The 70,470-nt window shown below is 53.9% G+C and overlaps 1 protein-coding gene across 1 annotated transcript; it reads right to left on the bottom strand.

The window, feature by feature from the left end:
• Positions 1-2,826: 2,826 nt before the first annotated feature.
• Positions 2,827-59,194, bottom strand: HIVEP3 (HIVEP zinc finger 3). The gene is made up of 6 exons (XM_065879935.1): positions 54,125-59,194; positions 50,149-50,294; positions 16,335-16,510; positions 9,920-10,006; positions 4,757-5,655; positions 2,827-3,639 (listed from the first exon to the last, which is right to left on the bottom strand). The coding sequence occupies exons 1-6, from the start codon at positions 59,192-59,194 to the stop codon at positions 2,827-2,829; spliced, it is 7,191 nt and encodes a 2,396-aa protein (XP_065736007.1).
• Between the last annotated feature and the right edge of the window lie 11,276 nt (positions 59,195-70,470).

Genomic DNA, 70,470 nt, shown 5'->3' on the forward strand with positions numbered 1-70,470 from the left:
GTGCCAATAGATCAGCACTGCTTTCTCTACTGTGTCCCTTAACAGGGACAAAAGGGTCACAGGCAAGCTGTAAATGTGCAAGTGGTTGGGAGCAGGGCAGTGGGTCCCGGGGTAGGGGGTGGGGGAGAGTGCGGAGTGAGAGTCTTTCCTACATTATGAGGGTGGGCGTGTGGGCTGGGAGCTCTGTGCTTGGGGGAGCCAGAAGAGAGGCTGGCAGAGGGGCCTAGAGCCATGCTCAGTGACACACGGCCAGGGCTGGTGGCATCAATTCCATTTCTCTGGGCACCTGTGTAGGGCAGTAGCCCTTTGGCCAGATTGCTTGCACAGTGTGTCTCTGTCATTGAGAAATGGCTCTCCAGTGACTCCCGGCCCCCGTCCCCTCTGCCTGTGCCTGTGAGCCCCAGTGGTGGTGAGGACTCTCCCCTGCTGGCCACACGGGCCTCCAGAAAGGAAACTTTGGCAGCTGGGCTGTCTGAATACAGGGGGGAGTGACGCCCAGGAGAGCTGGGGCGCAGGGCTTGGGGGAGGGGCCCGGCCACCCCCAAGGTCACGGGCTAGTCTAGCAGAGCCCAGTCTGCTGCTCTGTAGGTCTGGGGCTGGAAGATCTGGCCCAGGAATATTTCAAGCCTGGGCTGAAGCAATGCCCTTTATCCAGCTCCCAGGCCTCAGTGCTTGAAGTCTCCAGTCCTTGGGCAGCCCCCTGGGGTGGGGCTGGAAGGTAATGATGAGGAAAGCCCTGGCCTCTGGCCTAGGCTGTGACTGGGGCTTAGGCTCCTTCCCACCTGCTGCCAGACCTGACCAGTGCCAGTACAGCCAAGGCTGGGCTCGTTGGCCTTCTTCCAGGGGGGCCGGGAGCCCCAGACTCTGGGTCAGACAGCCAGGAAGTGCTGGCTAACCCCCACCCCCGCCGTGTACCCTGGAGCCCAGCAGACCCCCAGGTAGGCCCTTCCCTATTGTCCCCTTTTTGTCTTAGCCAAAGGGAAATGAACTAGGTGGTCTGGCTGGAGGCTGACCTGTGGCTGGTTTGTCCTGGCAGCAAAGGCCAAGCAGGGAAAGGTCCTGAATGGGCAGAAGAGGGAATTATGCCGGAGGGCGGGGAGCTCACGGAAGTGCCCCAGCCCTATGCACCTTATGGTGTCCCGTCTAAACAACAGCTCAGGAGCCCCTTATGGCCACACGATTCATGCAGCCTGCCTGAGGAATGGGGACTGGCCAAGAAGGTCTCTGCTCTGCGGCATTAGCACCTGGCCTGGCTGGGCCATGACCGTGGTCCCCATGCTTTCTCCCCCTGGTAAAAACTAAAGAAAATGATTTCAGAATGTTGTGGAAAACCCCACCCATCCCAGGGCTGGGTAAACATGCTAGAGTTCAAGTTCCATATTTCAACTTGGGATTTTAATTTCTAGTCTTTTTTTTTTTTTTTTTTTTTTAAACAAAGCAGGCTTTTGTACCAGGAAACACAGGGCAGCTTCGTAAAGGAGGAGATGGGGATGAGGAAAGAGGCACTAGCTCTTACTGATTGCTTTGGAGAAGAATCCAAATGACCTTGGACAATAGGAGGCTAGGGGAAATATCAAACACCAGGTTTATATATATATATATTTAATTTTATTTTTTAAAAGATATTTAAACCAACCTATAGGAGGCCTGGGCAGTTCCCACCAGTCATGGTTTTGGGTACTTCCTGGGGGTAGTGGAGACCTGACGGTGTGTGGGACGGGGACAGGGGGACCAGTCCTGCTGCAAAGTGGTCCAGAAATGAGTCCTTGCAAACTTCCAGTGCTGAGCACAGGAGAAGCCCAGCCATGGAGGAAATAGGGCCCTTTGTACCCCAGGGACCAAATGTAAAATGAAGCCCAAGCCTGGCCTCAGGAATGGCGAGGCAACGCACCTTGGATCTTGACCCCCAGGGGTTGGGCCCTGTCACTTCAGCCTTGTGGGTAGTTTCTAGAACAAGGATGGCAGCCAGTGGCTGGGACCCTGAGAGCAAGGCCGAGGTCAGGTGCTCAGGAACCAGTGGAGATGGATGGTCAGGAACTCCTTTCCCAGCCCAGACAGAGGGTGAGGGTGCAGTGAGGAGCAGAGGTGCTGGGCCAGGGGGCAGGGGGATTTGTCTACCGGTCAAGTGCCAGGATGGGATCATGACGCAGGCCACCTGGACGTCTGGGAGTCCTGCGGAAGCAACCAGCTCCTACCTTCTACCCGTTCCAAATATTTTGTGTTGAAGTCCTAGGAAAAAGAAAGTCGGAGTTTTCTGGGCCTGCCCGTGGAGTCTCCCTGCCTGTCCCTCTGCCTCGGGCTGCTGGCCCTTCTGCTGGGAGCCGGGGGAGGCCACTAGCTGGGGTGGGATAAAGCAGCAATAAATAGGAACCATAAACAACTGTACATAGGAGAGCTTGCTTTTACATTTAATTATATATATTTTTAAAGTTTCTTTTTCTCTCTCTCTCTGCTTCAGTGCATTCCCCTTTCTCTTAGCAACTGACCGCCTCTTGCCAGCCTTGGGGGGTAGCTGCTGACCACAGTGGCCCAAGGTGAAGCCCCACCTAAATATTCACAGCCTCAAATACCTCGTGGGGTTTTTTCATGTTTGTGTGTGTGTGTGTGTTGTTTGTATCTTTTCAAGCAACAAAAGGTCACAGAAAAAGGCACAGGTAACTGCATACATGGTGGGAAGATAAGACAGACGGGGGCTGAGCAGAAGCTTCTTGGACAGAACAACAGATGGGACAGGGAGCCCGTGACAGCAAGATGATTCGGGGAAGTCGGCTGGAAACGTCTGTGGCCAAACACCGGAAGCCAGTTGCTGAAGCGGTCAGGGAGAGGCTAAGTGCTCCGGGGCCCCCGGTCCTCGGGCTGCTGTGAGGGTGCCCCGGGCCCCCCACTTCCCGAGGGCTCGGGGGAGCCCTGACTGGTCCTGGGTTCCCCGGAGAGGTTCCTCCTCCGGGCTGGGAAGCGAGCGGAGGCCTCGGCCAGGCAGCCCACGGAACTGCTGCGGTCCAGCGGCGGGGTGGCGGAGGCCGAGGGGTTGGCCGGCGCACGTGGTGACTCCAGGCGGGGACTCCGGGACCCTGTCCGGCGGCCCTGGGGTGGCCGGGGCGAGGCCTCGGGTGGGGTGCGGGGACTGTGCGTGGGCACGGGCTCTGCGGGCACCTCGGCTGTGCGGGGCTCCCAGTCGGGAGGTCTGCCCAGGCCCCTGCTCGTCCTGCCCCTCTCCTTGGGGTAGTCCCTGGCCTCCAGCTCCGAGGAGAGTGTGAATTTGGAGACCTTAGCCACGGGGGACACGGAGGCCGATGAGCTCTCGGTGGGACTCCGGCGGGCTCTCTCCTGGGCCTCCCGGGCCCCCGTCAGGTCGCTGCCACCTCCTGAGAAGCCGCTGACCCAGGCCGTGCTGGGCCCGGGGAGCAGGGTGGGGTGGGCCCCCGGCCGGGCCTGTACCATCTGGATCCCGCCGATGGGAATCAGGGGGCACGGGGCGCGGGTCAAGTGCTGGGAGTGCAGAGGCAGGTGGCTGAAGATGTTCTCCTCTGTCCGGGCCGGGGTGTGGCCGTGGAAGTCATGGGGGGTGGAGAGGGGTCGGGAGAAGAGAGGATGAGCAGGGCCAGGTGAACAGGAGGGACTTGGCGACTCGGCCTTCTGCTGGGGTCAGAAAATAAGACAGAGTAAGGCGAGGATTATGTGCTGGGCACATGGAGACCCCAAGGCCTAGAGTGAGGGGGGACTCGCTGAGATCACAGAGCAAGTCCTGGCTGAGCTGGTCCAGAACCGAGTCCCAACCCCTGCCTACGGTGTTGCCCTGTGTGGGCGCCCTCTCTGGAACGGTGACCATGGGTACACTCAGGACATGGTCCCCCGCCTCCAACCAGCTTGTCTGTCTTCCGAGGACGGGGCTGCCTGGTTGGCCCCTATGCACCTGGCCGTCTGTCTCGGTTCTGCGGCTTCTCTTGTTCCTCAAATGGTACTGACCCAACTTAACCCTAGAACATGAGTTCCCACTCCAGTCTCTTGGCCTTCTCCCACCTCCAGGAATTTGCACACGACCCCCAAATTAAAAATCAAGTTAAGATTCCTAGCTTGTGTTCCCCCTGGAGCTTGAATCTCTGCTGGTGGTGAGCAGCGGTGTTGGGTTACGACAATCTGGTGACAGAAAAGGTGTTGGGAGGGGAAAGGTAAGTTGACGATGATAATGATATCAGTGCTGGCGATCATGACAGCGGTGGTGATGGTGATACTGTGACAACCGTGATCAAGCTGATGGGGTGGCTGGAGTGTAATGATGGCAGATGGCAGTGGTGATGTGACAGTGACAGGGCTGATGGTATGACAGGGATGGTGTTGGCTGCAGTGACTCTGAGGGTGCTGGTGGCAGTCATGCTGGAGATGTGATGATTTTGGTTGAGCTCTGCCATCTGCTCAAAGAATACGTGGGGATGGCGATGGGGGTGCGGGGGGAGGAAATGGCACAAGTATTTACACTCACACCCAAGGCCACACAGCTTATAAGTGGCAGAACCTGGTTTTAATCCTGGGTAGTCCAGCTCCAGAGTCCGTGCTCTGCAGCTTCGGACACTAAACTAACTAGTTTCAGGCACCCAGCACAGTGCCTGGCATAGGAGGTGCCCAGTACACGTCCTCTGGGTAACCGCTGAGCTGGCAGGGGTGTAGCTCCAGGTCTGAGGCCTCAGGGAGGTGTGAGCTTACAGCCCCCCACCTGCCAGCGAGAAGCGGCCCAGCCACCCCGGAGACGGGAACTCACCCACGTGGAGGTGCAGGTCTCCGCTGGGCTTCTGCCGAGAAGCTTGTGAGGTAGAGGCGCGGGTGGGTAGAGAGCCCTTGGGGCCAGCCCTGAGCCTGGGCCGCGCTCGCCCGCCGAGGGGCTGCCCGGCCCCACCAAGGCCCACTTCCCTGGCAGCGCTGACCGTGGCGGTGACTCGGCCTGGCCTGGAGACCATCTCCTCGTGGGCGAGTGTCTGTGCGGGCCTGGGTCTGTGGCGCCCTCGCATTCAGGGGGCAGTTCCCTACCCAGGGGGTGGGGGGTGAGAGGAGACAGCTCGAGTCTCGGAGACCCACGGGGGAGAGGGCCTGTCTGGGGGCCAGGTGGGCTCGGGGCCGAGGCCAGTGGCTCTCGGGCAGGTGAATGTCGCCGGGGAGACGAGTCGCTTTTGGTTAGTGAGTGTTTTGGGGCGAGTGGTGGGCGGCTGCCTGCTTCTTTGCTCGGGGACCATGGCCTCCTTGGGGACACGGCCTTGGAGCTCAGGGCCGAGCCTGTGTCCTTCTCCGTGGGGCCCGGGGGGGCCGGTCCCAGCCGGGGAAGGCACAGGATGCTTTGGCTGGACATGAAGCAGCTGCCGGCTGCCAAGCGCTCGGCTTCTGAGACTGAGCTGCTCCTGGTGGCCTGGCTACCAGAGGTGGCATCTGGGGGCTGGGGGCCCTGAACAGGTGAGGAGTCTGCCGGCAGCGTGGCGGGCGGGCCGGGCGGGGGTGCCTCCGAGGACGGTCCTGATGGCTCGTCCTGGCTCTCCTCCTCGTCTTCATCCTCATCTTCGTCCAGGTCCGAGTCTGAGTCCGAGTCGTCCAGGTCTGAAAACTGGTGCTCCGCCACGGCCTCTGTGCCCTCTCGCCCTTCCGAGTCCTGGAACGGGTCATCGCTTGTTCCTGAGGGGCAGACACAGGAGACCCGAGGTCAGAGCCAGCCCCAGGCTGCTCTGCTCTAAGCCCCAGAGTCCCAGTCTGCAAACTGGGCCTGACAGCCACGGGAGTGGTACAAGATCGTTGAGAGGATGGGAACGCTTTGTAAATAACCACAGCAAAAATTACCTTGTATCTACCATGTGCCAGGTTCAGTTCTAGGGCCTGCATGTGTTAATTCACTTAGTCCTCAAATAATCCCGCTGGGTCGGCACTACTCTTATCTTCGCGTTATAGACGGGGAACCAAGGTGAGAGAGTTGAAGTCACTTGTCCAGGTAAGGTAAGTAGCAGGGGTGGGATTGAACCACAGCAAACAAGATAGGTCTTTTCTTTGTTTTTTTTTCCATTAGTATTTCAGTGCTGGCTCCACCACGAGCAAGTTAAGTGGCCCTGTTGTGCCTCAGTGTGTCCCCCTCTGTCAAATGAACTTGACAGTCTCACCTCACAGGGTTTGCCAGGCGGAGGAAACACACTCCTGACACACTGCAAGGACTCAAATAATTATAGTCACTCTTAATACATCCATGAAGAAATCTGTTACTCTGGGACACAGCAGCCTTGCTGGCCAGTCCAGCAGTGCTGGGCCTGGTCAGTTTACATACACGTCTGCCACTGTGGCTAGGCTGCTGCTGGCTGATACAATGGTATCTGGCAGGTGGCAGGCCCTGGCCTCTCCGGGGGTTGGGCTAAGCTGGCCTCAGGCTGGCTGCAGAGCAGGGCCTCATCCCAGCCACTCATGTCCAGAGAAGGTACTGTCTTTGCAGAACCCCTGGTGCTCCCAGCTGGGGGGTAATGGAGCTCCGAAATACCAGCCTCCTGTTCTGGCTTTTGGTGGGGCAGCCCAACCAGCTGGGTCACCGCTAACAGGACACAGGCCTAGTTTGGGGATCTATGAAACCGGCAGCAATCAGGACTCCATGCGGAGCTCCGCTAACATCTAGCCCACCTGGCAGGCTCCTGAGGGTTTGGGTCCTGCTGGCCCAACACTCAGCTCATGTCAGTACCCACTCAACTACTGACCAGGAGAGCTGGACACACAAGCTGACTCAGGCCACTGGTGCAACCAGGCTTCTGCACCCCACCATGCAGAGCTGCCCTGGGGGTAGAAAGCCCAGCACTTGTGCTTCCCAACGGCTCAACACACAGCAGTAAGATGCATGCAGTGGATGACAGTCGGCATTCAAGAGGATGTAGGTCAAAAACTATGGGGTGGAGCTGGAGCTGGCAGGTGAAGGGAGGGCCATGGGGCCAAGGTCATGGCCTCCTGGCAGCCAGGAACAGAACAGTGAGAGTGGGGAAGGGACTGGGGATTGGTAAAGGAGTAGGGCTGGCGAAGCGGGTGCAAAACATCTCTAAGTTTTGCCCCACGCATTTACTTTCCCGCCTAAGACTTTAGCGGGGTGGGGTGGGGGGGGCCCGGAGCTCACCTCGCCTCACCTCTCATTTACATGTGGAGAAATCCAGGCCCAGAGCAGGCAAGTGCTTCCCCAACATCACCCAGAGAGTCCAGGACTGAGGTTTACAACCCTTGCAGGAAATGGTCTGGGTTTGAACCTTAGTTCCACCCCTTCCTTGCTGTATAATGTTGAATAATTTAGTTTTTCTCTCTGTATTCAGTTTCCTTGTCTGTAAAATGTGAGTAAGACTAATAAACGCCACCTCATGAAGCTGCTGGGAGGATCGTGAGGGTCGGACACCCAGTAAGTACCCAATAAACCCTAGCTATTCTCATCCCAAGTACCTCACAACCTCAGCAGACAGGCAGCAATGAGAGCATCTCATCTTGCGGTTGAAGGTCAGAGGGGTGGTGCTACTAGTCAGAGTCCTGATATTCACCAGGAAGGATCCTAATGTCCCTTTTACAGATGAGGAAGTTGATGGGCAGAGAGGGCCGGTGGCCTGCCCCAGGCACCCAGCAGGAGTGATGGAAGCCAAGGGTCCCTTGCCCAGCACAGGGTTCGCAAAGCCCCCCACATCTGGACTCGCTCAGGGCTCTATGGGATGCCCCAGCCGGACGGCCCATTCCCAACGCCCCTCACTGTCAAGGCTCCACAAAGCTCCGCCTTTCTGTGGCCTGGGACCGGAGGAACGAAGCGCGCTGGGGCGCCGAGGGGGTCCGGCCACACGGTGGCGCTGGTGCTCAACCTCCTCAACCTCAGGGGCGGGGCTGCGGCACCCGCCCGGCCACCCGTAGGCAATCTTTCCTAAGCTGTGCTCCCAACCGTCACTTCGCGACTAACAGACAAGCTCCTCCCCGAGCCTTCCTCATCGCAGGAAGTGGCAACTCCATCCTTCCAGTTTCTTAGGCCATAAACCTCGGAGTCATCCTTGGCTATTTTTTCCCTCATGCTTCCCCGCCCCCCGCCCCACTACGTCAGAAAACCCCTTCGGCTCTACTTGCGGAATGTATCCAGAATCCGACCACGTCTCCCCACCTCCCTCGGCCCACCCAAGTCCAACACGTGCTCAGCCTGGATCCCTGCCTCCAGCCGCGCCCCCTACCGGCCATCCTCTGCATACAGAGTCAGGGAACGGCAGAGGGCGATGCTCCACCAGGCGGCCAAGTCCATCCCTTGGCCTTCACAGCCACGGCTCTCTCAGACTTCATCTCCCCCCGACTCTGGCCCTCAGGGGCTCTGCTCCGGCTGTTCCCTTTGCAGGGAGAGCCCTTCTCCAGGCCCCACTTGGCTTCCTGACACCTCGCCTCATGTTCTCTGTTCACACCACTGAACAGAGAGGCCACTCCCCACGCTTTCCAGCCCCTCACGGATGTAGTGCTTCATAATCATCACCCTTGCCCTATTCCACATTTGTTCACTGCCCAGCTCCCCTCTAGAATGCAGGCTTCCCGACGGCAGGAACTATGTTGTATTCACTGCAGAATCTCTAGCACCTAGAACAGGTCTTAGAACGGGTCTGGTGCTCAGTATTTCTGGAATGAATGCATTGATTTCATCCTCAAATAAGGTCATCCTTTTTGGGCTCATTGGGAAAATGAAGCTGGGAGAGGGGCAGGGACAGCTCAGGGTCCCTCGGTGGACCCCCGGTGCAGTGCTAGTCGGAACGCCCACCTCCCACCCAGGGAGGGCTCTGGGCTTGGGTGCAGCTGCCCCATCCAGCCCGCCAGGCACTGCAGCCAGCGTTTCTGTCCATCCTTGGACAACTGCCTTTACCTGTCTGAGCTTTACTAAATGTCTTCAACTGAAAACGGGGCAACACAAGTTTCTACCACAGTTACGAGGACTCAGTGAGACATCTGTAAATGGCCTGATGTGCTTTTTTGATAAGAATGGTAACCCCACATCCTCATTTTCAGGGGTACAGCCCCAAGTTCACTGTGTTCTGTTCAATAAAGGTGATTTGTTTCACCTAAAAGGAAATGCCACCTAACTCTTTTGTAAGATTGTAGATACATTCCCAAATCAGAAAAACAAACAAACAAAAAAAACGAGACACAGACACACACACCTCTCCTTGTCACACTGTAATTCTTGATTCCGATTTTAGGGAATCTGGTCAAAGCTTTGCCCAGTGCAGGAGGAGTACCTCTGGCCGCTCATCTACCTGCCAAAAAAGCCCCTCTGGCCTCCGCCCTGGATGCTGAGGCTGGGCAGGGCGCAGCCACACACACTGCCTTGTCTTCTCAGAAACTGGCTCTCATGTGGCTCTAATCTTGCTAACGGGGGACTGAGGTCAGGGTGCGGTGCTGGGATAGGGGATGGGATTGGGAGGTGACGTGGGGCTGTCAGGTCTGTCTGAAAACCTCTAGCTCTAAAAGGCCCGGGCGTCAGGCTCATGCCCAGAGTGTGTAAGTGTGAGTGTGGGTGTGTACCTCACAGCGTCATCGTGAGAATTTGCCAAGATAATCATGGCACGTGTCTAGAGCATGCCTGACACAGAGTGGGTGCTCAATCAATGTTGACTGTAATTACTCATGTGCTAATGTATTCACCATACATTCACTGAGCACCCACGGGGTGCCGGGCGCTCCACCTGCCTGGCAGACCTTCATGCACCACAGCTACGGCTCCCAGCACGCGCTGTAAGTCTAGGGGGTGGGGGCGGTCGTCCTGTGAATTTAACCTCTGTCGCCCTGCAGTTGGGAAAACTAGAGGAGAGGGCACAGAAGAGGGAGAGGAGGCAGAGCAGAGGAGAGGAGGACAGAAAGCAAGGGGAGGGCGAGGGGGGCAGGAGGAGAAGGGGGAGGCGGGAGCTGGCAGTTCATTTACCTTCTTCGGCTTCCAGCTCCTCCAGCACCCCCGTCTCTTGGCACTTTTTGCTGTGGGCCTTCGACTTCATATGTTTAGTCAGATTCCCTGGAAAGGAACGAGAACAGACTCAGGTTCGGCTGGAGGGCAGGGGCCCAGGGTGGCGCCTGGCCGGCAGGTGCTGGGACGTCCCTCCGCCCAGGTGCTCAGGTGGGATGCGCAGCCGCAGACCCCGGGATGGCACTGAGGAGCTGGGGGAGGGTGCGTGAGGGGTGTGAGGGGACAAAGGGAAGAATGAAGAAGTGAGATGCTGATTAAAAAGACAAACAAGAAAGAAATTAAAAGACAAGTCATGTGCAATAAGTTTTTCCTGCCTTTAACTCTGGGCCCAGGAGCTGGTGACACTCATCAAACAGGATTCCCGGCCATTTCAAATACCGGGATGACATCAGGGCTCCCATTAACCCAGCATGGGGGATGGGTACTGAGGATGCCCTTCTGGCTGAGGACACTGTTAGGGCAGCCCACAGGGAAGAATCTTAGGGTTTGGGAAGAGGAACCAGGACAAAGTTACTGTTAGAAATGGAGAGAGGGCAGAAGGCGTAGAGAAATCTGCTAGATCCAGACCTGGGGGCCACAAGGCTGGGGCCCAAGTCCTGACTTCCTTAGAGAGTCATGTCCCCTTCCTGGACCTCCAAGGTCACTGCCGTGCAGACACGGCCAGGGGGTGGGGTGGTGCGTGCAGGGAAGGCGGAACTAAGGCTCTGCCCCTCCCCAAGCCTACGAAGCCCTCGGGGTGTGGCTGACTCTGTCCCCAGTGGGCTGAAGAGCAGAGGTGGCCGCTCTGTGGAATGAGGGGAAAGATAGCGCCACCAATTCTCCCCCACGTGCGCACAGCACTTCACAGGCCACAGAGCCCTGGGGGCAGGTACGCTCTATGAAGGCACAGCAGAGGGCCGCCAGCCTGCCCCAGAAGGATGCAGGCCAGGTGCCTCAGGGGGCTCCTTTGGCCTCAACAATCACCTCCAAACCGTGATGTGCTCACTGTTGCTCTGTAGATTGCTGAATTTCCATATGGTAGTTCATACAAGAAATTGTAAATTCTTTGAGTCAGGTGCTCTGTCTCACTAATCTTATCAGTTAGCAAGTTTGAGCAGATAGATGGAAGAGGAAGAATGGACTCCAAGAACAGACACAGAGAGAGAGAGATGGAGGGATGGATGGATGGATGGATGGATGGATGGAGAAGTGGATAAGAGGAAATATGGAGTGATGAACAGGATGAGCGGGAAGGAGCCGGACAGATGGATGGGATACTGGATGAGTGGATAAGCAGATGGATAGACAGATGGAGGATAAAAATAAATGGAAGGATAGATGGAAAATGGATCAATAAACATATGAGAGGATGGAGAATGGGAAAGGAGGAGACATGGGTGAGTGGGAGAATAGCTGGCTGGATGCAGCACACACAAATGCATGGGAGGACAAACAGACAGGAGGATAAAAGAATGGGCAGGTGAATGGAAGGATGGATTGGTGGGAGGGCGAATGGGAGAGGTGGAGGAACAGATGAGAAAATAAATGGGAAGATAAATGGATAGGAAGACAAACTATTCGGATGAGAGGATGGGAGAAATGGATAAACAGGAGGCTAGATGGGTGGATAGATGGGTGAATAGGGAGAGAGGGCCCATGGATGAACCGAAGGGTGCTTCTTAATCATTCTGAGAATTTTAAGGAAACTTAGGGTTTTGCTGAGAGGGTAAAGGGAATCTTAAGCTGAATTGCCTGAGGTGTGCAGGCCTAGGGTGGCAAGGATGGAGAGAAGCTGTTTCTTTCCTCTTTCCTTCCCTTAGCCCTAGTCTGTGACTCCATCCTTCCCAAGTCAGATTTTCTTCCTTTAACTAGACAGAAACCTGGATCTTCTACTCCTGGCCAAATGGAGAGCAAAGCCATAACTTCGAGTCATTCCAGGGCCGGAGGGTCCCCAACATTCCCTGTCCCGCACTGTGAGCCTCTGCCCTCACTGTTGTGAGCAGGTTAAGTCTGAGCAGGACGTCGAGGGGGTGGTAAAGGCATCTGGGGTCTTCCACGGGCCAGAGAAACTGAATATCCTCTGAGGTTCTGAGGCCAGCCTGCCATCCCCTGACTATCCCAGACCCCAGGAGGCTATGCTCACTGCTCATTCTGGCTATGACATTATTGTACCTGTTTGGCCTGGAACGTTCGGGTCTCTACCCAACCAAGTTAGATGCTGAGCACACAATGGGTATGTAATAACCATGAGTGGGAAATGCTCTTCTCATCCCAGAAGCAGAGTATTGGAAGGAACCTCCCAGACCACGTAATCCACGCCCACCAGGCCCAGGGTCTTCCTGCTTCTGTTCTAACTCCCAGCCCTGGTGCTGATGATGCCATTAGACGACATGATCAGGTGACGGGATGCTGTGGGAGGGCTCCCATTCACCAACACGGCGAACCAACCAGTCAAAGCCACACTGCTAGCTAGTGCAGAGCCCCATGTGGGACCAGGTCTCAGGACTCCAGAGACCTTGCTCGCTCCACTCTGGCAGAGCAGAACCAGCGTGTGCAGGAGCCTGATGGCCTTGGGTTTGAGTCTGGGCTCCTCCACCTGCTAGCTGTGTGCTCCTGGGCAAGTTTCTTAACCTTCTGAGCCCCAGTCTCTGCAACTGTAAAGTAATACCTACCTCTCGGGGACGCTGGGAGGAGCTCATGAGGAAACATGGAGAGTGACAGCAGAGTGCGCCTGGCAGACGGCAGATGCCCACCATGTGGAACCTCCTTCCTTCCCACACTGTGTGCCCCCCCCCCCCACCAAGTAATCGCTCTTTACTGAGCACCCGGGGGACTCTGCCACAGTCACGGGGGTGAGGAGGAGAGAGATGCTGAGATGATGCTTGTGTTGTAGCTGGCTTTACCAGTCAGTCTGGGCTCAGGAACCCCCAGGAGAAGGCACCGGGCAGGCCCTGGACGCCAGCTTCTCCTCTGCCCCTGCTCTTGGAGGCTGCAGGGAGGAGGTGGGAGTCTGGGTGGCTGCCCAGATAGGCCACGGGGTTACAGGACCGGATGTGCAGCCCCGAGTGTTATCCAGCGCCCTCTTTGGTTTCCCCTCCGTGGGCCTACCTCCCCCTCTGTGAATTGAGGGAGGTGTACCGAATGACCTCAGGTGTCTTTCTTTGGCCTGGACACCATTTCCTTGTCAAGGGTCAAAGCCTGAGCTTGCCAAGCAGAGTTCACAGCTTCTCACCGTCGTCCCAGCCCCCCACCAAAACCCTGACAATCCTGGAATGAAGGAGGAAAGGCAAGTGGATGGAAAATGATGGGTGTCTGGAACAGAGGCGGACCCTCCACTGAGGGCATCAGCCGGTGACCCTGCCCCATTCAGCTTTGGGCTTTGACCAACCACCCTCCCTTGGTCCCTGAGGCCTGCCCCAAGCTGCCAGCTCTGTCCCGAGGCAATCGGTGCAACGGCCTGTACCCAGCACAGCCACTCTGCTGGCCTCTGGGAACCTTCTGAGAAGATGACATGGGACCCCAGACCCCCGCAGGGACACCCCAGTGGGCCTTTCCTGGCCGCACCCACCGAGACACCCCCTTGCTAGTGCCCAGGGGCCGGAGCTCCTGCCACGATGTCTAACACAGAGACGGAGACACAGACAGGCAGACGGAGACAGACAGGAAGGGCTCCCGGGCTGGGTGCAGCCAGGTGGTGGTGACGTAGGGCCCTGAGGACCACCTGACCCAGCCTCATCTCTCATGCAGCCTGGCTGGGCCCGAGCCCAAGGATGAGGGGAGGGAGGAGATGGAAGCAGCTGTATGGAGGCAGGAGCCCTGAGAGGAGGGGACCTTTGGCATCTGGGCTGGTGGCTGAAGCGTCCATGACTCCAGGGAGAAACAGGAGTGTCAGTATCCTGCGGCTTCCCTCGCTCCCTGCCTTGTTCAGAGAGAGCCAAGAGGGAGCTGGTTCTGCGTCCACCTGCTACCACCCTTACTGGCCCCCCTCTAAGTCCCAGAGGTTGACATTCCAGGATTTCGGATGCTCTCACTGCTCCGGCTCTGGAAGGTGTCATCTTCCAGAGGCTTCTAGGAGCATTTGCAGAGGGCTCAGCCCTCCCCCCATCACAGGGTGAGAGCAAACCCTCTTGGGCGGGGCCTTCAGGGCTCCACCCCAGGCTCCACCCCCAGGGCACTCAGAGGGCCTGCAGACCCTCCCCTCAGGTTAGGAGCTCTGGACCCTCCAGGGCTGTGTGCTGGCTCAGAGGGACCCGGGGAGGGACGGCAGATAGCTCGGCATGTGGCTTCCAATGCAGGAATCTCCTGGCAAAGGGGTGTTCCTGCCAGGGACCCAGGCCTCGCTCAGACCTGACAGAAAAAGACCAGGCCTTTCCTCTCAATAAAGCCAGAGGGAATTGAATAGGGATGGCTCTGGGAGACTGCTCTGGCTGGGAACTCAGCCCCATGGGGCTTTCCAGTCTCACGTGGCAGGATGACGGTTCTCCACGGTGGTGGGCAGCTCTTCATGGCCCTGGGGTGAGGCCCTCTCAGGACCAGGCTCTTCATGCTGAGAACAGAATGGTGTGGTCCCCTGGGCACACCCTGGGAACAGGGCCAGCAGTTGTGATCCACTCTGGACGCCACCTGGGTGGCCACCTGATTTTGCCACTCCTTCCAGACAAGGGGGCAACTGCTCACAGAGAGGACGGTGCTGGGGGTGATGCCCAGGAGGCAGGGGTCCTGGCTTATAGTTACAGCTCCGGCTTTAACAGTCGTTTCTGTTTTGAGGGACCCATTTTCTGCACCGTCAAGTGGGGCTTGGACAAAAAGGTTTTTGGTGTTCAGAGTCAAAGGCCGTTATTTGAACTGTTGGTGGATTATTCCCATCTCTCTCCACCATAAAGTCCCAACTGGCCGCCTAAGGCCAGAGAAAGCGGGGTTGTAGGGGGCGTGTGTGGGACAGAGCCCACGACCAGGACCGAGGCATGCTAGGTGAGCTGTCCTGGACACGGCAGGGCTCCAGGCCACCAGTTCTCTCTGAATGCCCTTTGGAATGCTGCTGACGACACACCAAGAAAGAAGAGGGTCAGGGCGAGGATGAAGGATGCTCACCTCTATTCAAACCAAAACCTTGGTGGGAAAGTTTGAGCTCCAGTTGAAAATGATGGTGAGAGGACAATGGAGGGCAGCCTAACGGGGTCAGGAGACCAGAGATGGGCACCCGGTCAGAGAGGGGGCCACGAGCGAGGGGATGAGATAAAATGCCCCCTGACCTAGCACCAAGAGAACGGAAGGGGCCAGCAAGAGGAGGGGGGAGTAAGGAAGGCTCAAAGACCCGGAGGGGCCCTCCTCAGAGCCACTGCCCACTGCTCTTTCTGGGAGCAGCTTTACCAACAAAAGGAAGGTCAACAGGCGTCAAAGCTCTCCAGTTCCATCTACTGAAAAACCACGTGGCTCTGGTGGGGGCTGGTGTGGAGGCCCCCAACTCGCCCAAAGGAGAAGGCAGGACCCTCGTGCCCAACCCTGAGCCAGGAAACTGCGAAGCACGAGAGGCTGAAGCCACCAGGGGTTCGAGAGCCCCAGGCTTCCCTCTGAGGCACCTCGGTCTGCTCAGCTACCAGGAAGGAAGAAGCGGGTTGTGATGCCTTTCCTGCCTGCCCTGTGGGAGCAGCCAATGGAAGGAGCAGAGAAGAGCTCGGTCCACGTCTGGTGGACACAGCCTCACTGGTCCACACCCGGGTCCTGGGTGGCTGCAGTGGCCCAGGCCACCTCCATCACCCATCACAGCGCTCTGGTTGCGTACCCTCACCGGCCAGTCTTCCTTCCTTTCACAGAGCCTGAGCTGACCCTGCTGTGCAGTGTTGGGGGCAGGAATGACAGGGCTGCCGTTCGGGGGTTGGGGAGAGCCCGGCCCTGTGTCAAGAGGTGCAGAGAAGCTGGACGGGGCAGGAACGTGGTCTGAGTGGTGAGGCGGGGTGGAGGCAGGGGCAAAGTGTGGCATGAGAGGTGACCATGCGAGTGTGTTAAGTGGCTCGGGGTGGAATGGATTTCCAAACTCAAGAGCGGCAGTGACCAGTCGGGTCGGTGGATAAAGGGCTAAGGAGACATGCAGAAGGAAGGGGTGATGAGAGCAAATACAAAACCAGGAACTGTGTGCGAGAGTGCCACCGCCTGGCCGTGGTGGGAATCGCATGGGTGGAGGGTGGAGGGGCCGGCGTGGGATCCAAAAGCACGGGCAGGGCAGCCGAGGGGTGCCACTGCCCAGTCTGGAGGCGGCTGCTCTGTCACTGGGGAGCCCAGGAATCGGGGGTGCCCAGGCCCCAGGCAGAGAGGTCCGGACCCCGGGCTCTGTGCTGGGGCTCCCAGAGGGGAGCTCCCTGCAGCGGGCAGGGCCAGTGCCCCGCTGACCGTCTCTTACCTTTGGTTTTAAAAGCAAAGTGACAGTGCTTGCACACATAGGGCCGGACGTCAGTGTGGGTGCGGATGTGTTTCTTCAGCATGCTGGGCTTCTTGCAGCGAATTCCACACTCCTCACAAACATATTTCCCTCGGCCGCGGCCTCGCACATATACATACTCTTCGTTTGATTTGTACCTATGAGTAACAGGCGTCATGGTAAAGGAACAAAAAAGTAGGAGGAGAGGCAGGTTCCCACCTCAGAAGATGCGCGCGCTTCCTGGCTGCATCCAGCCCTTAGGGGCATCGGGAGAGGCAGACGCGGAGCAGAGAGAACCACGGGTGGGGGGATCCGCCACGGAGCCCTGCACCTGCCCTGCCCTCACACAGGGGGGCTGCCCCCTTCTCTCCCTCGGAGGCGGCAGGCTCTGGTGCTTCCTGCCAGGAGGGAAGCCGCAGGGGCACAGAGGGCCTCTGGTCCAGACCCGGCCCCGGTGCCGGCTCCCAAAGAGCAGCCACTCTGGGCCACCGTGTAACAGAGTAAAACAGATAACGACCACAGCTCTGGCAGCCGCCACTGACGGAGTGCTCACTCTGTGCTGGGCACTTTGCCCGAATTCAATACAGTCTCCACGAAGAGCCCTTAAGAGCCTGAGGCTCCTACAGCCAGAAAGGGACAGAACTTGAGCTGAACCTGCCCGCCCCAAAGCCTGTGCATACCCCACGAGGAGCGACACGCGCTGAAACAGTCTGCTAGGAGGCCACCCAGACATACGTGTGAGGGGAGGGATGAGGGCTTCATCATTTCCCAGTCCTCAGAGTCTGGAAACCAGGGGCCCTGCACTCTCTCCCCCGTCCCATCTCCAGCCGAGCCGGAAGCTCTCAGGACCCAGATTCCAGCCACCTGGCCTCTCACGCGGCCTCCAGGGATCACTTGAGGTCACAGCGGGAAGTGCCAGTAGCTTTCAGGAGCCTCCTGGGGCGGCTGGCCCACCCGCTGGGCCTCGGCCCCACTGCGCTCGTGGCCCAGAATCAGAATGTTCTTATTTCCACTCGGAAGGAACCCACGAGTCTCACAGGCTCACTTGATACCCTCCTTGTCAAAATGCCACGCTGGTCTAATGCTGTGGATGTGTGAGTGTCTCGATGGGGACATGGAAGGCTGCGACGGGGTCCAGGGAGGGGATCCTGGCATATCCAGGAGAAGAGCTTTCTGACTCATGAGGCCTGGGGATCTGAAGGCGCGGGTGCCTTGGGGGAAGTGTGGTCTCTTGGCCTGCAGGAGGCCTGCCTGTGCCCACACTCACCCCGCACATCAGGCCCTGGCCAGGAGTTGGCACACAAACTCGGGGGTGGGGTGGTGCAGAGAGGCAGGAAGGGGCTCGGGGGGAGGTGAGGACGTGACAGTGGCTGGGACTCAGTCCTGCTCCACTGGGGCCATCAGCTTACAGCTGAGAGGACACCACAAGGATGGGCTTGCAGGAGGGAACTCTGAGGGAGGGAGCTGGCAGGCAGCGGCACAGCGATCACCAACACACATACACACACACTCACACACACACCACCTCCCCACTCTCACACACAAACATGCACTCACACTCACATACTGACACACACACTGGCACACTCACCCCCACCCACACAGTGACACACTCTCTCTCACACACACACACGCGCGTGTGCCCGCACACTCACGCACGGACTGCTCTCCAAGAGTACAAGTGGATCGCCTCAGCTTTGGCCAACCGGTGCCTCTCAAGTTGTCTAAAACCACCCTTTCTTGCTATTACGGGTCCCGATGGGCCAGTTTTAGGCGCCCAGTCCTCAGGCTGGGGGCCAACTCTTGCCCTGATCCAGGGCAAAGCACCATCTTGCTTTCAAGGGGAGGCATGGAAGGCCATGGGGGTCTAAGGGGAGAGGGACTCATTTTGCTCTTAGGAAGACCACCCTGGGGGCAAGCAGGAGGTGTCTTGCCTCCCCGTGCCAGCAGTTCACCCTCACGCAGCACGCCCCCCAGACCTCAACCAGCTACCTGGGTTTTAATTCCTAGGTCGCTTTGTCCCCCTGGGACCCAGTCTGAGCTGGGGTGCCCTTTTCCCATCTGGAGAAGAAAGAAGCGAGAATGGCTTGGTTTCCCCTTGGCACTGGACACCAACCTCCACTTGGCTCTGCTTGGCGGGTCCATGACAGCCCCCCACTTCCAACGATGATGGCGCCATCGGGGTGCCCCTTCCTTCACCCCCTCCTACCCAGGCCCACAGCCGCCCTGACTTCTACCACATGTGGGATTCCCCCTGTGCTTAAGCCAATTCAGAAGAAGGCGTTAGGGTCCGTCTACCTTGGCTGTTCTCAGCCCCTTCGTTCTCCTTCCATAGCGAGCTTAAACCACCTGTGGTTGCCTGAATGGACACACACACACACACACACAGAGAAAGGACTTTGCTTGACCCTCTATGGGTGGTGCCCTCACTTGGGGGGGGGTGGGGAGGCATGTATGTAACCCCAGATACCACTCTGTCACACTCCATGGAAGGTGCACAACCTGATGGGTAGCACAAAGGAGGAGCCTGGGCTGGAAGGGGCCAGAGACGATGCCGAGAGATGGAGGCAGGAAGGGAGGACCCCAGTCAGGGACCCCAGAAGCAAAGGCACGGGTGCTAAGAGGCCTGGAGTGTTTGGTGGGCAGGACAGGCTGGACCACCATCGGCCTTGAATGCCATGCTAAGAAGATGAGACTTGATCAAAGTTTTATTAAAGATAAACAAAGTCTAAAGAGAAGATGCTTCCTTGGCACCATGGGGAATGGTCTGGAAGAAGAGAGGCTTAGGATCTGAGTACAAGGCACGTGTGCTAGGAGAGAGATTCAAGTCCTTCTGGACGTAGAATCTACAGGCCTTGGTAGCCACCTGGATGACGCAGGGGCCACCATGAAGGAGTAACAAAGATCGAAAGTTTTCAGCTTGGCCGGCTCAAGTGGTACCAACTGCGGGCTTAGAGAGAAGCGATATGGGACCCTTGTCCTTAATGGCTGAGTGTGAGTTGAGGAAATGTCCAGTACACAGCTGGAAATCCATGGGACTCAGGATGGGACACGTAGATTGGCGCTGAGGCCCAGCGGGTGGGCCAGCAGCCCCAGGAGGCTCCTGAAAGCTATTGGCACTTCCCGCTATGACCCCAAGTGATCCCTGGAGGCCGCGTGAGAGGCCAGGTGGCTGGAATCTGGGTCCTGAGAGCTTCTGGCTCGGCTGGAGATGGGATGGGGGAGAGAGTGCAGGGCCCCTGGTTTCCAGACTCTGAGGACTGGGAAATGATGAAGCCCTCGTCCCTCCCCTCACACGCGTGTCTGGGTGGCCTCCTAGCAGACTGTTTTAGCGCGTGTCACCCCTTGTGGGGGATGGACGGGCTTTGGGGCAGGTAGGTTCAGATCAAGAGAGTATGAGAACAGGAAGAGGGCAATGAGAGGGCCCAGGAGGCACCCAAATGTAAGGGCGGGGGAAAGATGGCACTAAAAGCCACCTCAAGCAGAGATCTCCTGGTAGAGAACCAGGAGAGAATGTGATCTGGGAGCCAGAGAAAAGAGGTTAGAGGAAGAGGCGCCAGGAGGGTCCAGGTTGTGGATATCTGGAGGAGGGTGGCCACTGCGGGTCCTGAGACTTGAAGAGAGCAGTCCTGGTTGGCCAGCCTGGAGCCTGTTGACTTCTCTGCTCCTTGAAGGCCACTGGGGTTGTACAGCTTTGTGGTTCCCAAAGGGCCAAGTCCAGGGACAGGTATGGGGCAGCTGTCCACTGTGAGCTGGACCCTCTTCCCCTTCTCAGCTCACGGTCAGCCCCTCCAGCCTGTGCAAGGCCCCTCTCTATAAGGTCCCACCCTTTCCCTAGCAGCTTCAGGTCTCCGCCTTCGGACGCATCTCACCAACACGGGTGCAAGCTCAATTCTCTTGGTACCAACCAACCCCAAAGTCCTCCGGACCTCAGCCCGCTCCAGCGACCGCTCTGCCTACTTCCCTTCTCAGCCCGAGTCTGGAAGGGGCCGTCACGCTGGCAGAGTCACGCCTCCTCACTGCCCCAGCCCAGCTTCCATGCTGACTGTTCTTGCCAACAACACAGGGTGCTAAATCCAAGTGGCAGAGGCGTTATTGCCCTGTTGCTTGCCCTCTGGAGACACCTGTTGGCTTGGTGACCGGGTCTCCTCCGCAAGCTCCTTCTTTGACCCCCGCCTCCCACGCTGCTGTTCCCCAGGCACCAACCTGCACTCTTCTCCCCTCACACCTTCCCCCAGGTGAGCTTCCACACACACACCTGACTTTCCACCTGGATGTTGATGGCTCCCCGTCTCTCTCTCCAGCTCTGACCCCTCTGCTCTACATCCAACTGCCCCCTCGGCATCTCCCTGGTGGTCTTTAGGCACCTCACAGTCCACGTGCCCTGAACCATGTTTCCATGTCCCCCCACCCGTACTACCGCCTCCTGGGTCCCCGCGTCAGTAAACGCCATGCGCATCCCATGGTGGCCAGGCCAGCGTCCCTGGCGCTTCTACTTCCTTCAGTCTTCATTGTCAATCCATCACCACAGCCTGTCAATGCCGCATCCCACATATGCTCCAGGGAGGCCCACCTCCTTGCCACCACTAGCCCAGGCCACCATCCCCTCTCCTAACCCACAGCATCCTTTCCTCACAAAATATCCAGAGGGGGCTCTCCCCCAATACACTCCTCCCAGTCCAGGACCCACCATTCAGTGCTCCTCCCACTGCTCTCAGGATAAAGCCCTGCCCCTCACTCAATGGGTGCAGAAGGCCCCGGGCACCACCTGGCCCAGCTACCTCTCCAGCTCTTCTCTTAATTGCACTTCCCCATCAACAACGCTGAACATCATCCAGTGCCTCCAAGTCCCTTTCCTCTGGCCTTCTCCCTCCCCCCCGCCCACCCCTCCCACCGCCTGCTACTGACCAGCTCCTCTTTCCTTCAGGGCTTTGCCAAAAGGCCCCTTCCTTCGGAGCCCTATCCCACACCCCTGGGCCTGGGGGTCCCGCCACTCCTCCTTCATGGTGCCTGTCAAGCTGTGTGTACTGTGTGGCCTCTCACAATGTAGTCCCCATTAACCCCATGCGGAGGGCACATCTGCCTCCTTCACTAGAGCATCCCCAGGGCCTAGCTCAGTGCCTGATACCCAGCAAGTGCTCGGTACTCATCGCTGCACAGAGGAAAGCCAAGCCAAGGCCTTCTTTCCTCGTGTCTGCTAGAGACTCTCAGCTGAGACACTCCCACTCCAAGAGTCCCTGAGCACAAGTTCAGCCTGACACTGTGGGCTCCCCATGGATGCGGCACACAGCCAGTGCCCCTGTAACCATGGTGGACTGGCTGGCTGAACACTCCCCACTTTCTGGTAGGAACCACTGTGCTAGAAGTCAGAAGGTAGAAGTCAGCATGAGACCTGGGTCTGAGTTCTGGCTCCTGTGTGAACTTGCTGGGTGACCTTGGGTAAGTCATTTTCCCTCCCTTGGGAATAGTCAAACTTTGCCCTTAGATACACCAACCACCGCCACGTGCCTGACGTCATTCAGTCCTCCCGTCAGCCCTTTGCCATTGTCTCCATTTTATAGAAATGTGAACCAAGGCCCAAAGAGTTCAAGTGACATGGCCGAGATCACACCATCAGCGATCTTTCCACTTATCCCCGTCCCCGCATCGACGCTGCACGAATGCTTTTAGGTGATGCTGACCAAGTTTCCTTAGCACCTTCCTTCATGGAGATTCTCAGGGGCCTGTAACACCACAGACGGATGAGGACGGCATCACTCTCCCTGCGGCCAACAGCTCTGGGTGGGACCGAGGGTGTTGACAGCTGCAGAAAAATGCCATGCAAAGAGCCAGGGAAGGAAGCCAGAAAAGCATGGTGGGGACCCCAGGGGCATGGTCCTGTCTCCTAGGTCTGCTGGCCCCCCCACCCTCCACCCAAGGCTGCCCTTTGGAGGCCTGTGCCACAGGTTACCCTTCACCCGGTGAAGAAGCGCCCGCCAAGTCTCCTGCCTGTTCTAAGCCTGCAAGACAGTTCACCGCCTGGGTACAGCTGACTCATGGCTCTTTGAGCCCCACGACCTGCCTGTCTTCTGCTGATCTGACAAGCCAGGGATGTCAGCCAGGCTGGAAAATGCTTGGTTTTGTTCTTAAAAAAAAAAAAAAAAAAAAAGCTGTTTCTGTGGCTTCCAGAATGTCTTAGTTAAAGGGGCCCTGAGCTTGACTGCCTGAGGTCACGCAGCACCAGGGGTCCTGGACCCTCCCATGGAAGCAGCTTTCTGTTCCATTGCCTTGGGTCAGGAGGTAAGTGAGGCTGCCAGGAGGGGTGTGGAGCTGCCAGAATCTTCTGGGTCTCTTTTCATTCTTATGCTGTAGGTCTAAGACTCACGGACTCAAAGGAAAATAAAAAAGAATCTTGCACAACCCCTTAATCAGGAGGGTCTTACTATTTTCATCTAACGGAGAAGGAAACAGAAACAGAGAGGTTGTGTGTCTTGCCCAAAGTCACAAGGCAGCTAGAAAGTGGCAAGGCAGGGACTGGAACCCAGGTCTGACCCCAGCGCTCTTATGCGTGACACAGTCTGCCCTCCTGCCTTCAGCCGCGTCTCTTCCAGTCCTGCAACTGGAGATGCTGAGCTGCCTGACTCTTGATCATTCTGCACATGACCCCTTGGGTTGTGGCTCTAGACTCTTGGCAGGCATTTCTGAAACCTGAAGCTTCCACCAAGCACTTGGGAACTCAGAGCACAGCTCCCAAAGGAGGTGACACATCCTCTGCTCCAGATTCCGAAAGAGGGGATGCGGTGGAAATTAAACGGCAGTGGAATGCGGTGGAAATTAACGGCAGTGGGATGCGGTGGAAATTAACGGCAGTGGGATGCGGTGGAAATTAAACGGCAGTGGGATGCGGTGGAAATTAACGGCAGTGGGATGCGGTGGAAATTAACGGCAGTGGGATGCGGTGGAAATTAAACGGCAGGGGAATGCGGTGGAAATTAACGGCAGTGGGATGCGGTGGAAATTAACGGCAGTGAGATGCGGTGGAAATTAACGGCAGTGGGATGCGGTGGAAATTAACGGCAGGGGGATGCGGTGGAAATTAACAGCAGGGGGATGCGGTGGAAATTAACGGCAGTTCAGGCAAGATGATGGGTGAGTTGTTGTTCTTGGACTCAGCATATGACGAAGACTCAGCGATGAAGCTGCTCTACGAGGTAGTGAGCTCCCCATCACTAGTGCTGGGAGGCCCTAGAGCAGGAGGGAATGAGTGGTTATGGCAGCTCACTGATAGAGGCAGCTTTCAGTGTAGTAGCCTGTTTGCTCCTGTAACAATGCTGTAAAATGCATATATTTATCCTTCAAATATTCCATATTTATCCAAAAAATATAAATAGATATATTCATTCCTGACCAAATGGAGGCTCAGGACACTAGATGGGGGGGGGGGGGGGGTGAGCTGGCCACATGACTGCGCAAAACAGGAGGTATAAGGAGGGGGGAGGGGTCGGGATTAAAATGATCTGGAAGGCAGTGCACAGTCCCTCTCTAAAGGAACAGTGGATACACCTTTCCAGCCAAGTGTTGTATGAGGCTGTCAGATCTTCCAGGTTTTCAAGAAAACCACAAATCCAGATTTTTAGAAAACTAATAATATTAGCATACACTTATATAGCTCTTACTGGGTGCCAACCAGTATTTTAAATGCTTTGCATACCTTTCCTCATTTAAACCACAAGGCAGCCCCATGATGCAGGGACTCTAATCATCCCAATGTACACATAAGAAAATGGAGTCACAGAGAGGTTAAGTAACCTGCCAAAGGTCACACAGCCGGTAAGTTAACAGAGTCAGAATTTGAAACCAGGTCATGTGTTACAAAGTTACCAGGTGCTTAATTGCTATTAAATTCTAAGACTTAAAATCTCCTCTTTTGGGACTTCCCTGGTGGTCCAGTGGTTAAGAATCCGCCTCTCAATGCAGGGGGACGTGGGTTCGATCCCTAATTGGGGAACTAAGATCCCGCATGCCGCGGGACAACTAAGCCCACGCGCTGCAACGAAGAGCCCACAAGCTGCAACAAAAATCCCGCATGCCGCAACTAAGATCTGACGCAGCCAAAAATAAATAAATAAATATATATATAAAAAAATCTCCTCTTTTAAAAACACAGTTTAAGGCAAATAAAATAGGAGAGGCAGAAATAGCCCAGAGCTAAACTTCTGGCTCAAAGAGATTTCCCCAAGGTCATGCGGCTTGTAGATGCCTGTCTGACCTTCAAACCCATGACTTCTCTTTCCACCAAGCTTCATTTTTCTCTTAAATGAGGGGATAAACTCAATGACCTCCGAGTGACCTTCCTAATCTGAGCTCCTAGGAGGCTGTTCTGCATGTACATTATTGACATTTTCATATATCAATATTTTATCATAAAACTGTCACCTCTTCTCCAAATTTGGATATTTTAAAGTCTTGTCAAATTTCTGTTTTTATTATGATCTTGTGGCCAAATATGCTTTCCCCCAGGGGCATACAGCTCGGATATAATCAGGCAAAGCGAGAGGAAGATGCGGCCAGAAACGTCCACACTGTTGCTCGGAGGCCCACTTTTGCGGGCAGCCTGTGTCCCATGAAGTGAGGCTCAGGGTCGGCTCCTGGCGGTCACTGGCCCCCAGGAGGTCCGGCCACAGCGAGCCCACCAGCTTGTCTGCAGTGACGTGCTGCTCTCCGGGTGAAGCTCAAAAAGGAAGGGATGTCTGTGGGAAGAGGAGCAAGTGCCAGTTGGCACTGAGCTGTGTATTTGCTAAAAATATTCAGTTGCCAAGAGGTCGGGAACACACCCCTTGGTGACAAATGTACTGGGGAGGCTGAGCTGTGGGTCATGGGGGAAGTTCACGCCGGGTTCTGGGCACATCCCAGACTCTCATTTTGTCAGGGTTCTGCAGAAATCGTATCACATCACTACATCCGGGATGGAGGGCATTTAATGTGCTGTCCAGGGACAGGCCTGCTGTGCCCGGAATTCCACAGCACATATGTAACACAAGCACGGGCTCAGAGCCCACCAGTGGAGGGTCTATTTTAAGCAGTATTCTTTGTATTTACTCAACAATACTTACTAAGACCTGGTCTGAGCCCGGCCCAGAAACGCAAAGCTAAACAAGACTCTGACCTCAGTCTTGAGTGTGAATAACAGGTACTTAAAGGACTGTAAAACAAAGAGGTAGAATCCGTAACCCAGACAACGCACCAAGTGCCATGGAGGATCAGAGGAGGACAAGCAGGGTGGGTCTTAGGTGGCTTTTGCAGAAGAAATGCTTTTCATCCCGGTCTTTCCGGGTGAGTCGGGTCTGACTGGTGAGACTCCTGCTTTGGGAGCCCCCGTCTGGTGCAGGGTGGAGGATGGTGTGGGCTGACAGGCCTGGAAGCTGGGGAGTGGTGTTGTAGTTGTCTAGAGCCCCAGCCGCGGCAGAGGCAAGGGCGGGCCGAAAGAGGACACAGATTTGAGAAGTTGGGGCTGTCTGACAGGGGCAGGAGGGGAGAGCCAGTCAGGGGCCTTCTTTTACAGCTTCCAGGACTCCCACCACGGAGGCCAGCCTTCGTCCATTTTGCAGGTTTGCGTTTGTGCCATCTGGGCCCTCTCCTCGCTTTTCCTGGTGTGAGTTTTCATTCTAGGGGGTCATCAGCAATCGGCATCAGCTACCCGGAAGACAGTAGCTCAGGGGTCTTGATGCCCAGCACCGGTCTAAGGAGAGGGGGTGACTTTTATTCTAAAGAAATGGATACGATAAAGCTGAGACGCTGTGCAGCGCATGACCAAGTGCAGAAGCCCGAGAACCACCGAGCAGGCAGCCAACCTGCGCTGAAGCCAGCTCAGGTCCAAAGAATGCAGCCAAGGCCCCGTTTCCGACCAGACGGCGAGATTAGGGAGGGAGACAGGATGCCAGAAGCTGGGCCTGTCGTGTTCAGAGAAATGAAACTACCGAGGAGGAGTGGACTTCTTAAAGGTGCCCCTTACGTGGGGGTGCCCCAGCCTTCGGCAGGCCCTGACCTGCAGGGTCTAGAACAATGACTTTCACACTGTGCTCAGGACTCACGGCGGGGGAGACCAAGCAGCAGGGTTCTGGGCCCTCACCTGCCCCACCACACTGAGCTGCTTTTCAGAATAGGCATCTATGTAAACCGAACTTCGTAAAAAAGAGTTCTGTGAATTTAAAATCAATTTGAAATTACTGCTAAAGCACAACCATGCTTGGAAGGACCTTAAAACCTCTGACTTCCTGGGTGGGAGGGGCCTCGTGCATCCCCTGATGTGGTCATTCTCAGGGCAGCCCATCCACACCCCACCGCGGGCGCATCTACCTCTGGCACCTGGGGTCCCTCGGTGTCCCAGGCAGCACCTTCCGCCTCTGGGCAGCTCTCCCCCTAATAAGCTAAAGTTGCTGATCTTCTGTAGTCTGAGCTCTGTTTAGTGCAACCCCTCTTTGCACACGACAGTCCCCAAAGGATGCTGTTCTACCCAAGATTTCTCTGCTCCAGGCCTCAAACAGGCGCACTCATGATGGATTCCAGATTCCTCCCCAGACTTTCCCAACCTCTCCAGGTTGTCCTTCTTAAGATGGGAAGGCCCAGAACACCCAGAGGCCGCTTCCCCCCAATACCCACTGTGGCTGGAGCCAGCCCAGCCTGATGCAGGACTATGGTCAGCTAGTTTCCCAGCTTCACTTCCTTGTTCCCCAGACAGGAAACAGGCCCAGAATGGGGAAGTGACCAGATCCTGGAGATTGAATGCATGTCTTATTCTTTACTAAAAAAACACTAAAAAGAAAGTCAGCCAGGGTCAGAGGTGCTTCTTTTGTCATGGAAAAAGAAACAGCTAGTATTTGTGGAGTGTTTACTCTGTGGTAGGCGTGTGTTACAGGAATTATACTGTGGAAGCCTTGGCATGATTCTATATGGCAAGAAGCAAGACTGGAGGCTGGCTTAGAAAAACCTCAGGGGCTGGCGCAAAAGCCTGACCTGTGTCTTGTGGGCAGAGGGGGATGGGGAAGGTGTTCAGTTACAGCCCTGCTCTGGAAGCAGCCCTCTGGGGCTGCGTGCAACAGCAGCTTGAGGGGACCCTGACTGAGGCCATCTGTGGTAGCAGCTGATGAAATACGTGTAGACACTGGGTGTCTGATCAATGCCCGTGGGCCAATGGCTATGAGTTGCTGTGTCACCACACCCTGGGAAACCTCAGTGTTTCCTCAATGCTCAGAGATTCACGTGCCTTGAGAAGCAAATAAGATGAGAAAAGGCTGTGAACTGTATTAAATTCCCATAAAAATTCAAGGTATCATTTCTGTGCTGGGGAGTACTTGTGAGGTAATGACCGTGGCAAGGCTGTCCCAAACATCTGAAGGCACTGGGGTAGCTACTGCGAGGCACATCAGACCCTTTCTCAAGAAGGGGCTGGCTGGCATCATTGGCTGCTTCAACCTGCAGAACACACAAGTGGGCTGTGTGTTCAGGCCTCAGACTTACAGACTCAAATCTTATGGGAGGAGGAAAGAGAGGCCATTCTAATTGTCCCATGATGGCAGGCACCTTCCTGGCCCTTGCTCTGAGGAGATCTGCTCCCCACCAGCTGGGAGCAGAAGAGAAACCGGGCTCATGGAAAATCTGCCCACAGATACCTTAGGTCACAGGTGCAACCACTGCCAGCCTCCTGGGAGGTAGCTCAGTCCACAAGCAGAACCAAGACAGGGAGGAAGATCTGGGCTCATTTTACAAAAGAATTTTCCAACCCCAGAGCAACAAACTTGGAACCAAGCAAGCTTGAGTGGTAGTGAGCTCCCGACCATGGACAGTGTGCAAGCACAGACTAAATGACCTCTAAGATTTGGGGCAAAATATCAATAGATTCCTATGCTGGGAGGGAGGCTGGACTTGAGGTAAATAGGTCTAGTTGGAATCTAAACAGACACAGCACAGTCACTGAACTGGAAATCAGTACGATAAAGGATCAGGGCCCAATAAAGAAAATGCAGGGGTCATGAAAGCCTCAGTGAAGTTAACCGAACTGTCAGATTTATATCAGGATGATAGAGGTGCAAGATGGGGAACAGCTTTAGAAGAAATTCCAAGTTTAAGAATAAAGGGATTTGGTTATTTGCACTTGAAAAACAGGAAACAAGACTTCCCAGGGAGGGCTGGTAGACTGGACCATATGAGGTTTATGTTTACAGGCAGCCTTTCACCAACCCCTCACCTTAAGTGACTGACCAAAGCTGCAGCCAACTTAGTGTCCTCACCACTGGAATGTGGGGTTGAGGTCATGGTACACACACAAGCAGGAATGGTCCATGGACGACGTGAGCTCCTGCCGACTGGTCATATCTCATCCCCCCTTCAGTTAAACGCTTTCTATGCTTTGGACAGTTCTTAGCATGACAGAAGGGCTGGATACTTTGCACAGAGGGAGACAGGGTGAGAGGCATGGCTGTTGAAAGCTTCCGGAGCGCGTACGTTGAGATCAGACTGTTGCCACTGCTGGCTGGGTTAGCCTTCAGAAACGCCATGTCTATGAAGCCTTGTCAGAGATTAGCAGATGTGCTGACCACTTAGCAGAGAACACTTCATCTGTTCCCAGCGCAGTGAACCAGACATGACCAGGCGCCGGACGTGAGAAAGCAAACCCAGAGTAGGAAAATGAGGTGCTGGTCACCAGGGACATGGCCCTTTTGGAATCATCTGATGTACAGGGCAAGCAGAAGCTTCTGAACCTCCTTGAAGACATTTTTCATGGACTGGGAACTACACCTCACACAGTGGGCCATCTCCTGTGTGGCCTTTGTCACGCTCTGCTCTCCTCAGTCCCCTTACAGCCTTCACCTCTGGGAGCCAGTTTTCTCGTTTCTCTTAATTCCAGTGCTCACCCTGGGGCTGCAAGTCTCAAAAGATTACAGCTTCTGACACAGTCTCAGAAGGGTCTTCTTTATGGTCTGCCTGAGTATGAAGCAACACTCTCATTGGTCAGAGCTCCATGTCACCTTTACGATCAGGCCTCCAGTCTGACAGAGTTGCCCACGACGCCTTTGCCTCTGGCTACTGGACTTGACACTATCGCTCAGCCCTTTTCTGCACCGGACAGAGCAGCAGTGATAATACTACAAACCAAACATCTGTGGTCCTTCAGCACTTACTGGACATCTTCCAAATTATAGGACTTCATTTATCCCTTACTAGAAATCGGTGAGGTGGGTAATGGCATTCCTCTTTTTCAGATGAGGACACGGAGGCTCAGAGAGGTAAAGTAACTTGCCCGAGGTCACACAGCCAGTGAGCACCAATCTCTCAAGGCTCCTTTTTGGATTACGCACCCTTCTGGCTCTTCTGGCTGTAGAAGATGCTGCTGACGGGAGGAATGTTCTCCAGCACATGGAGAGATAGTGGGAGAGGGGAGAGGACGCTTCCCCCTGCCAACTCCGTCCTACACCACGGGCCCTGGGGAAGCACCACCATCATCATCATCTGTATCCATAAGCATTCACTGGGGTCCACTCAGGGCCTGGCCACGGGCACATGGAGGGGTAAGAACAGGGTTCAGCTGGGGTTTGCCCCGCAGGTGGCTGAGAGTCAGAGGATGCAGAAAGCAGGGTCCCCAGTTAGTGGCAGGGGGCTGTGAAGGAAAGAACACAGGATTTGGAGCCACAGAGGTCTGGGTTTGAAGCCCTGCTCTGTTTCTCACTACCTGAGCGACCATGGTCAAGTTCCTTCGTTTCTCTGAGCCTCCACCCCTCATCTGGAGAATGGGTGTGTGTGTGTGTATATACATATAAGTACTACTCAGCAGGGGATGGTGAGCATTAGAAATTCTATTTGTGAAGTGCTTAGTGCTGAGCTCTGTACCTGGGGCACAGCAGGCCCTCAACAGACAACGGCTGCTGTTACTACAAAGGAGGGTAGGGTAGGTTGGTGGAAGGGTAGGGGCAGCAGGGTGAGGGGACTGCCAGGTGGGACAGGGCTCCATCTAGGAGGCCATGTACTGCATCTCAATCAGTGGTCACCAGAGGTCAGTAAGTTGCCTGAGGTCCCCCCTCAAACGTACACAGGCGTGGACAGTAGAGCCAGGACTACGAAGGCCAGAGTCTGCTGCCCCCAACCTGGGTCCGGGCCTGATGGTTCTGGGTGTGACCTCCTCACAAAGGACCACTCCATCCCCACGCACCTCCCTGCAGCAGGCCCGGTACCAGTAGAGAACTGAGTCAGCACACCGTGTCTCCAGAAAGCCCGAGGGAAGCTCTCCAGCAGCGCTGGCCCTGTCTGGCTGGAGCATCGCTTACAACCGCTATCTACAGCATGTGAAGGGCCTTTCAGAGCAACCGTCGGCAAGAAGGCAACCCCGTGGCTAGAATGAAGTTCAGATGAGATGCAGAGTCAGCTCGGAGCAGCTGAATGAGAACAGAGCCTGCTAAGGCTTCCTGCAGATCTCCTCGGTGTTTGCTGAGAGTGGAGGCAGATACCGTACGTGTCCTCCAGCCTCACAACAGCCTGGGAGGCGGAGACAGCTGCCTCTGCTCCAGAGATGGAGAAACTGAGCCCGGAGATGCACAGAGACTTGCTCTCAGCCACACAGCTAGTAAGCATGCCACAGATCGTTGTGATCGGCCCACCGCCTACATTTAAAAATTTACATGTTGTAAACGGTACACGCTTTGTATGAAATGGATTTCCCCTGCCCGTGAGCTCTAACGTTGGCCATCAGGGGAAACATCCATTTGTCTCAACCAAACAGAAAATAATAAGTGTCAAGATAAGGTGAGATAACAGGTCTGGGGGCTTCGGAAGGGGAGGCGATGTCTGGCAGGCAGTGGCAGGGTGGGGAAAGGTCTGGGAGACTCCGTGGAATGGGGACATTTGACCTGGGCTCTAAGGACAGTCCACCGTGGGGATCTGGAGCTGGAGAGGAGGAGAGGTCCCTCCAGGTGGAGGTCACAGCAAGAGCAGAGGAGCCTGGGATGTACGGAGGGTCGGGCTGGGGCCGAGAGAGGAGCCTAGGGAGACAGTCTGGGGCGTAATCAACCACAGCGTGCTTTGGAAGGACCTGGGGAGCTAGTAAGGGCTCTTTCTGAGCCGGCTTTAAGGCCAAATGTCTGGTGGAGTTATAGGAATACCAGGCTTTGGGGATTTCAAAATAGCCCCAAATGCGTGGAGTGTTTACAATATATAGTTATTTTCACTTGTGCATTCCCACTTTCCCTTCGAAAAACATGAGATGAATGATATAGCTTCTTTTATTTGATGGAAAAGGGACAGTGGTCCTTCCCCATCCCCCAGTGACACCTGTGACCCCCATCCCAGGCCCCTTCCCAGCCTACCCATCTCTCTCGTCCTCTCAGGCCGCCCCCCACTCACTGCCACTCCCTTCCCCCTCCAGCCTCAGCCTCACCAGCACCCTGGTCCTCCAGCCTTGGGCCAGTTCGTCCATCTGGAACAATCTTCCCACCCCCGCCTTCTGCCTTTGTTAACTGCCCCTCGTCCTCAGGCTCAGCTCACCGCTATGTCCTCAGAGGTGTTTCCTGAGCACTGCCCAGCCCTCCTGGTCAATGGACACAGGTGCAAAGCCAGCCAGGAGGTGCAGGAGCGCAGCTGCGGGACTCGCCAAGCTGCCGTTTTTGAGCGTTCAGTCCCCAGAACAGCCCCTGGCTGTGTCATCAGTACTCTCCCCACTTTGCAGATGAGAAAGGGAGGCACAGAAGGGCTGAACAACCTGCTCCAGGTCACATACCCAGCAGTGATGGCGTGAGGACTCAACCCAGGTGGCCCGGCCCCAGAGGCCACGCTCCTGACCCCACCCATCCCTGCCTCTGTCCTGCCCCGCCGGCTTCCTTCCAGGCATGCCAGGCTCCATCTCCAGACACATGCTGGTTCCAAATGCTGGGGCGGTGCGTTCGAGGCCGTCTTCTCATTTAGTCCTCACCTCAACCCCAGGAGGTGGCACTGCTCCTATCACCCTCCAGGTCAGGGGCAGCTGCACAGGTGGGCTACCAGTCTGCCCCACATCACACAGCCTGTTAGGGCAGAGCCAGGGCGGCTCCCAGGTCTGTCAGACTCCAGACGCAGTGGTCTTCCCTGAGACCGTAGAACACAGCCCAGACCGGCGTGCCCAGCCTCCTTCCCGGTTATCGCCACACCTGACCCACAGGAAGTGAGCTTCCCGTGAACTGCATAAAGGCCTGCGGTGATGGTCCTCAGAGTCATGTTTCAAAACCCACACCAGGGACCCACATCTCGGGCCTTCCAGGAGTCTGAGCTCAGAGACAGGCTTGCCTGAGCAGAAGCCTGAGCTTCCTGCCCCAGCGAAGCTTCACCCCAAGGGCTCACAGTCGCAAAATCTCAGGTTCATGTGCAGGTTACAAATTCCTAACAGACATTAAAATAAAACATGACAAATGTAATAAGGAGCGTTTGCCCAGGTGCCGCCTGAAATCGACCTGACGGTTTGCATCACAGCCTGCCGGAGGTTCTCATCTGGGTAAGCAGGTGCACGATGCACCTGGTATGAAGTGGGCCAGGGAGGATGGAAGCCAAAGGCCCAGGAGTCCAAGGAGGGGACAGGACACGTGAGGGATTCCTGCAAGGACGGAAGCAACCTTCCCAGCACGATATGGGCGCGATCACCCTGATTCCTCGCGAGCAGAGAGCTAGCACCCAGGCCCGGGCAGCAGGTGGGGTGCTGAGAGGGTGCCCGGCCCCACGGTGGACGGTCAAGCCTGTCTGCAGAGCCTGCTGAAAACCAGGCCGCCTCCTCACTCCTTCCTTCGGGGACCAGGTGCTTGACCCTCATCCGGGCATCTCATGGCCGTACTAGGTAGAAAAGTGAGGAGGCCGGGCTCCTGCCAGGGCTGGCCCGACATCTGGGGGAGCCCAGCTGGCTACTTGTCCCTGCTGGGAGGGCCCTTCCAGGCACACTGAGCAGAGGAGGCCCAAGGAAGAGGGTGAAGGGTGAGGACTCTTTGTGGGGATCTGAGCCAGCACAATGGATGCCCAGTGCTGTTAGAGCCCAGGCAAAGCCCCACTGCGTTCACAGTAGCCTCTCCCCCGCCTCAGGTAAGGGCTGGCTGACTAAAGGCACTCTGGCCCCTAGAAGGGGGAAGGAAGAGAGCCTGGACCAGCGTGTGGATAGCCGTGGTCACTGCTCTGCCCTTTCTTGCAGCAACCGGACCCCACGGGCACCGCGCTGGAGTCTGGGCGGGAGACGGCCCCCTGCCCAGTATGAATCCATGGCACAGCTGCCTCCTTCAGCTCCAGCTGGAGCCCCTGAGTCACCGCTCAGCCCGTGGCTGGCTCCCTGGGGACACTTTGTTCTCCTGGTCCAGACCTATTCAAGTCACCACCTCCACTCTGCCCCACGGGCTCCTCCCTCCTCACTCCTGACCATGAAGGAGGGGGACACAAGTCCCCAGCTGCCCTCCTCACGGGAAGGGTTTACCGCTTGACGGTGAAACCAGAGCCGCCAGAGGGCAGCCACTAGGAGGTTACAAAGCTCAGGAAAATCATGGTTTATAGAGTCTGGACATGAGCTCCCGAGTCCCAGAAACTTCCGAGAGACGGATTTGAGGCAGCCCAGTTGCTAGAGCTGCTGACGCTTTGAAAGTCTACGGGAACTGGTCTCCTCCTCTCTACTAGGCGATGGCTCCCCTTCCTCCTGAATCAGACTGCATCCAACCTGGCCCCCCTGGGCGAGCACACTTTCCTCCCTGGCCCCTAAAGGTCCGGCCCCCGGCTGAAGAGCACAGCCTGCGGACAAGCCTCCCTGCCCTCGGGCCCACCAGCTGCCTCCAGTCCTTGCCGTCTTCCCTGGGGAGGCGCCCTGCCTGCTCCTGGCTTCAGTCCCCAGAAGCCCAGCCTGGCCCCTGGCTGGTGGCCTCCTGGCCCCAGTCTGCCAGCCACACTCGCCAGCGGGTTACAAGACCCTGCTCACAGCCTGGCTTCTCCCTGGCTGCCTTAGGTTCACTTTGGCTCCTGTGTCCACCCTGTCTGCTGCCACTATGTTCCTGGGAGCCTGCCTGCCCAGCACGCCCACCCCCTGCTGCCCGGGCTCCAGCCCAAACTGCTTTCTGCTGGCTGCTGTGCCCTGGGACACACTCTCCTGGGGACCCAAACTCTCCCGCCAGCTGGGCTGCCCTTCTTTGGTCTGCAAGCCACCCATGGTGACACATGACGCCTGTTCACAGCACAGATCCAAACTTCTGCTTGGAGTTCAGGCCCCGCTCCTTCCTTGGTCTGACGCCTTTAGCTTCCTCTCTTGGCCTTGGCTGACTCCACTTGTTCAGAGATCTGCCCGGCGGCCCCCGGCAGCCTCTGCCCTTTTAAACTCTCCTCAATTCCTGGCTTCCCCGGTCTCCTTTCTTCTGAGCCAAACTGGTTCTCTCTCTTTTTTATTTTAAGTTTTTATTTTGAAACAATCACAAACATACAGAAAAGCTGAAAGTATAGTTTAAAAAAAATTCTTTTTCCTGAACTGTTTAAGCGTAAATTGCCAACCCCATGAACCATCGCCCCTGAATTCCCTAGGGTATGTTGCTTCCATCCAAGGCCATGCCAGGTCTCCCTGCCCGGTCAGGCTCTAACTCCCTGTGCAGGGTCCACCCCTGAGGGGAGGCCCTCCTTAACCTGCTTGGCTTTGGCTCCCCAGCCAGGCCACCCTGTTGTCTCTTGAACCCAAGGAATCCTCCGGAGTTGAACGTCTCTTTTCACGGGAGCTGAAAGGGCTTCCGAATCCCAGCCTGATTCACCACAATGCCACCTCCCTCCCATCACCATAGTCACGGTGAGATGGCACAGGTCCAGCACTCTCGTACACACTCACCACACAGCCTTCCTCCCTTCCTCCTGTTGGTGTGTTCTGAGTGAAGGCCAAGAGGCTGGCTTCTATCATTGCTGTGCTGTGTTAACGCCTCCCTGGGCCATGGTTTCCTCACTGGCAAAGTGAGGAATTTGGATCAAATGATTTCTAGGGACGCTTTCATAATAATGGTAAGAGTAGACTTTTATTAAGTACTTATTATTCATCATGTACTGTAAATTCTTTACATGAGTTAAGCCTCATATGAACTCTTCGAGATGTAATTACTGTTATCGTCTCCGTCCTACAGGTGAGGAAACTGAGGCACAGGGCAATTACGTAACTCACGTAAGATCAGCTGGTGCCCGTGATAGAGCCAGGATTCCCACGCAGGCGGTTTGGCTTCAGTGTTTACACACTGCCACAATGTGCTTGCAGAAGGGGGAGACGTTAGTTGACCCCTTACTTGAAGAGACAATCGATGTAAGGAAATACTGAACATTCATGGCAGAATAAGACACTGTGCTGGGTACATTATACACCAACATCTTCGTTTCCTTTACTTCTCAACAACTTTGATCAACGGGTTACTATTATTATTCCCATTTTTCAGATGAGAAAACTGAGCCATAGAGAGGTTAAGTGACTTTCTAATCAGTAGCACAGCCAGGATTTGAACCCAGGTCTGGCTGACACCAAAGCCGTGATTTTCTCATCATGTCCTGCTGCTGAACTGAGATACGAGCTCTGCTCAGAGGGCGGGAGTGAAGGGTGCCGCTCATCCCCTCTGATTGGCAGGGGCGGTGGGATGGAGTGTGCCAGACCCTGGACAGCTGATTCACGCGTCTGATTCTGTTTAACATTCACTACAGCACCGAGAGGTATCTCCACCTCCAGAGAGGCACCAAAAGCATGACTCAAGGCACCCAGGTGGGCAGGCGCAGGTGGGATGTGGCCGCTGGAGAGTATCAGTGTCTCCTGGGACCGGGCCTTCACTCCTTGGGCACCAAGGTGCAGCTGATGCTTGGGGGGACAGATCACAGCAGGGACCCCTCCTCCAAGAGACCAAGAGACTGCAGACCAACTCCCTCCTTACTTTTTTAAGCTCCTCGTTTTTCGAGTGGGTTCTGGAGATTCGGTATGTCTTTTGCCCCCCCTCATCTCCTCACCTGTGTCCAGGCAAGCAATACCCAACACCCAACTCTGGGCTCCAAGAGGAAGTTCTTCCCAACAGATGTCTTATCTCAGGACGGGGCACACTGTCAAGGTCTCCTGCCCAGGAAGGGGTACTTGCAGATGAGCTTGGCTTAGATTCTCTGACCTCTAGAAAAGGCAGCTTCTCTGAGGCAGAGACAAGGGCTTGCAACCAGCCCGCACAGACCCCTCGCCCAGACCTTTCCCTGTAAGCTGCCTCTGAGCAACAGCTTCCTCAAGTATTGGGTGCAGAGCTGAAATGGCTCATCGACTGACAAGAGCTGGAGAGATCCCACACAGAACATCACAAGAGCCAGAGATGGTTCACCCAAGCCACATGGCCATCATTCATGCTACAGATGAGAAACCTGGGTCCACAAGGAGCAAAGGCCTGCCCGAGGCCTCAGCTCTAGTAAAGGCAGAGCCAGGACACAGTCCCCAGCCCTGGACTCCAAGGCCCAAGCCCTTTCCCACATCCTCCAATTACCAATGGAGAGACTGCAATCCAGAGAGGAAACATGATTTGCCCAAAGTCTCCAGCTCCAGGACTCACCCCACTTACCTCCCTCCACGTGAGGCCTCATTTCAAACAACACCCAAAGATGGAAAAGGTGAAGTTTCCTGTGATTTGCAGCTAATAAAATTCAGGTGGACCCTAGTGTCAGACTCTCCATCTGCCCAACCCATGTGTCATTTTTCTTTTCTGATTTCATTTTTATTGTCCATAGATCACACTCCACCTCTTGCCCACCTGATGTGCTGTCCGCACACAGCCATCAGAGACATAGCCTGGCTTACACCTTCAGCGGCTTTCTACTGACTGGGAAGAAAGACCACCTGAGCCTGGGGAAGATTACAATCATGCTGGCGGAGGGAAGGGGGTGGGAGGAAAAGAAGATGGAAGGAAGTAAAGACAGTGAAGAAAGGAAGCAAGGAAGGAAGTGGTCTCTTTGCTGAGTACTTCCTCTAAGCCAGGCCTGGGAAAACAGCCCGTAGTAGCTTACCATTCAATTCTAACAAGGAGCCTGTAAAGTAGATACCACTGTCCTACTTTAGGGACTGGCCAGTAACTGCTGGAGGCGGGCCTAGAACCTGATTCTGTCTCAGGCCAATGCCCAAGGACTTTCCAGACTTCCTACGACACTGGCCCTTTCCCCTGTGTTCCTCTGAGTCCTAGAAGTTCAGGAAGGTGCCACAGGGGCCCCAGGAACCTGTGGGGGAGGTTGAGAGGGTGACCTTCCCTGGAGACTTCTTTGGAAGAATGAGTTCTGTGCCTAAAACATATTTAAAAACAACCCTACTAGGAGTCTGTTATTGCAGATGGTGGGGAAACATTCTTTATTTCCCTTTCCCTTCCCTTTCCTTCCCTTTCCTTCTTTTTCTTTTTCTTTTTCTTTTTCTATTTCTTTTTCTTTCTCTCTCTCTCTCTCTCTCTCTCTCTCTCTCTCTCTTTCTCTCTCTCTGTCTCTCTCTCTCTGTCTCTGTCTCTGTCTCTCTCTCCTCCCCTCCCTCCCTCCATCCCTCCCTCCCTCCCTCCCTCCCTCTCTTGCTCTCTTTTGGCATAATAAACCCACAAAGCAGAAAAGAGCAGGAGAGGAGACTGACAATAAAATTGTGGAAGCTGGAAAGAGATGGATGGGTGAAAAGGACTTTGCAGACTCAAGACAATGGAATCTAAGTTGACAGCAGGGAATATGAGAACCAACCCGATTTACACCACAGGGCCCCTCAAGGACTCTGCAGGTGGGGATGGAGGGAACCAAGATAAGGATGACTAGTGGAAAGCCTTGTTAGAAGCAGTCAGACCCCATCCCTTCCTCAACTCCAGCAGCCAGGAGATCGCCCCTGAGAAAGCCTGGAGGTTTATTCTCTGCAAAGGGGGAGATGGAAGGCATTTGAGGGGGATATCAGGTCAGGTAAGGGCAGGGCAGGGGAATCACAAAGAAGTGAAGGGATGGAGTGAATGCATCACTGGAGGCTGAGACTCCTCTCCCTTTCCCCTCCCACCTTTTTCCTTTCTGTGGCTCCCAGGCTATGGGAAAAGAACCCTGCCATCTTTGGGCGTGAGACTGGAGTCTTCACCCAAGAAGAACAACCTAAGACTCTGCCACTGCAGCCTCCCCAGTGGAACAGCCCAGATGGGCAGTCACGGGGAAGCCTTGCTCTCACACCCAGGCGCCCAGCCGTCTCTGAGCCTCCCACTCTTAACACAGGAAGACAGCAGAGGTTATCAGACACCTGAGAGAAGAGACTAAACAAACACAAGGATGAAGGGAACCTGAGGGAAACAGAAACCAAATGGAAAAGAACACTAAAAACAAAACAAAACTAACTAAAGTTAATAGCCTCTGAGAGAGAAAATACTGAAATCAACCAAATACGAACAGGATATTATTACAAGGAACGTTCAGAGAAAAGAAAGCACTCTTGAAAAATGAAAACATGAATGGCTGGAAGACAAAATGGAGAGAAGTACCAAGAAAGTAGAGCAAAAATACGAAGAGGTGGGGATTCCGACAGAGAGGTGTGAAAATTAGAGGAACAAGGCAGGAAGTCCCACCGCAATGAAGAGTAGCCCCTGCTCGCCTCAACTAGAGAAAAAGCCCGCGCACAGCAACGATGACCCAACGCAGCCAAAAAAAAAAAAAAAAAAGAGCCAGGAGGTCCAACACCTGAATAACAGGAGTTCCAAAGAGAGGAGACAGAAAAATGGAGAAGAGGAAATCATCAAGGAAACCATTCAAGAAGAGTTTTTAAAGCAGAAGTCCCTGACTTGCCAGATTAAAAGAGTCGCTGAGTGATGCAAACAACCCCACACCGAGATTCACGCCTGTGAAATGTCACTGCGCTAAGGAGGAAGAGAAGAGCCTTAGACAGTTGCAGAGGACGGAGCGGAAATCAGAATGGAGCTGGAACTCTTGAGAGCAACATGGAAGCTTGAGGACAAGGGAGCAATGCTCTCAAAACTCTTTCAACCCGGAATTTGACACATCAATCAACTGAGGAATTGAACATTCCAGTATTCTCAGTCATGTGATGCATCGAAAAGCTCACCTCTCATGGGCCGTTTCTCAAGAAGACCACGCCGAAGGATGGTCTCTGTGACAATGAGGAAGTAAACCGGGGAAAAGGAAGACGTAAGTCGACGAGGAGATCCAACATAGGTAAGAGAATCTCCAGGGCGAAGAGTGAAGGCAGCCCTGGGATGGCAGCTGTGCCCCAGGCAAAGGGCCAGGGGCCAGCTGGACCCCTCAGGGAGGGACTGTGTCAGAAAGATGAGTTTACAGAGGACCCGCTGCATCTGAACATCTGCAGGGGAGAGTTGGTGAGGTGAGAATTGGGGGGTTGAATTAGCAATACATATATAGAAAACTAATGAAGTTAACGCATACACAATTTTTATTCCTAGAGAAAATAAAAGCCGTACAGGAAAGCCAGAGTAACTACAGTTCATTACGTGACATAGCTGTGAAGGATAAATGGTACAGTCTAATGAGAGGATGGGGGATGAGGGGGCATATGTGGACCAGGAAAGGCTCTTGAGTCACTAGCTAATACCTAAGCTGAAGCGCCTGGTAGCAGCAACCCAGGCACATTATTTAGAGATATGGAGGTCAGCTAAAAGAGATGAAAGTTATTGCTTCTGGGGGTGCGGGACCGGGCAGAAAATGTGGGGGAAAGAAGGGTGCTGCTGTTTTCCATAACGAAATTTGTAGAAGAATTTGGCGTTTTCAACTCTGTGCAATTTTGATAAAAATAAAAACTGAAACAGACAGAGAGAGAGATGCATGCCACTGTTGGCTAAGAGGCTGCTTCGTCTACAGAAGAGAAGGGGAGAAGCCAGCTTCCTCCTGGGCGCCCAGGCTGACTCCCCAGGACAGGAAGGAGGCTGGGACTCAGGCAGATGCTGTCCAGGCCCAGGGGATGCCTGGTCCTCACTGTAGCTGCCAGGGGCCACCACCTGCTGGCATGGGGACTCCACTTCCCCCACCCCCAAACCCTCAGGCTGAGCCCCTTGCTGCCTTAGACCCGCTACAGCAACCAGAGGCAGTGTCTTCTTGAGAAATGGATTCTCCTTTAAAATTTAATAGGATGCATTTAGGTCTTCCCTGACCATCCTCAGGGCTCTGGGGACTCTGGCCCCAGCATACTCAGACACTCAGTCTACCCCGTGATCAATATGTCTTTTCTTTTTTTCTTTTTTTTTTTTTTTTCTCACTGTCGGTGACTTGGGTTTCATAGTGACATAATCAGCTTTCTCTAATGCCTGGAGCCAGTGTTCCCTGGGAAGTATTTTGAGTGCTCAGGAGAAAGATGCTAGGCCAGTACAGACAGTCAACCTAACTAGACAATTTAACATCTGAGATATTTATCTGGAGGATAATCTTTACAGAGGAATAACTTTTCCAAGAATCTAAGTGGCTTCCTAGGAACAGACATTTCCTGCTTTCGTTTTCAGAACAGCCATTCACAAATCTATTGCTGGGAATGTAGCTGTCCAGGAACAGTGAGAAGAGGTCTGGATGGGGGCTGAGAGAACCCTCCCCACTCCCCCGCCCAAACCATCAGTCTGCCTGCAGCACACCCACATCTGTCTTTCCTCCTGTTACTCTAGGAGAAGCACCCCCTTCACATCAGCTCAGCCCCACCCCTTGCACCTCTTCTAGAACTCCGCCCTGCGCTCGGCCCCTTCTCTCCCGGCACTGTCATCTGTGCCTACCACCTCCACACCCCCAGCAGCACAAGCACACTGAAGATCTCTCTGTGTAGACACCCACCTGCTCAGCCTCATACACTCACCCAGCTCCCACCCCTCACCCCCTCGTTTCCTCCTTCCCTCCATAGCCAGCCTCTTGGGACAGGTTTACTTACATGTGCTGCCTTTAGGACTCCATCTCCCAAAACAGCTCCCATCAAGGTTCCATCAGTGACCCACATGTGGCCACATTCCGTGGACACTTGCCTGGCCTCTCTGTCCTGGGCCTGTAAGTGGCCCTCAGCACAGATGACCTTGAACTCCCTCTGCCCTTGGCTTCCATGACTTCTCACTCTGCCAGGTCTCCACCACTCCTCTGGCTTCTCCTTCTCAGACTCTTGCAGCTTCCTCTCTACCTGCCCTCTGACTGCTGGCATATTCCGGCTCAGTCCTGGATGCCCTATTCTTTTTTTCTCCTCCCCTCTCCCTAAGTGACCCCATCCAGTTCCATCCTCCTAAACAGCATCTACGCATTGACAAACGCATGTCCCAAATGTGTATTTCCTGTCCTCTGAAGGCCAGGCTCACATATCCAATTGTCACACGCCTCCCTGAACACTTGGATGTCTGACTGGTATCTCAAAGTGAACATGTCCACCAAGCTTTGATCTCCCCTTCCCCGAGCCCCTTTCTTACTGTCTTCCCCATCCCTGCCCATCTCGGTAAATGGCAGCACCATCCATCCAGCTGTTACTCGAGCCAGGAACATGGCAGTCATTCTACATTCCAAGCTTCTCGTCCTCACCCTTCATATTCAATTCACCAGAAGTCCTCTAGCTCCACCCCCATCTCTAATGTGGTCTCCCTGGTCTGAGCCACTGGATGTCGCAACTGGACTCTGCAATATCCCACCCTCCCCTACTCCCACCCCCTTCTCAAAGCTCAGGTCACATTCCCTAGGAGAGATGAAACAACAGGATTTGGGGGAAACAGAAAGAGAACAAAACCAGTGTGGGCGCATGTGATGGAGGTTGGACAATTCACTCCCGGCCCACTGGGGCCACACTCAGAGCTGCCTGTCTACACTTCCAGGGAGAAGTCTGAGAATTAAAGAGAAACCAAGGCACTGGATCAGGAAGAAGACAGGGACCTGGCAGCCTGGAATCACCCAGGAAGGACAGCAGCCTCTATCCAGAGTTGGGTGCCGAAGACCACTTCTCTCCGGCCCCCAAGACTCAAGGGATCTGCTCAGAGCAGGCACTGGCCTAGGAGCTGGCAGCCCATGAGCCGGTCCTTTTTGGAATCATGTTTCATTTTTACCTGTAACACTTGAAGGCAGGTCAGCAAGCAAACGACCTTGGCTCCCAGCCCCAGGTGCTTCCCCCATAGCCGAGGCCACCTGACTTCACCTTCCCAGACCAAGCCTGACTCCAGGTTGGTGGGTTGGTCCTGTCTGGCCTGGTTTGGCCCTGATTCTGTGTCTTTGCTCCTTCCTGAGACCCAGAGCGTCCACCCTGTCACGGATTCTGAGAACTGCTGAGGTCAGGGATCCTGTCCCTCACCTGAGGTCTCAGTTAAAGGGAGATTCCTTCACTTAATAAACATTCTCTAGCACTGCTAGGCACCATTTTCAGCACTGGGGATACAGCAATGAATAAAGCATAATTCCTGTCCTCTCACAGGTTGTACATTCTGGTGGAGGAAACAGAAACAAACTAGTGACTTTCTGGGGAAAAATAAAGCAGGGAAGGGAAGGGGGATAAGAAATGCTAGAGGAGGGTACATGTGGGAGGGTGGCCTGGGAAGGCTTCACCAAAGTGTGAGTGAAGGAAGTGAAGGAGCTGCGGGACCCTGGAAAAAGTGCTCAAGGTAGAGGCTTCCCTGGTGGCGCAGTGGTTAAGAATCCTCCTGCTAATGCAGGGGACACAGGTTCGAGCCCTGGTCCGGGAAGATCCCACATGGCACGGAGCAACTAAGCCCATATGCCACAGCTACTGAGCCTGCACTCTAGAGCCCATGAGCCACAACTACTGAGCCCATGTGCCACAACTACTGAAGCCCACGTGCCTAGAGCCCGTGCTCCACAACAAGAGAAGCCACCACAATGAGAAGCCCGCACACTGAGGCGAAGAGTAGCCCCCGCTCGCCCCAACTAGAGAAAGCCCGCACGCAGCAACGAAGACCCAACACAGCCAAAAGTAAATAAATAAAATAAATAAATTTATTAAAAAAAAAAGTGTTCAAGGCAGCGGGCACAGCGAGTGCAAAGGCCCTGAGGCAGAAGCATGTCTGACAAAGAGATCCTCAGCTGGAGCACAGGAAGCAAGGGGTAGAGGGGTAGGCAGAGGTCAGGGAGGACCTGGGGCCAGCACACACAGGCCACTTGTGGGCTGTGGAGGGTGCAGAGTGGGAGTGCCAGGGTCTGCTGGTGTTAAACAGGATCATTCTGGTTGCCGGGTTAAGAATACACTGGAGTGGGTAAGGGCGGAAGCAGGAGATTACAGCAGGACACTGTGACAAACCAGATGAATCTTGGCAGTGGTTTGACCCAGGAGCTGGGAAAAATGGGCAGATTCTGGGTATGGCTTCACAGGGTGAGTCGACAGGATTTGTTAATGGAGGTGAGACAGAGCCGTTTGGGGCCTGACGACAGGAAAAATGAAGTTGCCTGTGCAGAGTTTGAACAAGTGATTTCGCCTCCTTCTTTCAAAGTATATCTGTTTTTCTTTGGCCACTCAAAAGAACTTTCAAAAAGACATTCAGCGAACGAGCAAATGCACACAGTTTCTCTGCCTACGTTTACATTTTACAACCTTTACGTTATGAACACTTGGGTAGCAGGCTTTTTTGGTTCCAGTTTGGATTTTTAGAGCGGTTTACCTGCGGAGTTTATTCTTTACACCTATCCAAAAACCTCCAACTTATTATTATGTATGTAATTCATAGTTTCATCAATTCGTTCCCCAATAAATATAGAGGTAACAAATATTCCCAAAGGCATAATTCAACAACGTCCTTAATCTGGAGCTCACAGTAAGATGGGGCTATACAGAGTAGAAATTTAGGACAGGAAATACACTGCACTTCTAGGTTTCAAAGTCCAAGAAGGAATGGGTTTGTGAAAAATTATTAGCAAACAGACTTTAAATTTTTTAAAATTAAAACTATTCTCTCCAAGCTACTATTTCGTAAATACGCACACACATATGCGTGCGCATGCGTGCTTGCTTTAAAAACATAGGTACACAATAAACAACACGTGGATATACTGCATAAACTCTTAGACCTCAATAAAGATAAATCCAGCTATTAGAAATGAAAATACATGAGACAGAGAAGCACACCTGTTAAAAATATAACTCCTTCAAGTGGAGCTGTACCAAATTAAGCAAACTGTCAAAATAATTTCTTTAACAAATATACCAAGAGCCCCAGGAGTCACAGTGGTTCTTCAGCATCTGCTGTGCTGTGTTCTAAGGATGAGTTCGTTGAACGCCCAGGTGACCATCACACAGATGGCTGAGACCTGACACGGAGCTCCGGGGAGAAGTCCGGCGGGAAATGCGAGTCTGGGAGTCATCAGCCTATAGATGGTACACAGGGCCACCTCGGGAGTGAGTTCACACAGAGAAAAGGGGAAGCCCAGGGGCTGAGCCCTGGGGGCCCTAATGTTTAGAGATCAGGAGATGGTGGGAAATCACCAAAGATGACGAGAAAGTGCTGCTGGCAAAGAAGAGGAGGGTCAAGAAAGATGGCCGCCTGGAAGCCAGGGGACAAAGTCTTTCGAGGAGGGTGGAGGGGTCACCTGTGTCAAATGCTGCCAGTAGCTCAGGAAAGAAGAGAAATGAGAACTGACCACGGAATTCCTCAGCGTTGGAGGTCACTGTTGACCTTGATAAGTGCAGCTTTTGAGGTGTGATGAGTCCAGCGCCCCACTGGCACGAGTCTGAGAGAGGATGGGAGGAGAGATGAGACGTGAGCAAGTATAGTCATCGCTTTCCGGAGTTTTCCTTTTGAGGAAAACAGAAAAATCTGGCGAGTAAGCCCTTTAGTCAAAGGAATGTTGTTAAGGTGGGAAACTTTAAGTTTGGATGTACTGAACTGAATGGGCTAGGAGAGAGGCAGTGGCTGGAGGGATGTATTGGGCGGTACTGGGGAGCTGAGAAGAGATGGGAGTCAGTACCCTTGGACAGGAGCACAGATGGCCCTCCCTCAATGGCTGAGTCCTGCCACTGGCAGTGGCAGGGTCTGGCGTGGATGCCTTCTGCTGAAGGCCTGAAGGGCTTGGGAGGCAGCCCCAGACAGCCCCATGCCTGTGAGTCACCATACCCACACTCACTGGCCCAGCCCACAGCTGGGCTTCTGTCCCCTGCCCTGTATTCCAGTTCCAAGCTAAGGCTGGGCTGCCCCTCTAAACCCAGCCCACCCCTTGCCCCTTGACAACGGCCACCTTTCTGAGGACTCCTCACCCCAGCTGGGCCTGACCTCTGTGGTTTCACCCTCTGATCCCATCATTCCCTTCAGGCCTAAGCACCGACCCCTTCCCCCCCCCCCCCCCCCCCCCCCAGGCTGGGCCTGGATGAGCACTTTTGCCATCCAGGTAGTTCCTATCAATTCCAGCCTCTTCTTCCACACCAGCCCTTTGGGCTGAGCTCTCAGCTCTCCTTGCAACAAGTGAACTTGAGTTAGGACAACACAGGCATTACCCTCAATGAACCGTATAACCTTGTAGGTGTAAAGTCAACATTCTCGTAACAAAGGAGCCCTTCTAAAACAACCGAGGCAAATGCAGGGATGCTGGGTGAGAAAGTCAACATGCTCTTGATGGGCACTCCTGGAGGCTGCCTGGAAGATGCAGACTGTGTTCGGGTGTGGAAGGGATGGGGAATGCAAGGCGGGGGCTGTGTGCCGGAAATCAATGAGGTAAATAGGAACGGATGCATAGTGTGGACAAAGCATGGCCCTAGGACCCAAGGCAAGAGGGGACTTGCGGGGGAGACAGGAATGGATTTCGGTACCACTGTTATTCCAGAAGTAACGCAGAGAACTAGGGAGTATGGAGGGATCTGAGAGGTTAGTTGGAGGAGAGGGCTGAGTACCGCCCTTTGGAGGTGGCTAGGATTTGGCAATGGGCAGAGTCCAGCAGGCACAGAAGGTGAAGCACAACAGGGGTGAGTGAGGCTGTGGGGCCGGGAAGACCAGCCTGAGTTTCAACTGGATCCGGCAGGTAAGGCGGCCACAGAAGACCCTGGAGTAGAAGTGTGACACAGGCAGAACCATGATCAAGGACACCCAGTAGCACCAACATGGGGGCCTGGAGAGAGGGGGTAAGAGCCGTGGTACAGGGAGTGCAGAGAGACCACCTCTGAGTCATGGACCACTTGGTGTGGACACCAGACTTTGGGGACTAATTGGAAGGGGGAGGGTTGGGGGAGAAGAAGGTGTCCAAGATGACACTAAGGTTTTGAGTGTGAAGGGCTGGGCACATCATCTGGGCTCTGGATGTGGAAGGAGATGTCGTTGGTGGCAATTGGAGGGCTTGGTCCAACTCATGCTGGGTTCGAGGTGCCCTAGTCTCCCAGGCAGAGGTGCCTGTGAGGCACCAGAAGCAATGGTCTATAGTTCAGGAGTGAGGTCCTAGCTGGAGACTCAGATTTAGTGTCCTTGGCACAGTGAGGTTTGAAGCCAAGGAGGTGGATGACGGCGACCAGGGAGACCACTCAAGGCCAGAAGAAACCAGTCCGACTGACCAGGTGCATGAGTCACCATTATACCCAGACTGACGACCGACCCACCTTTCCTCTCTGCCTGTCCCAGTCTCATGAACCCTCCAGGCCTAGCCCTCCCCCTCCAGGAAGTCATCTCTGGCTACTCCAGCCTCGGGAGTCCTTGCCTGCTGTGAGCATCTCAATATTGGGGGTCCACACCTCAGCACCAGGCCTTGTACTGTACCTGAACCAAGCTCCTTGAGAGGAGAACCACAGTTTACCCCCTTGGCTCTCGGCATCTTCTGGCACAGAGCACCCATAAGGCACTGAATAAATAGCTCCTCCTGGATGGACTGAGTGATTGATCAACTGCTGGGCTGGAGATCAAGAAGAATAGTAAGGAGACTAGTGATGAGAAGACTCCTGCCTGCTGGACTCATCCAGCATCTACTTTTGCTGTCTGGTCTCTTGACTCATGGCCATGAATTAGCTCTATATGGATCAACCTGACTACATCTCAGAACATCACTGAGTAGAAACAACAAGTTGCAGATGTATGGTAAATCCTCTGGAGTAGTCAGTGCTATCTACCAAAGGGCCCTGGTCCTCCCCTGTGCATGGCAGGGCTGTGCTTCCCTACTCTCAGGGAGCTGGGTGAGGCCTGCAGTTTGCCCTGGAAGATGAGATGGGAGCAGAAGCTTCTGGGTGGAAGCCTGAAGAGTCAGTGCACAAGGCACCACTGTCCCATCTTACTCTCTCGGCCTTGGCTGGCCTGGATCTCTGAGTGACTCCTAGGAACAGAACCCCATTGCAGACCCTTGTCAAATAGGTATTGGAGTGAAGTACAAATACTTGCTGTGTTAAAAAAAATACACAAAAGAAAGAAAGAAAAAAAGGGAGGGAGGAAGGGAGGAAGGGAGGAAGGAATGGGCCTGAGGCAAAGCCCTGGTGACCTCAGGTGGGTGCGCCTGAAGGTTCTATTCAGTGTTTCTGGGTGGGGGAACCCTTGGCATTTTGGGTGGGACAAGTGGTTCTGTGGTTGGTGATAGGATGGTCACATACCCAGCCCTGCCCATGAAATGCCAGAGGTGCCCCCAGTTCTGTGACAACGCACACTCTCATGCCCACATTTGCAAATCCTCCTGGGGGTGACACCAGCCCCAAGAGAGCTGTAAATGTTGAGGGGTCACCAGAAGGGAGGGTGGGAGGTACAGCGGGGGCCCAGATGGGACAGCGGGGCTGCAGGAGAAGATGACCTGACCGGCGGCATTACATAACCCCCCCACCAAAGTGCTCAAATTAGATGTGACAAGTAGAGGCAGTGAGGGTAATGTTCTTCGCAGCTGACAGATAGAGTGAGGTTATCCTGGAGGGGATAAAAGCGGTGCACACAACAGTGAACAAATGCTCCGATGCCCATTTGTCAGCACCGTGAACTGCAGCCTTGACACGGGGCGGCAACAGGATCCCCTGACAATCCACAAAGTATGTAATTATCCCCTTTTACAGATGGGAAGCAGAGCTGGAGAGGTGAGGGGATTGAGTGGAACGGGTAAGCGGGAGAGCTGCTCGGGGGCAGGGATGCTGGACCTGGGAAGAGAGGGAGATTCTGAACAGAGCAGGTAGGATTAAATGATGACCTGGGTGGGACGGTGGGGGTAGGTTACAGTGAGGACCACTGCCTAGGCTGTAGGAAGAGGAGAAGGGGACTCAGGTGTGGCCTTCACCTTTCAGCCGAAGGGAGACCGTGTGGCAGAGACTCCGGTGGCTGAAGCTGTGAACTAACTGCGGTGGGGAGAGGCTCCTGACAACTGCCCTTTCGGGGCTCAGGCTTCCCCGGGGGGAAAATGAGGGCAGCAGGGAGCCGCCTGGCACCAGATCTCCAGTCTGGGGACAGTTGCCTCTCAGGGCAGAAGCAAACCCCCTCCTTCATGGCCGCTAACACTCAGCCACCCCCTGGGGCCCCACAGATGGTCCTTGAAACTGCTGGGAGAAGGCTGTGACCGATGCACCAATCCCAGGATGACGTCTTATGTGGCCTTTGGAGGACCCCAATGATGTGAGAACACAGAGACACACGGGGGCGCTCTAACCAAGTAGCACAAGAGGATACCCGTCAGTCCCCAGATGGAAAGAGGGCAAATATTTCGAAAAACCTCTGGTCTAGTGTTTCAGTGGAGCAGTTACTGGAACTCTGAAAAGGATATTTCTCTCCCCGGGGGTCGTGCCCCTGCCACTGCAGGATGTCTGCCCTCCCTGACCCCCTCCCTGTCACTAGGACAACCCAAACCCCCAAGTTCAGTTTCCAAACACTCCCTCTCCTGAGAGCCCCTGCTGGTCAGTGCCACCGAAGGATGCCCACTGGTGGCCTTGGGGAGCTGGGTAGTGTCGCCCTCCCAGCGCTACAGAGGAATCCAGCACCTCCCACTTCGACCTTGTGAGTTAGGCACCTGTAGGTGCTGGAGGATTGTAGGTACCATAACATTCCGTGTCGGCTGGGGCTCATGGGGACCATCCTCCTTTGGAGGTAGGTTCTCCTCCGTGCTGTTATCCCTCAGGACTGGGTAGGACGAGGGCTGCATTGATCACACTGGGGACACAGACACAGGACCCTAAGACAGACACCACGGGACCTGCGTACAGACACCCACGTCCCAAGAAGCACACACGTGGTCACAAAGAACACAGCTTGCACAACCCTTCTACAAAGCAGGTCTGAAACCAAGCAGCCTGCTGGAGCCCGGGGAGCCCCACCGTTGAGAGTTCTGAGATGTTTCTATCATTAGGTTCACAAAGACAAACCACCAACGGTGAAAAACCAGGGGTATTATTCTAAATATTTACCAACCAATGAATCCTGGACTCCGGCCAGTCAGAACAGAGACCAGTGTACACAGCTGGTATGTGCAGTGCGCTGTCAGCCCTGTAAACAGCCTTGTCAGCAGAGCCCGAGCCCCCCTGTGGGGCACCAGGCCTGCCATGGTGCCTGCTTAGGCAGGACAGAGGTGACATTTGGGGAACATACACCAAGGTTAACAGCAGTCCGGACAGGACCTGGGAGAATCACTATCAATCCCAATGCGGGGTCTAGGAACCCAGCCAGCATGTGAGGAAAGAGGGGCTGGGGGAAGACCCAGGCGGCTCCAGCCCCCAGCACATACCTGGCATACCCCACCCCCAACCAAGGAGCCCGCATTCCTTAACAGAGGTGGTCAGCGAGTCGCACAAAGATGGCACCTCCTGGAAGGCCGGAAGCCCAGGGCTCCTGTGGGCACAGCCCTGCCCGTTGAGATGCTCACCACCTCTGAACGCAGATGACACCACCCCCAGCCCTCGGGCGGGCGCGAGCTCTTACTGCATGGGAAGCAGACATTGCAAACCAAAGGTGATTCTTACCCTCCTTCGAAGATTTTGATCCTCGCCGGCTCCCCTCTCTTGGAGGCAGGAGCGTCCTCCTCCGGCTTCCCTCGCTTCTCCTCTTCCTTCTCCACTCTAGCTATCTCTTTCTGGCCTTCCGGGGGAACCAGCGAAGGGAGGCGAACCTGGCCCACCGCAGGAACAACAAAATCATGGCTGGTTAACGGGTGGTCATGGAATGATGCCTTCGATGGCATCGCACACCTACACTTCATCCTCCTTCTACCCAGTGAAGAGGTGCTCTTAGCCCCACTTTACAGAAGGAGGGGAACGGATCCTCAGAGAGGTGAAGTCAGAACTGGGACTCTGACCAGGTCTTTTTCAGGGGAAGACCAGGCCTTCCCATGAGAGCTGCGTTTGCTCACTTTTTCACACTAGTCTAGGGGCTCCTGGGGACAGGTCCTCATCTTGGTCTCCTCGGTCACACCAGCCTCAGAGAAGGCATGTGAGGAATGCTGAATACATAAATGAAGGCTCCACCTTTGGAGATTAACCATCCCAATTCTCTTTTATAGATGAGAAAGTCAAGGTCACACAGCAAGTTAAGGGCATTGCTGGGAGCAGAACGCAGGTCTCCTGAAGGCCCTGACCAATAGCACCCCCCCAGTCCCCCACCCCCGAGCCGGACACAGAGAAGCTGTGCTGCCCACTGATGGGCATGGGCCTGGCGGGTGTGCATCTCAGGGAAGCTGTTCTCTTCAAGAGATAAGGGCCTCGGTGGTGAGAGCTGGCTGGATAACATGTCCCCCAGATCCTCTGATGGTGGCAGGGGTGGGTGCACCCTTTAATAGGGAGCAGCGATGCTGGGCTGGGGGCTGGGGCCAGCAGTGAGATTCTTATCCTACTTCATGCCACTGTCATTAAGGTCACGAGGAACTGCACTGTTGACAGCCCACAGGAGGAGCAACCCTGTCTCCCGGTGCTGGGACAATCTAAGGACAGAAGTCCCTGTGCCAGTCACCACACCTGCCCCTACAAGGATGGGCTGGGGCTGAGCAGAAAGGTAGCTGGTTGGGAATCAGGGAATCTGAGTTCTAGCACCACATAGTCCACTGCATGCTGAGCCACCCTTGGGTGAATTACTTCACCTCTCTAGGTCTCAGAGTCTGAGGGGATTAGACCATCTTGGAGATTCATTCCAGGGTCAACTTCTATGACTCAGTGACCCCCCCCCCCCAAAATCTCTTCAGAATTGGAGATGGGGAGTGGAAACCAAGTGAGGCTACGGACTGCTGCTTTGGCAGAAGGCAGGTGATTTTATGCAATACCCAAGGATTTCCAGAGCATTGCTGTTTTCACTTCCATCTCAGTCTGCCATCTGGGCCATCCTTGGAAGGACAAAGAGGCCTCCCCCAGGCTGATGAATGACTTCTGTCTCACAACCAGCTGTGATGTCAGGGCCAAGCTAGAGGAGGCTGGTTTTGGTGGCAGGAGCCACTCTACCAGGAAACACTGTTGGAATTGAGCAGGGATCCACTTGAGCTTTTAATGGTAATAATGTGAATAACTGCAGATAATGATCAAGTGCCAACCACTGTTCTAAACACACTTTGCATATTTTAACTCATTTAATTACCTCTACAGTCTTATGAGCCAAGTATTATTATTGTCTCTATTTTATAGATGAGGAAACCAAGGTGCAGAGAGGTTAAGTAATGGGCCCAAGGTCAATTAGTAAGTGAGATAGTGGGATTCAAATTCGGGCAACTTGGCACTGAAGCCCTTGCTCTTAATTTCTTCACAATAGTACATGTGGTTGTCAAAATGATCCCCAAAGAGAAAAAGGGAAGGAGAAACCTGGGGGATGAAATGTGGCTGCAAAGTGAACTCTTGTATAAGCTTGGGTTTCTCCAGGGCTTAAAATTGAAAAAAAAATGTATGTGACCAAACTCAAACCTGATTGGGTGGCCTAGACCTGCACAAAGATGGTTAGGAAAAGCTTTGAAATGCTGATATAGCCCAAAGGGCCTTTTCAGAGCTACTAACAGGGAATGGAAGCTATGGGATGACAAATGTCAGCTCAGTATAATAGGGACCTTTCTTAAAGCACTGTCCCAAGATGGGCTGGGTTGTACTAAGAGGTTCTGAGCACCCAGTCACTGGAGATATGCAAGCAGAGACCAGAAAGAGGTGTAATTATAGAAAGGCATCAATCAGTGGGCCATGCAGTTACATTAACGGACCAGACTGGTGAGCTTCTGGTAGGAAACATGCCAGTAAATCAAATGGAATATTCCAGGAAAAAGTGTGCACGGTTCAGCTCATTTTAGGAAAGCAGCATTTTGAACAAAGGATTGCCAAACCCAGTTAAGCCAAATTAACTCTTTGTTTTTCTTAAACCACCTTTCAGTGTTCAATCATTAAAACAGAGGAGCAGTCCTGAGCATCCAAAAGAACTTTGGAGTGAGATCTAGTTTTGAATCCAGGATATTTACTGTGTGTGGGGCCTTGTGCAAGTTACCTGACTTCTTTATGCTTTTGCCTCTTTATCAATCACATAGTGATATAGAACCCTGTCAAGGTTGGTTGTGAGGATAAAAGTAACACTGAGCACAGTACCTGGTACATAGTAAGTACACTATAAGTTCTAAGTGTGAATATAATTACAACAGCTTCTTGGGAGTAGCCGTAGCCAGTAAGAGACACTGAAGAGAAAATCAGTCATGATGTTTATGGTGAAAGTGGAAACCTCATTTAAGGCTGTCTGTAGACTGACAAGGATATTTAGAGAATAAATTTGGGAAACAGTTTGGTGAAGAATATCCAGTAGAGCTAAGGACAAATTCAATGCACAAAAGTCACTCAGTAAAAGAGCAGGATACAAATATAGGAGAAGTTATCGAACATAGTTTTGTTCATTTATCTACAATAGGAATTTAGGGGACTTATTTGGTCAAAGAATCTGGAGACACACCAATGAACATCTCTAAACTTGCAGTCACTTTTAAGGTTTTCTTTCCTCAAATAATAGAAAGAAGAAAAATAGACTCTCTGGAGTCAGACAGGTTTGGGTTCAAATTCTGGGTTTGCCAAATATTTGCCCTGTGACCTGGACCTCTCTCACCCTCTGACCCTCAGTTCCCTCATCTACAGAATGAAGATGATACTGCTACCTCACAGGTAGAGATGAGTATCAACTGGATTCAAGGGCACAGAGCAATGCCTGGCACAGTGAGGCTACTCAAGCAATAAGACCAATTGTTATTCCACAAATATCAAGTCAGCATAGCACATCATGGCACTAAATCCTTATGCTGGCCTTGTCAGGATATGGAGGTGTCACTGGTCTGAAGCAAACTTGGAATTATCAAATGTCAATCTTCCTGAACTTGCAGGGATCAGTTCATTTTATGCCTCCTGATGCAGCCTCAAGTCAGAGGCAATGGAGTAAACATAAGCCCTTGGTCCGGGCTGTGCGCTACCACCAGCATAGATGAGTCAAGCTGTGACATTGCCACCTACTGGTAAAGAGGGATACTGCAGCCAAGCTCTATTTGCTCTCCTCACAGAAAAGAAAGAAGGAATATTTCAGGAGTCATTTGCGTCAAATTCTAGACTCTCTGACGTGGGAAGATTTCAAGTGGCACCAGAGAACCGAAATAGTAGATGTGAAGAATAGGAAAAGACTAACCAGATAAGGGAGAAATGTATGTTGGAGTGGCAGTTTTTCATCTGTCTTTTGGCTGAGATTGTGTCTTTGATTTTTCAATAGAAGCTAATGGGAAAGTGGATCACTTTAAAGCTCACTTTATTGAAATGTATCTAGTCCAATGATATGAGGGACACTGACAAAGAAACCCAATAAATAAGGTGATCAGTCATAGCTGATAGAGAGGAAATCTGCCCACTCAGCTGGCTCTCATTTTGCAAATGGAACTTGAGGAGAATGTGGCTTTAAAAGCTCAGCAAAGACTTTTAAAATCAGTGGGGAGAAGAAAAACAAGGCTGAACTCACCTCTGTCATGCGGGGCTTGCGGGAGCTGGATGGCACAAGCCTTCCTGTCTCAGGATGCGGAGCTGTGGCCATGGTGTATGTCTCTTTGCTCACCTTCTGCTTAGACCTCAGGAGGGACAAAGCAGCTTTAGTGGAAACCCCCGGAAGGTTGGGGTTGTACAAACTTATGCACCAACCAGCGTAAACAGAGGACCTCCTATCTGCATGCTGGATGTGATTTGGCTTAATGTAGTTTAAATAGCACCAACTGACATTAGTGGTCGTGTGGAGGCTGGGGAACTGCAGTACCTTCTTTGAGTCCGTACCTTCTTGCAACTTGGCTGGCCTGGGGGACGTTTCTGACAGAGGCTGTGAGCTGAGAGGTGCCAGTGGAGGGAGGTCAGGCTGTTCCTTGGAATCTTCCTTCTTCACACTCAGTGGGAGCAACCCTCTTCGGTGAGGTTTACCAGACGGCTGGGCATATTCCTTCATAGCCTCTGAGCCCGGGGTTGTCGCACGGGGCAATGAGGGCTGAGGAACGGGAGGAATTTCCTTTGGGTCGGATGGATCTGAGGACAGGCTGGACAGTGTTTCTACTTCCCTCCTGCCCTGGCCCTGGCTGCCCAAGTGGGACTTCTCTAGTCTCCTGCTATCCTCGGTGCAGCTAAGCACCACACTGCATGGTTTCACCAGCTCGAGTTTTTCATCTGCCTTGGAAGCCTCCTCTTCCTTGACTCTTTTTTGCTGCTGGGTTTCCATGGTAAGTTCAAGGCTGCCAGCTGGTGAAAGGACACGTTTGCTTCCCCCCACTGTTGATGAACTCCCCTCCAGGCTCAAGACACTCTCTGATGACAGGGAAGTGCCTTTTCTTTCAGGTAATGTCACAGGCACTCTCAGGTATGGAGTCGGGAAACCTCTGCTTTGCTCTTCACTTACCCCAGCCGGTCTGGGCCCAACCTCGTACACATCTGCCCCACACACAGTCGTCCCCTTGCATGAGGGCTCCTCAAACTTGGGAAGAGCCACAGTTGCTGAGCTGCCCTGGGACTGGGTGACCAGGATCTGGGAAAGAGTGGTGTACATAGCGCTCCCATAGGACGGCATGTTGGTCTGGATGCGGACAGGCACAACCAGAGACACCATGGTGTCTGGACAGGCAGGCAGGGCCAGCGGAGGGGCTGACGTGGGTGCTGAGCAGCTGGATGGCAGAGCCACGGGGGGCAGCTGGATGTCACTGCTGTACTCTGTGCTGGGGGAGAGGCCAGGGGTTCCTGTTGCCAGTGTGGCCAGGCTGGTTTTGATCTGGGGTACATGGCTTTCCACATCACCAGGGAGCTGAAGGGCAAACTGGGATTGCAGAGGCAGGAAAAACCCAGAAGAAAGTGCTGAGGAGGCAGGGTAAGGCATGGGGAGAAACGAAGGGGGCTGCCGGAAGGGGATGTTGGCTGGGTGAGGCATGAGCTGGGGGAGGTGGAGTTGGCCTGGGTGCAGAACAGTCGGTTGGAGAGAAAGTGGGGGGGCTTGAAATAAGGAGGGAGGAAGCGGGGGCAGGGAGTACGGTGTGGAGAGCAGGCTGGACATGGCCTGGGTGGAGAAGAACTCTGAAGACTGCCCCGGCTCATGCTGTAGGAGGTGCTGGAAGGAGAAAAGGGAGACGGGCGGGGGCAGGTACGGCTTCTCCTGCAAGGGGAGCTGAGCAATGGGGTGGGGGAACACTTGCAGTGCTTCTGTGTAGGGTGGCGTGGCCCCCAGCGGGGGTCTGTCCTGCACCTGGCTCTTGCCTCCCGGGTGCCCGCTGTGTGAGGTGGCTGCAGAGGAAATCGGGGGCAATGGGCTTTTGGCCGAAGATTTACTGGATGAGGGCTTTGGTTCCTCACTCTCCTGTCTTCCCTTGTGGGTGGCCTCTGGCTCAGTTTCGGGAGGCCTGCTCAGAGAGGCCTGTCTCACCAAAAAGCATTTCCTTCTCTCTGCTGGGGCTGCTGAGGCTGCTGGGGCCGCTGGAGCTGCTGGAGCTGGTGCACAAGGGCCTGTCAAGGACAAGCTGCCGTAGTCGAAGGATTTGCTGCGTGTCTCGGTCATATGGGTGGAGTGGGAAACATTGGGGCTCTGCTCTGAGGCTGACCTCCGCATCTCGCGGGTGTGCGGGTGGTGGCTGGGAACAGTTAGCATGTGGGTGCCCAAGGGTTTGGAGCGTGTGTCGGACGAGGGCCCGGCAGCCTCGGCTTTTCCGTGGTCGTCCCTCTCGAAGGAGGCGGAGCGGCTGGACCCGCTCAGAGAGACACCGCTCTCCTGGCTCGGGCTGCGAGACAGAGGCATGGAGGACTCGAAGCTGGACTCCCCGGATGACTGGGCCATCTCCGCCAGGCGCAGTCTCTTCTTCTTGGGTGGCAGCTTCTCTGCTGGGAGCTGGGCAAGTGTCTGGCTGCGCTGGGGCCACTGGAACTCCTCCGTCTTCTCGGGCTCCTTAGGGGGCGGCTCCGGCTCTGTGTCTGGACGGTTGGGCTCCTCGGTCACCAGGATCTCGGGAACCTGAATGTTGGGCTGACGGACCAACCTGGGCTGCAGGGAGTGAGCCGAGCGTCCATGCGGGGCGGGTGGGGGCGATGAGAACGGGACCGCAGACCTGTCTTCCCCTTCCAAGCCGCTGGGCTGCTCCAGAGAGTCGGATTTCTCAAAGGAGCTGGTGTGCTGGATGACAGAAATTTCTTTGGACGTGGTTCTCCTCTCCTTCCCTGATTCTGAACTGGACCCTGGCTTGGGAGTCCTTGGCTGGAAGCTGGCGGATCCCTCCAGGGAGGGCACTGACTTACTCGGCTCTGCTGGTGACTTGGTGGATTCCAAGGGAAGGTTCCGAGCAGCCTCTGATGGCCCGGGGCTGCTGAACTGACTCTCTGTGGACTCAAAGGCGGGTGGCTCCTCCTCGTCCCCGAGGCTCTTCTCTTTCCTCCTCTTCCTCAGTGGAGTGAGCTCCAAGGTGGTCCCCAGTTTGTAATGCATCATCTGGGACCAGGGCTCGTGCTCCGCCTGGCTCTTTTCGGCTTCCGGAGACGCGTGAGCACCTGCGGTGACGGGCTTTGCCATCTGAAGCTCCGAGCAGTAGTACTTTTTATGCGCTTCGTAGTTGTCCCTTTTCTTGTACCGAGCACCACATATGTTACATTCATAGATCACCCCTTTCGTTTTCAAACCCTTCTTGGTCTTTTTGGTGAGGTCGCTTTCCCTGGGTTCCGGTTCATCTGCGGGTTTGGAGGCTGCCTCTTTGCTGCTCGGCCCCGCCTCCTCGGAACTGTACTCCCCGCCCAAAGGTAGTTCGATGGCCGGCTGACGCTTGAGCATCCGGGGGTGGGAGGTAAACAGTTGACTGCTGCGGCTCAGGGCTTCCGAGTCGGCGACGTGGTCGTCGAAGGAGTAGCTGCCTCGGAAGGTGTGTGGGGGGGTACTGAGGGTGCAGGTGGCAGAAGGCATTGAGTGGCTTCTCAGCAGAGGCACAGGGGGGGTGGTGCTGGGCGGGTGCTGGAGGCTCAGCAGTGATTGTTCGGGCTTCGTTTTCTCGCTGTGGGAGGACAGGGGCTCCCGGTAGAGGCTGGATTTGGGTGACTCCATGCTGCTCCGCCGTGACAGGGAGCTCCGCCTGGGCTTCACGCTGTCTATCTCGCTGGTGTCCACCACGGCCTCATTGATGGTGATGAGCTTGGTGATGTGCTCGATCACCTGCGTCCGGGGCACAGACAGAGGCACCAGGCTGGGCTTGTCTTCGGTGGGCAGGGGCAGGAGGGGCTGGGTGGAGGTGGCCGTCAGCATGGCGGTCCGCTGCCCGATCCGCCCGCACTTGCCGAAGATGATCTCGGCGTAGGACCTGGCGTTGGTGTTAGGGGGGCTGACCTGCTGCTCGGCGCTCTCGGAGCGTGAGAAATACCCAGATTCGGTGCTCCCTTTGCTGCCCGGGCTCAGGAACGCCTGCTCGTCGATCACCTTCTTCCTCTCGCTCAAGCGGAGGGCCAGCTTCTGCTTTATCGTGTGGGTGTCTTCGGGTTTATGGCTCAGGGGGTGTTCGGATGAGGCCTCTGCGAAGGGAGCAGGGTCCTCGAGCGACGGGGCTGAGCTGGACTGGGACAAGGAACAGCGTTCGTGGCTGGAACCCTGGCTCCCAGAGCTGTACAAACCGCTGGACAGGAGGGGGTGCTTGGGCCTTGGCGACAGCTCTGCGGGGTGAGTGGACGTGCCGCCGGTTTCCTCTTCCGAATCTGTGCTTTCCCCCTCAGTGGGTTCCTCAAACTCTTCCCCAGGGATCCTCTCCATCTCCAGCCCTGGGGGGTACATCTCTCCGCCCATTCCCGAGGCCAGGCCGGCTTTGATGCGGTGGGCATGGGACTTCCTGTGCTTGTAGAGGTTACTCTTGGTCTTGAAGGAGAAGCCGCAGGGGCCACAGGGGTAGGGCCTCTCACCCGTGTGCGAGCGGATGTGTTTCTGGAGCACGCTGGGCTTGGCACAGGGGCGGCTGCAGTATTGGCATATGTACTTGCCCGGTTTCTGCGGTTTCCTTTCCTTCTTGTGTGCCTCTTCTGTGGGCTTCAAGGAGACTTGCGAGGGACGGGGCACAAAGACTTTGGGGATGCCAGGCAGGTCCTCGGGAGGAATGATGGAAGCATGTGAAGGGAGGAGCTGGCTTTGAGGATGGAGCCCAGGGCTCACGAAAGAGCCTGAGGGTCCGGGTCTCATGGGGTCAACCAGCTGCCACGTGGACCCCTCCAGGAGATGCTCAGGTTTGCCGGGCGACATGAATGCTGGTGTCAGAGGGTGCTGTGGAATCTGCGAGATGTGGACCGAGGCTTCGATGGAGGACCTCTTGGGGGGATTCTGTGGCTGGCCTGCTTTCTCCTGAGAGCCTTCCCTAAGAACCGATGAGGGGCCTGGGAAGGGCTGTGGGGCTAGGAGCTCTTGGAAGGGGCCCTCTTGGGTGGCAGCGGTGCTGCTGCCTGGGTACGGGGCGCTGGATGAGACACTGGTCTGAATGGCCTCTCCTTTGGTCAGCCGCTTCCGGGGACTTCCCTCAGCCTTCTTGGTGCCCTTGACACTTTGTTCAGGATCCATGACCTCCACGGGACTTCAGATGCTATTCAGGGAAGGTCGGGGCAGGCCGCATTTACGAATAATCCAAGAGTCCCAAGGAGATGTCTGGCTTGGGCCACATTGGTCAGGAGCTATGGAAGCCAAACCCAAGATGGTTTTGGGAATTTTTTTTGCAAGTGTCACTGGGTGCTAGTGGACTCAGCGCAGGTCATCAGGGCCCAGTCTATTCACGTCAGTGAGGCATGGCCCTCTACTTTGCAGACAGAAAACGCGCCAGCACTTTCTGCCTGAATGTCTGTCGTGGAAATGTCATGAAGGATGTCAGTGTTGCCATTGTATTGTTTCAGTTGGCAGTGGCAAGTGGCCCCCCACAAGTCCCCTGTGTGCTATGTGAACCGTTGACGGCTGGAGACGGCTGTGTGCATGGCCCAGGCATCCCTGGTCCCCGCACGAGAGAAGCCACGCTGGACGCCGCGGGCAGCTCCGTCCCGCCTCTTCTCCCCTTTTGTCCCGTGTTGGAGATGAACGGCCGCGGAGGGGAATTCACGCTCTTCTACTTGACAAGAGCACACACACAGAAATAGAAGAGAAGAGAAGAGAACAGAGAGTTACTGCGACTCATCCACAGCTCGGGCAGCTCCGACCTGGTGAGATCCCTACAGGTTAACCAGGGAGACCCGACCTGAACCCAGAGCTCCAGGCTCTGTGCATTGAAGCACTGCTGGTGCCTCCCTTGTCTGCATTCCCAGGGATGCCCACTGTGGTTCTGAGGACGGTGGCTGTGTGGAGTGCTGGGAGCAGGAGGCAGGGTGGGCTCTGGGAACCTCAGGGCACTTAGCGATGGGAGGCTTGGGCTCCGGTCTCTGCTCAGAGAGTGACTCCAAGTGGGTTTCAGCTCCCTAAGCCTCAGTTGCCTCATCTATGAAATGGGATAACAGCAATTCCTGCCTCAACTGCATCTTGGGCTGCGGTGGGGTCCAACATGGAAATGGATGTGGATGCTGTAGGATGAACCCCAGCCGGTCCCATGGCTGGTGCAAGAGTTGGGGCCAGTGGGTTATTTGGAGATGAGCTTTCTAAGAGGGGGACTGTTCTCGGGTTAGTATTTCTCTCTGGCCCTGGGTTCTGAGGGTGTTCAGGAAGGGCATCATTCGTGGCTTTGCTAACCCTTGCTAACCCACCTTCCAAACCAGTGTTTCATAGAAAAGCTAAAACCACTGCCCCAGCCTGTGGGAGCTCACAGTCTAACACAGCGTGACCACCAGATCTGCCAAGCAATAGCTGGAGGGTCATTCTGGAAGTTTCCTCCAGGTATTCAACCTTTCCTTGTCCAGTCAGTGCCCCAGGGATACCCTGGAAGTAGTTCAGAATGGGGGTCCTTGCCAAACTGAGGGGCAAAGCTGATCAGAGCAGAGCCCCAGGTGTGTGTGCCCTGCCAGGGCCAGCCAAAAGTCGGGCAGCCTAGGCTTCCTGGGCTCCAAGGGCATTGCAGAGCCATTCTCCCCAGGAGCATGGTGAGAATTTCAAAGCTGGAAGTCACTGTGAACTTTGTCTCCCCAGCCACCTTACTTTCCAGTGGACAGAACTAAGGACTGCAGAGGGAGGGTGGCCTGCTAAGGTTCTATGTTCCTAAGAGGCAGGGCCAGCACTTGAACTCAGGCTCCCCACGGCCAGATTTTACTCCCCAATCACCTTGCAGGTGTCTGTCCCCTGGGTGAGGGTCTGGGGGGGGGGGGTGACCGTGTCTCTGCAGCCTTCTTCTCTCTCCTGCAGGCTTGCTCTGCCGCTGGCATCCTGATCTCAGCCTCCCTTCATGACCTCACCTTTATTTTCATTGGATGTTTGCTGATGCAGTGTTGAAAAGTTCCTTCTTCTACTTTCACAGAGTGCTCAGAAAGTTAACAAGTCTGAAAGACTCAAATAATTTTTGCTCAGATGCCAGGACCTCGGACGTAGTAACATGCCACGGAAGGGCAGGTAGTTCAATAACTAACTAAAAATTATATTCTATAAGTTTATTCCTTTTTTGTTTCTTTCCATCTTGGTTCTATAGAGACTTCAATGTAACTATAACAAAATTTTATAAATATTTTTAAAAGAATGAGAAGCTATAAATAAATATAAGAAAGTTGTAAATAAGAATAACAGGGCTTCCCTGGTGGCGCAGTGGTTGAAAGTCTGCCTGCCAATGCAGGGGACACGGGTTTGTGCCCCGGTCTGGGAGGATCCCACGTGCCGTGGAGCGGCTGGGCCTGTGAGCCGTGGCTGCTGAGCCTGCGCGTCCGGAGCCTGTGCTCCACAACGGGAGAGGCCACAACTGTGAGAGGCCCGCGTACCGCAAAAAAAAAAAAAAAGAATAACAAATCAGAGCAAAGGAAAATGTAAATAAGGCAGGAGGTCAGGATTGGTGAGAGAACATTGGTATAACAATCATAACGGCTTACAGTGCTTCTATAGTTCAGCTATACACTTATATCTGAGCTTCCTGGCAGTCAAGGAGAAAAGAGAGATATGGTCCATTATAGAGTCTTTATATCCAGAGAGGAAGAAATATATAAGTTCCTTGCAGGAAGCAGAGGATTGATTGCAAAGAACTTTTTCATGTGGTACTTCAGACAGGGGCAGTGAATGGTGCACGAGCTCACCTATGCCTTCAGATGACATCCCTCCAAGGCTATTCTTTGAGAAGTCAAAGCCCTCCTCTGACTCAGGCAGAGAGCATCCTCCCGAAGCAGGGAAATCTCATTTCATCATATTACTGTCAATAGGGTGGCCATGTAAGATAGCACCCAAACTAGGACACTTTTGAGAGTGGAAGAGGTACAACTAATAATTATGGGGGAGCAACGGCGATAAACCAGGGCTGTCCCAGGCAAAGCAGAACAAATGGTTACCCTCACAGTCAATATTTACCTTGTGACCCAAACCAGGCACAAGTACCATCTCTGGGGGTCTGGTACAAACTTTTGGTCTTTGCTGTGAGGACTGAAATGACACCATGGTCTCCTGTGGATTCCTAGAGACTGGTTGCCTAGTCTCATCCCCTCACTTGACAGATGAGGAAACTGAGGCCTAGAAGGATGATGTGATTTTCCCTAAAAATTGCACAGTGATGGTAGCTGAGGCAGACCACCCTCTGCCTCCCACCCTCTGGCCAGGGCTCATCTCCACCTCGGCAAATAAATGCCCCCTAGGACCACTGTGGCACAATGGGCACTGCAGTCTGTGGCTCCCTGTTCTATGGAGGCGCCAGCTTGGCCCCACAGGACGTGGCTGTATCCCTGGCAATGAGCATCAGTGGGCGTCCAGAGGCTTAACAATCAAGGGGGCCTTTCAACGTACGTCCTAACCTCACTGTGGCTGCTGGACAGGAGAAATGGGGAGCAGACTGAGGTTGGGGAGTCCATCCTGGTGACATTACCCCCAGGCCTCGTTTATCCAAGCCAATGTGGGCCGAAGTGCTGAGTCATAGAAAAGTCAGGTGAGGCAGCCAGCATCTGCAGTGTAGATGGAGAACTGTGCTCCGGACTGGTCTGCAACTCCCGGGCTTGGCTGTACCTGTAGGGGGAGTGGAGGGGGAGGCCCCTGGGTGCTCCGCATAGATAATAAAAGGTTGACTCTGCCTACTATTTCTAGTGACCCTTTCATGCAAGGATCTCAAAGCACCCCCAGAATACTAGCTAGTGGTAAGCTTTGCTTCTTCCAGTGGATGGAAGGGACCCTCCACATGACTGGGTGGTGAATGGTCAGTCTGGGTGAGGGTCAGTTGGCCAAGGAGGACTCTACATCGTCGAGTCCTGTGGTTCTCCCTTCACCGAGCCACAGGCTCTCCAGGGGCAGGTGGGGAAGTGCCCAGAGGCTGGGGTTGGGAGACTCCCAGGCCAGGTAGGAGGGGTGGGGTGGATGAGGGAGACAGGTGACTCTTGTGTCATCACGTGACTCACTGGGCCAGCACCACCTGCCTGGGGTCAGCATCTGGGCTGCACCTGTGAGCCGGGCTCAGGGCTCTTCCCAAGAGGGCCCTCCTGCCAGCACCCTCTGGGGCAGGAGCAGCCAGGACACGTCAGCACCATCGGCGACCCAGAAGGAGTGGGTCAGTGCGGCCCGAGGGCCGAAAGGCCCACCCCTTCATTCTGCACAGAGGGCACCTGAGCTGGAGGGGGCCATGACTATTTCAGGCCACACAGGTCCTCGGGCTCCTGGGCCAGGGCTCTCTGCTGCCACACCTCGTGCCAGGCCAGAGGTCCTTAATATGAGAGGCAAAGGCAAGTGGCAGCAGGACTGGGGCAACCTCGTGAGGGCGAAGAAGGCTTCAGCCTTGGAATGGATTACAGTTCACACTGACGTCATCACTTGTTTACTTAACTCTTTAGTCCCTTCAGAAGGACTGTTTCCAATCACTGTGACCAAGTGACACTAAGAAGATGGCTCTTTTCTATCTTCTGTGCTTCTGAAGGTACGTGTAAAGTTTTAATATAAACTTGAAGTAACAGAAGAAAAAGCTGCGCACCTGTAAAAGTCACCAGTGACATGAGGTCAGAGGTAGAGGGTTTTCTTGACAGGGCCCAGAAGCTGGGCCAACAGGGGCCTGAGCCTCAGGCCAGAGGGAGGATGGATGTCCTCTGCTGATGGTGGCAGAATGGCTATGGGGTCCACGTTGCCTGCCGCTGAGGCCACAGCCTTCAGAGCTCTGGCTTAGAAGCCAGCTTAGAACCATGAAGAGAACCTGAGTTTCAAGATCCAGTTGGCTAGCATATCAGACAACTTGGCTCCCACTTCTGGAAGCTTCCATAGGTCTAGCTATTAGGACAGCCCGACAAGGGAGAGAGCAGGGTGCTGGGGCTGGAGTCACAAAGGCCTCAGGGGAGTGGGAAGCGAGGGAGGATCCAACAGGGCTGAGGCAAGGGGGCCTGAAGCTCTGAAACCAAACTGGAAACCACTTTCGTATCCAAGGTGCAGGGACAATGCGGCCATGGCCCAGAGTGGACTCCCAGAGGGATCTACCAAGGGGGAGGTGGGAGGTGGGCTCTGTCAGGTGGTCAATTCCACCAGTCCTGGCAGGGGGCCAACTTGAATCTGCACGGGCTCCAGACTAGGGAGCTTGGGTCACCAGCCAAGTTAGAGAAGACTGAGACAAGACAGGGACAGGAGCCTGATGTCCAGGGGCTATTAGGTCAATCTGCCCCAGACTTGGAGCATAAAGTTCTTATAATTTAGTTACACATATACATGCATGCATGTGTCCCAATATGCCAAAATCTGGTCAAAATTTTACTGACCATAAATGATAAAACATACCGATGTTAAAAACACCGGGAAAGCAAGCCTTCCCCTTATTTTCAAAAGCTGAAACCCAGCCCAGAAGGCCAGAGGCTGGACAGGAGGCAAACAGTAAGTGTTTTTATTTAAGGACCCAACACCAAAACCAGTGCCCCTTCTGAGAATCTCTGTGTGTGACACTGTGTGTGTGTGTGTGTGTGTGTGTGTGTGTGTGTGTGTGTGTACAAGACGGGGCAGAATTCTTTTGCTGCAAAGAAAAGTAAAAGTGGCTGGGCGCTCAGCTGGTGGCAAGAGAGGGTGAGTGTTAAGATGTGGGTCTGGAGACTAATGGAAGGGGCTGTCAGAGAGTCACCGAAGGAAGTCTGGACAGAGAGTGGCCAAGGCCAGTGGTGGGGCTCTGGCTGGGAATGGGGAATGTGGCAGAGACTGAAAATGTCTCCCACTAGCCACTCCCCTTTCTTTTTGTAATTGAAACCCCAGAGTATCAGCTGGATCTGTGGTCACCCAGTTGGACTGTATCTACCAGCTTCCCTTGCAACTAGTTCTGGCCAACAGATGTAGCTCATAGGTCAAGGCCAGAAAGAAAGGTGTCTGCTCTCCACGTCCTCGTTTTCTCAGGAAGGAACATGGAAGCCGTGGTGGTGGCGAGCCAACTCTGACCACATGGAAGGGAACCTGACCTCAAGGGACAGCGTGAAGCAAAGTCGCCTGCCCCCATGAAAGAACGACACTGTCTAGCTCGTCTTAAGCCACATCTACTCGGTCCCTTTCAGAGCAGTCAAACAAGCACACTAACTCACACAGGCGGTTGCAGCGAAATATTAGTCCTGGGGAGCCTAATAAGAGCTTGACAGAGCCCAGGCCTGGGAACATTGGGATACAGGGAAATGCAGCAACACAGACCGGTGTCCAGGCTTAAAGGACATGATGGGCTCTCGCGAAGGGGCAGGTGTCCAGTCACCAAGCCCACACACACGGCAACACAGCATGAGACCCCAAAGGCAGCTTTGCAACTCAGCTTGTGTTTGAACCCTGGCTCCTCCACCCCCTAACTGGAAATTTGGGGAACCTCTCTAAGCCTCAGTCTCCCTACCTATAAAATGGGGACAATGAAAGTACCACATGTGGTTTAAATTGAGTTATTTCATATGCAACGCTTAGTACGGTACCTCCTGGAATGTAGTAAACAGTCAAGAAATAATGGCCATCACTGTTATCAGGGGAAGTCTTTCTGTTTGAGGGGCTGCCCTGGCCTTGTGGAAAGAGAACTGGCCTGGATGTCAATCCTGGCTCTGCTGCCTTTAGGCCGCAGACTGTTGTGAGCACTCAATGTGATTATCACGTATAGAAAGTACAGGCATAACTCATTGAACTGTGCTTCGCTTTACTGCACTTTGCAGACAATGCATTTTTCACAAATTGAAGGTTTGTGGCAACCCTGCATCGAGCAAGTCTATCAGCGCCATTTTTCCAACACCATTTGCTCACTTCCTGTCTATGTGTCACATTTTGGTAGTTCTCATAATATTTCAAACTTTTTAATTATTATTAGATTTGTTATGATGACCTGTGATCAGTGATCTTTGATGTTATTATTGCAATTGTTTAGTGGCTCCATGAACCATGCCCGTATAAGATGGAAGACTTAATGGATAAAAGTTCTGTGTGTTCTTTCTGACTGTCCCAACAGGCCATTCACCGTCTCTCTCCCTCTTTTTGGGCCTCCTTATTCCCTGAGACAAAAACAATGTTGAAATTAGGCCAATTAATAGCCCTACAGTGGCCTCTTAAGTGTTCAACTGACAGGAACAGTCACACGTCTCTCACTTTAAATCAAAAGGTAGAAATGATTAAGCTTAGTGAGGAAGGCATGTTGAAAGCCGAGATAGGTCAAAAGCTAGGCTTCTTGTGCCAAAGAATTAGCCAAGCTGTGACTGCAAAGCAAACGTTCTTGAAGGAAATTAAAAGAGCTACTCCAGTGAAAACACGAATAAGAAAGCGAAACAGCCCATTGCTGATAAGGAGAAAGTTTGAGTGGTCTGGATAGAAGACCAAACCAGCCATAACGTTCCCTTAAACTGAAGCCTAGTCCGAGGCAAGGCCCTAACTCTCTTCAATTCTATGAAGGCTGAGAGAGGTGAGGAAGCTACACAAGAAAATTTTGAAGTTAAGCAGAGGTCTAAGGAAAGAAGCCGTCTCCACGACATCAAAGTGCAAGGTGAAGCAGCGAGTGCTGACGTAGAAGCTGCAGCAAGTTATCCAGAAGATCTAGCTAAGATAATTCATTATGGTGGCTACACTAAACAACAGATTTTCAATGTGGATGAAACAGCCTTATTTGGAAGAAGGAAACACCCTTATATGGAAGTCCATCTAGGACTTCCATAGCTAAAGAGGAGAAGTCACTGCCTGGCTGCAAAGCTTCAAAGGACAGGCTGACTCTCTTGTTAGGGGTCAATGCAGCTGGTGACTTCAAGTTGAAGCCAATGCTCATTTACCCATTCTGAAAAATCCCAGGGTTCTTAAGGATTATGCTGAATCTTACTCTGCCTGGGCTCTATAAATGGAACAACAAAGCCTAGACGACAGCACATCTGTTTACAACATGGTTTACTGAATATTTTAAGCCCAGTGTTGAGATCTACTGCTCAGAAAAAAAAGATTCCTTCCAAACCATTACTGCTCATTGACAATGCACCTGGTCACCCAAGAGCTCTGATGGAGATGTTCAAGATTAATGTTTTCATGCCGGTAACACAGCATCCATTCTCCAGTCCATAGGTCAAGGAGTAATTTCAACTTTCAAGTCTTATTATTTAAGAAATATATCTCATAAGGCTATAGCTGCCATAGACAGGGATTCCTCTGATGGATCTGGGCAAAGTACATTGAAAACCTTCTGGAAAGGATTCACCATTAAAATACCGTTAAGAACATGCGTGATTTCATGGGAAGAGGTCGAAGTATCAACGTTAATAGGAGTTTGGAAGAAGTTGATTCCAGCCCTCATGGATGGCTTTGAGAGGTTTAAGACTTTAGTGGAGGAAGTAACTGCAGATGTGGTAGAAATAGCCAGAGAATTAGAAGTGAGGCCTGAAGGTGTGACTGAGCTGCTGTAATCTCATGATAAAATTTTAACAGATGAGGCGTTGCTTCCTAGGGATCAGTAAAGAAAGTGGTTTCTTGACACGGAATCTACCCTTAGTGAAGATTCTGTGAAGACAAAATCAAGATTTTGTGAAACAATGACCGAGGATCTAGAATATTACATAAACTTAGTTGATAAAGCAGCAGCAGGGTCTGAGAGGATTGACTCCAATTTTGAAATAAGTTCTGCTGAGGGTAAGTTGCTACCAGACAGCATTGCATGCTACAGAGAAACTGTTCGTGAAAGGAAGCAGTCCATGAATGCGGCAAACTGCACTGTTGTCTTATGTTAATCAACTGTCCCAGCTGCCCCAGCCTTCAGCAATCACCACCCTGATCAGTCAGCAGCCATCAGCAGAGGCAAGACCCTCCGCCAGCAAAAAGATTATGACTCACTGAAGGCTCAGAAGAGGGTTAGCATTTTTTAGCAATAAAGTACTTTTTAATTGAGGTACGTACATTGCTTTCTTTAGACATAATGCTATCACGTACTTAGTAGACTACAGTATAGTGTAAACGTAACTTCTATATGCACTAGGAAACCAGTACATTTGTGTGACTCGCTTTACTGTGGTGGTCTGGAACCAAAGCCACAACATCTTCAAGGTATGCCTGTGTCTGGTACACAGCTGGTGCTCGAAAAATGAGAGCAGATGTTGAATCTGTAGGTCAAAGCAGGGCCTCCAAAGAAGCCAACACAATGCTGAACCACTCAGCTAGTGGTACAGCCTTTCTAAGTCCCCCAGACAAGAGAGGTATTGGTTCCCAAGCTGGGCAGGGCCAAGTGGTAACAGCAGTGGGGACAAAAGCATAGGCAGGTGATCAGGTGGTGACAGGTCTTATGGATCTGATTTTCTGGGACACTTTTCAGATTGAATGTTTCATACCAACCCAGGGCTCAAGCTAGAACTGAATATACTCATGGATGAAGTCATTGCAATCTTGGCACACAGCTTTCCCAGATGGGCTGGTCCATCCCGCTGCCTCCAGGAAAGCTGTACTAGATGGTTCCCCTACTGAGGCTGGAGATTTTGGAGCCTCCAGTGTACCTCTTGGTCACTGGCTTCCTGTGAAATGGTGCCTAGTCAGTGAGGCCCAGGGCAGGACAGCTCTCAGAGGGGCCTGGATCCTGGCCTCCATTACAGCCAAATGGATGAACTGCATGAGAATATCCTGTCCTCAGACTCACAGCACTTTGTACCCATCATCTTAATTTGCTTCTGGGAGGATACTGAGGCCCAGAGGAGAGGCATGACCTGCCCATGGAGAGCCAGCTAGGAGGTGTTCAGGCCAAATGGAAGAAAATTCCTGAGTCCTCCAATTCTCTGTTTGGGGCCATTTCCCCTGAATGGCAGGGACTGCCTGACTCTGATTCAGCTTCCCTGGGAGCTCCTCAGGAGAAGACAGAACTGGGCTGCAGGTAGGATGGCAGGTAGGGCACCTGAAGAGAGCCAGGGGGCAGAACACCTGGACTCCTCACCATAGTCAGCTACCCTGTTTCTCAGGCTCTGTGTGTCTCCTCCAGCAAGGGCAGTGGGAGAGGCGTGGAGTCACTCTGCCTGCATGGGACCCAGTTACCTGTAGCAGGAAGCCCCTGACACAGCTCTGTTGTGTGATCCTCAACATTTTCTTGCTTTGTCCACCTGCTAGAGGTCGCCTGCACTCCTTGGATCCTGGCCCCTGCCACCTTCAAAGCCAGCAGTGGCTGGCCACATCTTTCTCACATCGACTCACTCCAACACTAACTGCTCTGCCACTCTTTCACCTATAAGGGCTCTTGTGATTATGTTGGTCCCCACCTGGATAATCTAGGATAATCTCCCCGCCTCCACATCCTTGATTTAATCTCATCTACAAAGTTCCTTCAGTCATGAAAGGCAACAAATTCACAGGTTCCAGGGATTAGGATGTGGACATCTTTGGTAATCATTAGTCTGCTTACCACAGAGATACCTTATTTTATTTTTATTATTACTATTTATTTATTTATTTTTTGCAGTACATGGGCCTCTCACTGTTGTGGCCTTTCCTGTTGCGGAGCACGGGCTCTGGACATGCAGGCTCAGCGGCCATGGCTCACAGGCCCAGTCGCTCCGCAGCACGTGGGATCCTCCCGGACCGGGGCACGAACCCACGTCCCCTGCATCGGCAGGCGGACTCTCAGCCACTGCGCCACCAGGGAAGCCCGCTTATTATTTTTTAAATCTGTATTTCTCGTTCTCTAGAACAAGGCTTAGAACTGTGCATAAGCTTATCAAACAATTATTTCATTCAGGGAATTATTTTTCATATCCTTTGTGTACGTTTCTAATGAATTATATATTTATTTGTTTATACAAACTCTTTCGATACTGGGGATATTAATCCTTTCTATATGAACTGCAAATATTTCTCTATTTATTATTAGTCTTTAACTTTGCTGAACAGAAAAATTTTGTTTCTGTGTCGTCAAATGCATCATCAATCTTTCCTTTTATGACTTACAGGTTTCGTGTCCAAGATTATTCTTTAGAATGTCGCCCACTTTTCTTCTAGTCCCTTTATGATTTTTTTTTCTTCCCTCTCTCTGTCCCTCCACCCCTCTGTTCCTCCTTCCATCCTTCCCTCCCTCCCTTCCTTTCCATTTCTATCTTGGCTCCATCTGGCATTGATTTTTGTGTAAGGAGTGAGGTAGAGATAGAGCTTAGTGTCTTTTCAATATAGCTAGTCAGTTGTCCTAACACCATTATTGAACAGTCCACCCTCACTCCACTGAAATGTCCTGGGGCATCTTCTAAAAGCACAGGTTCTAGCCCCATCCAGATCCACTGAAACAGAATCTCTGGGAAAACAGCCTCAGAATCTATATTTTTACAAAACTCCCTTTGTAA

Source organism: Phocoena phocoena, chromosome 1 (genome assembly GCF_963924675.1).
Source record: "Phocoena phocoena chromosome 1, mPhoPho1.1, whole genome shotgun sequence".
NCBI lineage: Eukaryota > Metazoa > Chordata > Mammalia > Artiodactyla > Phocoenidae > Phocoena > Phocoena phocoena.

What these genes read in the sequence shown, in the direction of transcription:
- HIVEP3 (XM_065879935.1), bottom strand. Translation starts at nt 59,194, where the DNA reads ATGGATCCTGAACAAAGTGTCAAGGGCACCAAGAAGGCTGAGGGAAGT. An exon ending in GGAGCTGGAAGCCGAAGAAG is followed by an intron (nt 5,656 to 9,919) that starts GTAAATGAACTG and finishes TCTGCCCCTCAG; the next exon opens with GAACAAGCGATGACCCGTTC. An exon ending in AGACCTGCACCTCCACGTGG is followed by an intron (nt 3,640 to 4,756) that starts GTGAGTTCCCGT and finishes TTCTGACCCCAG; the next exon opens with CAGAAGGCCGAGTCGCCAAG.